This window comes from Gossypium hirsutum, chromosome D07 (genome assembly GCF_007990345.1).
Source record: "Gossypium hirsutum isolate 1008001.06 chromosome D07, Gossypium_hirsutum_v2.1, whole genome shotgun sequence".
NCBI classification, from domain to species: Eukaryota; Viridiplantae; Streptophyta; class Magnoliopsida; order Malvales; family Malvaceae; genus Gossypium; species Gossypium hirsutum.
Window position 1 is genome coordinate 14,727,558 of NC_053443.1, and position 72,089 is coordinate 14,799,646.

Consider the following 72,089-nt stretch of genomic DNA (forward strand, 5'->3'; position numbering starts at 1 on the left):
GTAATTAATTTCATATAAATAAAATTTACACAATTCACATATACAACATTCAATTCAAACATATAAATATACACAATTTAGTTACACGAACTTACCTTGACAAGTGTTCGTATACGCAAAATCTACTAATCCGACACTTTTTTTCCACGATCTAACTTCGTATTTGAGTTATCCGGATCTATACGAATGAATTTAACATCAATTTAATACAATTCATATTCAATTCAATCCAATTCACATTTTTTGAAAATTACCATTTTGCCCCTACACTTTTGCTTAATTACAATTTCAACCCTAGGCTTGAAAAATGAAATTCATGCAATTTAATCCTTATGCCAAGCCTAGCCGATTTTTACATGTAACATTAGCAGCCCATGTATTTCACAAAATTTATAATTTTTCCATGAATTTCATATCTTTTCAATTTAGTCCCTAAATCACAATTTCATAAAAATTCACTCTACAAAAGTTATTTATCTATCAACAACCTTTCATTTTCTACCATAAAACTTCATAATTCATGCATATTCATCCATGGCAAAACCTTAGTACTTTGATAACTTTACAAATTAATCCCCGAGATAGCTAAATTAAGCTATTATGATCTTGGAAACATAAAAATTATCAAAAATAGGACTTGCATACTCACCTAATTGAGCAATATAAGATTGTCTATTCTTCAAGCTTCAAACTAGGGTTTTCATGTATTTTTATTTGGGAAAGATGATGAAAAAGATGATATTTTGTTATTTAATCATTTATCATCTTTTATTATTTCCACTTTCCAATTTAGTCATTTTCTTTATCAAATTTTCCATGGATGACTAATCATACTTATCTACTAACTCCTCTTAATGGTCCATTTTCCATATAAGGGCCACCAATTTTGAATTCCATAGCTATCTAATCCTTTTAGCTACTAGAATTCAATTTTTGCATTTTATGCAATTTGGTCCTTTTTATCAGATTAGGCATGAAATCATTAAAATTTCTTTACAAAAATTTCATGCAATATTTCAATCATAATTCAGACCATAAAATAATATTAAAATATTTTTTCTTTCAGACTCGAATTTGTGGTCCCAAAACCATTGCTTCGATTTCACTGAAAATGGGTTATTACACAAAGTATGAGCAAAAACCATTGCAACATTGTTTTAAATAGCTGCAACAATCTAACAGTGCATGATAACATGTGTCAAACTCTCAATGTCCCCACATCTACCATAACTTGGATTAATAGCACAACCTTTCTTAAGTAATCTACAATTAGATGGAATAAAATGTTGCAACCCTCACCAAATAAAATACTTAATTTTTGGTGAAAAAAACCAAGTTTTAAAGCTGAGACCAAGAACCATCAACATCCAATAATGATATGTTAGTGCTAGCTTGGAGTGCAACACGATATCCTAACTTCACATTGTACCAACCATCTTTAGAAAAATGCCATATAAGTTGGTCTGGTGGCCTAGAATACGAAAGAGGAATACTAAAAATTTTCTTAGCATCTTGAGGTGCTAAGAGACCCTTAATTGTAATGACTCGGTTTCCAATGATGTTGAAAAATGTGATTTCGGAGTCTCACTTGCATAAACTGAGTCTGTAAATATAAAATAAGAATATTTACATTAGAAAAATATATTGAAGTTCGGTTAAGTAATTTAGTCGAAAAAATAGTTAATTAAGGCTCATGGACTAAATTGTAAAAGTTCAGTCTCTATTGAGTTTTAATTAAGAAAAGGTTTGAGGACTTATATAGCAATTATCCAAAGAACTAAAATGGTTAATAAACCAATTTTAATTAGTGGATAGTGGAATTTGATGATGATGTCCCTTTAATTTGTGTAATTAGGATTAAAGAAAATAATTTAGATTAATTAAAGTAATAAATCACAATTAACTAAATTAATCAAGATTAAACCTTAGTATAAATAGCTCAATTTAGTGGAAAGAAAGATGAAAAGTAATTTGTCTTCCTCCACCATCAAACAAAAAGAAAAGAAAGGAGAAAAACCTCCATTGCTGAAAGCTCTATTTAGTCATTATTTCAAATAAGTCTCTAAGTCATTTTTCTTTGATTTTTATGGAAATTGAATCATGAGAGCTTGATTTAGCTAGCTTATGTATCAATTTCATCAATTTTTGAAATTTTAGTAAGTTATCATTGTTGAGAAATTGATGAATTAGGCTTGAATTTGATTTATATTAAGTTTAGATTATGAAAATGACTAAATTGTAAAGCTTAATAAACTTGGATGTCAACTTTGTAACATTAGGGATCAAATTGAATAAAGTGAAAACCTGTCATGACATTATGTTAGGAATAGAAAGTATAGAGTCCCTAATGAGTTAATGTGAAATCGTATTTTGATCCGATGCTAAATATTGAAAGATATGTTTATCTCGAGTTTAGGAACTAAATTGAATAAAATGCAAAATATGTTTGACTTTATATTTGAATGTGAATTGGATGAATTTTGATATTGTTCCATTGTTAATTATCAATTATAGATAAAGACGACATCGGGTTATCAAGAAGGAAGGGAAAAGCGAGAGTTGTAACACCTTAATGAGTTAATGTGAAATCGTATTTTGATCAGATGCTAAATATTGAAAGATATGTTTATCTCAAGTTTAGGAACTAAATTGAATAAAATGAAAAATATGTTTGACTTTATATTTGAATGTGAATTGGATGAATTCTGATATTGTTCCATTGTTAATTATCAATTATAGATAAAGACGACATCAGGTTATCAAGAAGGAAGGGAAAAGCGAGAGTTGTAACACCGTCAACTCGACCTGATCCACCAGGTCCAAATCTCAGGTATTATTTCACAAACTTAGCAAAATTCCAAAACATTCAATGATTATTCTTTTCTTAAAACATTTTTCTTATTCGTATATTTAAAGATTCAATATTAAATAACAAAAGAAAGGTATTTAAAAATAAAATAAAGTAATACATCAAATTAATTAAAAAAATTATAACATTAATAGTTTGCTAAAGACAGACTCTCAGGACATAATCCTACAATATGCCAAAATCTAAAGATGTCCACTGTATGCATAATATTCCAGATCGTCGTTTCTATGGTGTACTACTGACTTGTCTCTCTAGGCGGTCTCATTCATACAGCATAACCTAAAACATAAACAAAACATTTATAAGTTACATGAGCGGACATAATCCTACAATATGCCAAAATCTAAAGATGTCCACTGTATGCATAATATCCCAGATCACCGTTTCTATGGTGTACAAATGACTTGTCTCTCCAGGTGGTCTCATTCATACAGCATAACCTGAAACATAAACAAAACATTTATAAGTTACATGAGCTTAGTGAATTTGAAACACATTTTACCTTTTAACCTTTCATGCTGAACTCTTCCCCCAGATTATTTAGTTTACCAAATTTTTCTTCAACTCATACCTTTACCTCGTCGAGCAAACATATAAATACTTATGCAGCACTTACCATACTTAATGAATCATTCTTAACTTAATTCATTGGCTGACTTCAGATTTAACCAAAGAATACTACCTTTGCCTCTCTATTTAGACCACTTGCATCGTTTATTCCAAATCATCTGTTCACAAACACTGTTCATTGGCGTATATTTACACGAATAATTCGAGAGTCAAAACATGATGCTATTCAAATATGGCGGATACCAATAACTCATATTTTCAATCCCTATATATCACAAACGAAATCAGACCGCTGAACACTTGTATATCTATTATCACTGAGAATACATCCATATTATAAACTGACAAATGATTACAGTGGATAACCTCCTTAAACACACAGATTCATTGATTACATCACAGGATTATTCTATCCAAAATAACTCAAGACATAATACAACTTTATCAAAGTCTTATCGATTAGAGAATTTCTCATAATTTATCCAGAACTTAATAAATGGGCAACACATAAACTTAACAGAGTATGCCATAAATGCCAAACAGAATACACCACAAAGGTCAAATTAGAATACACCATAAATGTGACATATATGATACGCCACATAAGCTTAGTAGAAGTACGCCACAAGAACCAATATAATGCGTCACAAAGGCCACATATAGGATACGCCACATAGGCTTAGCATAAAAACGTCACAAGGACCAACAGAATGCGTCACAAATGCCAAACATAATTTACCATAAAGGTCAAACAGAATATGCCACAAAGGCGACATATAGGATACACCACATAGGCTTAGCAAAAGTACACCACAAGGGCCAATAGAATGTGCCACAAAGGCCAAACAAAATTCACCATAAAGGTATTACTGATAATGCCACAAAGGCCCTATTTGGATGCCACCAAGGCACCACAAGAACTGTCATGTTTGCGATATGAATTTGCCTATACTCACATTGCGTGAGGTTTACCCATCATCACCCTAGGATACGCAGAAAATCCAAGTTGATAAATACGACTCATCCACCCTTTTTCAGAATGTGCCATGGCCGTGAACTTTTTTTAGAATTGTCATACTGAAATTTGTGTTTACTGTCCTAACGGACTTCATCAAATACCACCACGGTGTCAAAACCCACATCACATAATCTCCTAATACTCTGTTACCCTAATTTCTCCAACATTTTCAATTATGCAACTAATATCTAACATACGTACACATTCAGGTGGGTTATACTCAATTCTTTAACCAAACATTTCACACACATCGATACATTCATGTATCACAGTATACATCCCAAACACACACACATAATTGTTTCATAGAATCACATACACTTATTTTTTTACAATTCATTACATACTTGACTCACAAGGACACAATACCATATATTTTCAGCATTTATACCAGTACCTATACATCATTGATCGCAAGAGAACTATCTAGAAAGACTCGTGAGAGTCGTTATTAAGGACTCATCTAAGACTCACCTACTGCAATTTAAAGCTCTAGACTTTGACATCTTTCTCGAACCAACAGCAACAACTGCTTAAAAAATACATATTCAACATTAAAACCCATTTAGACACATATTGTTAACATTTCAATCATGGATAACCCCCATGCAAGACATTGTACTAACAACTTATTGTTCATATACATACCACTTACAAAATTACTCTTTCAAAAATTTACATGCAAAGCGGTGATACTTACTCAAATATGGAATAACCACTGATTTAACCAAGAACATTAGTTTCTAACTTAACAGAGAAGAAATAAAATTAGATTTGAGAGAAAAGAATCAAAGAGTAATATTGTAGAAAGAAGAACCTTCTTCAAAACCTTTCTCACATATATATAAATATCACCTCATTCCACTTAGTGAAACTTAACAAGTGTCACTTAATTTAGTATTTGTCCTTCTTAATGGCTTACAATTTTCGAGAGAAACATAAATGAAAATCCTGCATAATGGATATGAGACCAGTCAATCCAGTTGGTTCCTAACTAGGTTACATTACAAACTAACTAGCACAATACTCAGACAAATAAGGCATACTATACATTTGGCGACAACTCATGCAATAATTACCTTATTGCTTAACAAAATCTTTTTTCTTTAAATAGTAGAATAACCTAAATTAAAATCTTTACTTACTTAGATATCGGTTACTATATGCCCTCTCTTATTCGCCAAAAGAAATAAATGGGCAGATTACACTTTGCTAAATAGAAAATTTTATCTCAGATCCATTAAACTTGAGGTGTGACAAAAGTTGTCAATAAGTGACACGAGATTTTGGTTTGTATTTTTATGATTCGAGATCAATCTATTTATTTTCAAATTCATGGTATATTGCATGATTGAGTATCAAGGTGAGTTAATAATGGTCGTATAAATTGATATGTGACCCGCATGCGCAAAAAATAAATAATTTTATGAAAAAAAAGTGTGGTGTTAACTACAAGCATACAGTGTCAATTGTAATATTTGTAGTGTCAATTAAACACTAGATTATTCCAAGGATCAAACCCAAGGGATTGCCGATAAAGCAATTACTAGTTTAATCAAGTAGGAAATTATTAGTGCAAATTCCAAAAGAATTTTTTATAAACTAAATTTAAATTATCACTTAAACTAACTAATCTAATTTTCTTCTTTGTTGCTTTAGACAATGTAAATGATAAAATGATAGTTGGTTGATTTGTTAATCGCTAACTAAGCTAATAAACCTGTATCGATTATATTGATTGTAACTTTTAGCTAGGAATGCCACACCTTGAAACGTTAAGTTAAGGTTGGAATGGTAATTTTGGAGATTTATTTGAAAAGTTTACAAATTGAGCGGGTTCTAGTAGAAATAAGAAGATTTGGCGAGTTGGTTGGGGAAATGTTGGATTTCAACCTTGGCTCCGTTAAGTTTAAACTAAGAATATGTCTTAGTGGGTGACATGATGATTATGGATGTACACTTGGCTATTGAATATGATTATGGAAGTGTGTGAGTAGTATATAAGGGATAGACGTTATTCTCTGGTGTGGTTCTCTCATTTTTTTCTATCCTTTCTTCATCTTTTTCACTGGTCTGGTTGTAAGATGTTGGGAAATGTGTCCATATTGTAGTAAACATGTAACTGTTTTATATTTATTTAAACGATGAATAAATAAATAAAGTTAATTTCACATTTCACTATTATGTCTTTTGTATTTTGCATGTATAGCGAAATTGTGACAAAAAAATATTAGCTCATTAATTGTCTAAGTTCAAACTGAAGATAAGTGGCATTGTAAGAACGTTTACATTACAAAAAAGACAACTTACTTCAGTAGATAATCTAAATGAGTCTGTAATCCCGTAAAAAAACAAAATGAACATTTTATTCAAATATTGAGAAGGATTATTATGTCATCTATAATTCCAATTGGGGAGATGACTAGTCTTGGCTATCGGAGCAGTTGACTCCACGGGTAGAGACATAGATGTATTCATTGGTGGAATGTTACATTGGATTGGACTCCAGATAAATTAATTCTGAATCCATTTGTGAATTAATTCACTTGTGACGTTCATGGTGTGATTTACCTAAATACTGAGTTAGTCACTGACCATGCGTATGTAACTCATGTGCTTTGATATAAGTGGAGGCTTATGCTCTAAAGATGATCGAGCTCATAGTCGATATGCTAGGTATATGACTAGTGTATGGCATGGCTTTACTAGCAACAGTTGAATTTATAGCTCAATTAACGAGTTAATGATATCCTTTCATTGGCATTGTGTGGATTGATAAAAATGGAACGTGGTCACTGGTTGCTTGCTCTCAAACAAGCAATTTATTACAGTTATTTGTTGACAGTGATCATATTAATCATTAAAAAGACACAATTGTGACAATGATATAAAATAAGATTTTATTGAGTGAACGAATTTAACTTAAATGAATCAATGATATGAGGGTAACACACACATGATGAGGTTATTGGACAAAGCAGTTGGATGAATTGCTTTCGTAAAGAGTATACAATAAGGAGTTTTCAATCATGGTACTTCTTGTAGACTGACTCCACGATTAAGTAATTGTGAATTATCGAAACGATGCTTCTGGACATAATTGTAATTACTAGAATCTAATTGTATATGTTTGATCGGTCCCTCCGCTAGCTCAACAAAAGCTCGATTGGACTACATTTGAATCAGAAAAAAATTCTACGACTTTGGAAATAATTTAATTGAGTCAATTTATTCAACGTGGAATTAAATTAGGTGGTTGCGAGAATTGTTCAACTAGAGAATTTGATTAAAGAATTTTCTTGAAAAATTAATTTGAAAAATCTAAGTGATTTTTGAAAATGAATTTTGATCAAGTAAAATTAAATTAATCAATTTTAAAATTAATATGATATTTTTGAAAATTAATTTCCAAGTCAGACAATTAACCCAATGGGTAATTAAACTTGAAAATTGGACCTGAGATCGTAAATTGAGCTAGTAGCCCAAAACTGAGACAAAGACCCAAAAACTAGTCGAACTGGACTGGGTATGTGAAATTGGGCCAATGGTCTAACCGGTGGCTCGACAGGAATTGTCGAATTATCACTGACCTGGATTGAACTGACAACAGCCGAACTGGCTCAGGGTGCCATAAGGGTGTCACACCTGCATCATCAGACATGATGACTGCGATGTCGACGTTCTAGTGGTTGACGATAATTGGTTATCGATAGTTGAGGAGTGAAAAAGTTACGCTCCTACTAAGACTCTATCAGAGAATTTGATTTCAGATTAACTATTCCAAAAATAATATTATTTTAATAGTTTAATATTAAATTAAATTTAATATTAAAGTAATTATTTTAATATTAAATTTAATATTTATCTTATAGATAAATATTATATTATTTTAATAAGATTTAATATATAAAATTTAATTTAATATTTATCTTAATAAATATTAGATTAAATTTAATATTAAAGTGATTAAGTTTAATAATAGTTGAACTCTCTAAACTCTCCCTATGTAAATTAAAGAGAAAGTTGTAGAGAGAAAATTCTCAAAAGAGATTATTTTAGAAAATTTCTAGAGATTTTTTATTTACAATTTGACCTAAAAGTTTAGAGAAATTATAAAATTACTCTATTGATAAATTTTGTGAAAAAAATTCTGATTCGAAGCGAGTCCACACTCAATAGACGTGAGCTTGAGGATAACAAAGAAGACTACTCGGTTGAAACACTCATCCTAGATGAATCGAAAAGGTATAATTTTGATTAAGTGTTTATTTCTGTAGATATCACAACCAAAATATTATTTTAGAAAAAAATTAAAATTGAATTTTTCCTAAATTTATTTTCCGCTGCATTTTCTAAACTAATTATAGAAAATAAAAAATTTATTCAGTTGTCTTGTTTATTTGATTTTTATCTTATTCAATCAGTCTATCATCCCATTAAAACAACTATGATTAATTTTCTCCTTATTACCCTTTCGCATTGGCTAATTTACTAATAAAAGCTTAAATTTTGTTATAAATTTACCGAAATGGGCCCGGTATTTTATTATTTACCGGAATGGACCATTTTCAGGCAAATCGCTTCCACGTCACCACGATGTCAGGGGACGTGCTAGAAAATCGCGGCCACGTCAGCGCGCTTTGCTGACGTGGCAACAAATCGCGTCCACGATGGGGCGATTTGTTGCCACGTCAGTAAAGCGCGCTGACGTGGCCGCGATTTCCTAACGTAACGCGTTACGGGGGACGCGATTTACCCGTTTTTCCCACGTTAGGTTTTTGGATTTTAGAGTTTAGGGTTTTTAGGGTTTTGGAGAAAAAAGTAAACAAATAAGTCGCGCTCACGTGTACGCACTTTCGCTTCTAGCAAGATGCTGTTTGATAAGAATTTGTGAAATCACGCCCTCGTGGACACGCTTTTGCTACAGTAGGTCCTGAAAGAAATAATTTCGACTTGACGTTTCTGAGCAAATAGTATAAAATTGCTTCTAGCAGGATGCTATTTGAGAAGAATTTGTGAAATCGCGCCCTCGTGGACGCGCTTTTGCTATAGTCGGTCCTGGAAAAAATAATTTTGACTTGACGTTTTTGAGTAAATAGTATAAAATTACTTCTAGCAGGATGCTATTTGAGAAGAATTTATGAAATCGCGCCCTCGTGGACGCGCTTTTGCTACAGTAGGTCCTGGAAAAATAATTTCGACTTGATGTTTCTGAGCAAATAGTATAAAATTGCTTCTAGCATGATGCTATTTGAGAAGAATTTGTGAAATTGCGCCCTCGTGGACGCGCTTTTGCTACAGTAGCATGTTTGGGTTGAGGCTATAAATTAGGCAGAAAATATTCTCAAAATGCATAAGTCACAGTAGAAACAATTTAGAAAGGCTGAGAAGGTTAGAGTTTCAAATATGAGTGAACGTATTAGTGCTGTTATTTACTATGATGGTAAGGTTTGCCACACCGGGAATGGTGTTGTTTTTTTATCAGAAAATACGGTGCAACTGGTTTTTAACCAGAACATAGATTTGACAGAACTTCGTAAAAGAATTAGGCGTAAAATTTTCGAAACGACGCCAATGAAAGTTCTGTCTATTACGTATCAATTCTGTTCTTCTATTGATCCGGTGACATATGACTCGTTCGACATAAAAGGTGCTCGTAGCTTGGAGGCAATGGTACAGACTCATCTTGCTAGTGGAGCACATTATATTGTGTTATATGTACAATTTACATCACCAAATGATGTACTTACGACCGGTGTTCGAGATGTATACACAACCTCTGGCCGACATTCGATTAGCGGGTTACAAAACACGAAACAGCCCATGTTTGGTAACGGTGTTAAATGCATATCCCCCGCAAGATATTCTGTCGGTGGATGAGACATGTACGTCGGTGGCTCGATGTTTGATGCTGAAAATACGTACTGGAGAATTACATCAAGTTCTAGTGGTTGGCAATCTACATCCAATTGGGGACGTTATGAAATATCCAGAAGAAGGGATGATGTACTCCCTACGACGTCAACCGGTGAGGGGACCTCGTACGCTGCAGATGATTGTGGGTTAGAAGATGACTCTGATATGGATCCACCTCGAGAGCCCAGGCTCGATGGTGCAGAAGTTGGCTTATTTTCTGAACTGGAGCCTATTCCAACAGAACCTGAAGATACTGAAAGGAGTTTAGATGAAGAAGAAAATCCACGATTCAGAGCATACTCACCTCCAGCCCACATGCATAATATCGATCTATCTGCAGATGATGCGTTAGAGTTTCCAGATCTACCACACCGGTTGCGTGATCATACAAGTACAAGGCTAGATTCGGGTGAATTTGAAGTTGGTAATCAGTTTACCAACAAGGATAGTTTTATTGGTGCTTTGAAACAACATAGCATCAAAAACAGCGTTAACTACCACGTCGTTAAATCCAAATCTGATAAGGTTGAGGCGAAGTGTGTCGTGCAAGACGGCACATGTTCATGGAAAATCTACGCCTCGTTAAGGAAAAGGACAGGGTTGTGGGAGATTAAAAAGTACAAAGGTCTATATACATGTACTGTAGGTACAGTATTGACGGTATATGAATAATACTTTTATTATGTAATGTTGCATTATTTAATGTACTCCGTTTATAAGTGTTTCACAAGATCATCCTAAGATGAATTCAGCTCTGTTAGCTAGCTTGATACTGCCCACGGTAAAAGCAGATCCCAAGACTTCAGTACTGGTGTTAATTGCCAATATCCGTAGCCAAATGGGGTACACACCCTCATACCGCAAGGCTTGGATAGCTAAGCAAAATGCGTTGGAGAAGATGCATAGTGGGTGGGACGTATCATATAATGAAATATGGCAGTGGTGTCAAGTGCTAGAGATATACGTCTCAGGTGCCATCACAGACCTTGAAACGGAACATGCGTGCTACAACGGCTGATTGCTACGTGGATACCAAGTGTTCAAATGCCTGTTTTAGACCTTTAAGCAATGCCGAAACGTATTTCCATATTGCAAGCCATTGGTACAAATTGACGGTACCTTTATGTTTGGTAGGTATACTCATCGGCTATTGCTTGCAGTGGCACATGATGGCGGTGGGAGAATTCTTCCAATTGCATTTGCAATAACACCAGGGGAGTCGTCTGATGACTGAGATTTCTTTCTCTCTAGGTTAAGGAGGCATGTGTGCCCCCAACCTGATATCTGTGTTATTTCAGATTGGGGCGCCGGTATACTAGCTGCATTTGATCGACAGGGAAGCTTATGGCAGTGCATACAACATCAATATTGCCTAAAACACGTTGCTTCCAACTACTACAGGCAACATCTATCTAAGAGCGAACGACGACAAGTGACCAACATGGGTATTTAGTCCATATCTGTGTTATTTCGTTTGTCAATTTGAATTTGTTTTATTGGTAGAAGTGGTATATAATATTCGCTATGAACTTATATTGGTAGGGTATGAAATAAATAAAGACCGTTTTCACGAGATGTTGGCAGTTTTACGTTCAATTAACGGAGAAAAGGCGGACTACCTTTGTAACATACGTTTCGAACAGTGGGCACAAGCATACGACGGTGACCTACGATATGGCCATATGACGTCAAACCTAGCTGAATGCATAAATTCTGTTCTTAAAGGAATACATCATCTACCGATAACATCAGTTGTGCGAGAGACATTTTCATTTGGCAGCGCTATTTCCAAAACGAGCAGCAAGTTATGCAGGCCAGATGCAGGGAGGCCATGTATGGTGCAGTAAGGTAGTTCAAGAAATTAACAAGGCCAATGCACGGGCAAACACCATGCACACAGTGTGTCACGATCGAGACAACTTATGGTTTAACGTGACAGAGTTTGACAGACCGCACTAAGGTGTTGTTGGCGGGCAATATAGTGTACATTTGCGAAATAGGACTTGCGACTGTGGGATGTTTGATACACTTCGTTATCCATGCGCTCATGTTATTGCAGCTTGTCAGAATCTCCGTCTGGATCCGATAAGTTATGTGGATGAAGTGTACAAATTAGAAAACATGTACAACGTCTGGAGATACGTTTTCCCACCGGTCCCAAATGAACGTAAGTGGCCGCCCGTATCTCTTGCTCCTTTTAAGCTGTTACCGGATAGAGAATTGCGTCACAAACCAAAGGGTCGACCTTACTCGACTAGAATACGCAACAATATGGATATCCGAGAAACAGTCAGTCAACAGAAGTTGTGCGGATGATGTAGGAATCCAGGCCATACAAGTCGATCATGCACTAATCGCAATAGTTGAATGTAATTGTAAAAAAATTATATTTGTAAAATTATTAATTGATAAATTGTATTAATGATTAGTAAAATTATCAAATTATATCAAATTATTAATTGTTAGTATCAGTCAAAACATTTTTCCAAATCTACATTATGTGAATGTAAAATTATTAACTGATAATTGTATTAATGGTTAGTAAAATTATCAAATTATATCAAATTATTAATTGTTAGTACCAGTCAAAATATTTTTCCAAATCTAACATTATGTGAATGTAAAATTATTAACTGATAATTGTATTAATGGTTAGTAAAAATCTTAAGGTTTTTAAGTTAAGGTTTTAGGGTTTTTAAGTTAAGGGTTAGGGTTATTAAGTTAAGGTTTAGGGTTTTTAATTTAAGGGTCAGGATTTTTAATTTAAGGTTTATGGTTTTTAATTTAATGGTTAGGGTTAGGTTTTTAAGTTAAAGGTTTATGGTTTTTAAGTTAAGGGTTTAGGGTTATTAATTTAAGGGTGAGGGTTTTTAATTTAATGGTTTAGGGTTTTTAAGTTAAGGTTTAGGGTTTTTAAATTAAGGGTTAGGTTTTTAAGTTAAGGGTTAGGGTTTTTAAGTTAAAGCTTTAGGGTATAATTGTATTAATGGTTTAGGGTTTTTAATTTAAGGGTTAGGGTTTTTAATTAAGGGTTAGGGTTTTTAATTTAAGGTTTAGGGTTTTAAATTTAATGGTTAGGGAGCGGGTTTTTAAGTTGAAGGTTTATGGTTTTTAAGTTAAGGGTTTAGGGTTATTAATTTTAGGGTTAGGGTTATTAAGTTAAGTGTTAGGGTTTTTAAGTTAAGGGTTTAAAGTTTTTAATTTAAGGGTTAGGGTTATTGTTTTTTATTAAGGGTTTAAGGTTTGTCAATTAAATTATATATTTAATTATAAATTATAAATTTATAAATTTTTAATAAGTTAAGGGTTTAGAGTTTTTAATTAACAACTCATAAAAATTTCTATTTTATTACATAAAAAAATATCAAAATATTCAAAATATTTGTACAAATAAATTTAAATACAAAAATCAATGTCTGTGCCCGCGGGATTCAGTGCCACATGGCGGCCGTCGACGGTTACGCGCTGGATTTCTCCTTTGTCCAGCTTCTGGCGACGGTTGTGGTTCTTCCGGCGGGGATTCTAGTTCTTCCAGTAGGGCATCTGGTTGTCAGAGTTGGGACAATGAGCCACCTTGATAGAATTGTGAATGTGGAGGTGTTTGCATCACCAGCGGCGACGGTGTTTGAAACTCATACGGTGGTGGGGATTGGTAAAAAGAAGAGCTCTCCGACGGCCCCTCTTGCGATCCCTCGTGTATCGCTGGCCTATACATCGGCGGTCCACTCGGCGTAACAGGAAGTGGAGTTGAACCGGGCCATTGGCTCCAACCTGCCATAAGACTCGGAAAAGGAAGCATATAAGGGTTAGGATACATAAAAGGGCTAGGAAACGCACCTGACATCATTTGAAAAGGCGGTTGCGTGGGTATCATCGGTTGAACTGCTAGGTCGGGTAACTGTGTCTGTGCTCCCGCTGGGCCTGGTGATTCTATGGGCGCTGATGATGGGCTGGGTGAATTTCTGGGCATAGTTGATGGGCCTGCGTCGTCTTCCCTTCTTCTTGGATTTAAAGGGCCACGTCGTTCCCTTTGGTTACGTAATTGCCGCTGCCTCTCCTTTGGCGATAGTAAATACGGCTTGCCATGGATCCTAAACCATGGCATGTACTTCGGTATGCACGCTAACTCCGGAACGATGATCGGTTCCCTATTAGGTATATAAGCATATCGATCTTTCCACATTTCGATGAACTCGGACCAGAATCTCGGCCAATCCGTACTCAATTGCCGAAGGTCGATTTTGTGGTGATCGTCAAACACCTCAGGTTCCACGGGAATCGGTTGTCTACATCCAAATTGCCGTAACACCCTGTCTGACTGGTGCATCTCCACGGTCGTGTAGTTGATCAACGCGACTTTCACCTGCCAAGCTTTCGGATTTTGTAAGAACTCTTCCGGAATTACTGCCCGAATTGCCGGATCCTCGTATGGTGTCCATTAAAACTATATGAACATGATAGAAATATTAGTTATATACATAATACTAAATACTAAATATTAAATACCAATCGACTAGCGAATGATGGAAATATCAATTTTATTTAATACTTACATGTGCTTCAGACTGTTGGTCTAATAGAAGCCGTATATCTTCAAGAGAGGTAGGTAATCGAGCATGACTTGCCGGATGGTTCCACCTAATTAAATAAATTTTTAGCATACTTTTATTTTTAAAAATTTACATAATAATTGTAAAATCTAATATAAAATTGACCTCGTTATGAGTGGGAATGTATATGGGTGGTCCACTCGAGGACGTAGAAATGGAAAGCGAAACCGTGCCCATGACTGCAGTAGTGACAGGCAACCTCCGATTTTTGCTCTCCTCAGTTGCGTTGCCCCGCACATCTCCTGATATAACGTTGCCAAGACGGTAGACCCCCAACTCAATTCACTAGCTGCTCTAAAATCAACGAGTTTCAGCAGCCATCTTAGATGTACGCGGCTCCGTGACAAGTCGGGCATCAGATAACCTCCAATTAATTGAAGAATGTATGCCCGAGCATATCAGATTCTTTAAATTTCGGTTGAATCTTCATCCGGTTCAGGGAATGTGTCACGTAACCAGCCCATCTCGATCTTACCTCCGTCCATTTTCTCCGGAATAGCGCCCAAAAGCTTGTAGCACACCGCTCCCCAATCGCTAGATTGGGCAGACCCGGTGACTGGGTACCCATCCACCGGCAATCCCAATTGCAGACTGACATCTTCTAGAGTGATAGTGCACTCTCCACATGGAAGATGGAAAGTATGCGTCTCGGGTCTCCACCTCTCGATCAACGCACTGATTAGTTTTGGGTCCACTTTGCATCCCTGGCCTACCGTCACTACATGCCAAAAACCCGCTTCCCGCAGGTAGTTCTCTACCAACGGTGATGGAGGACAATACATATTCCGGATATTGCATTCCAATAACCGATCTACAGACTTTTATAACAAATAATTAATTAATAATTATCTAAAAATGCATAAATAAAAAATTCTTAAATAATATTAAAAATTAAATTTAACACTTACCATTTTCATTTGTTCCACCGATATATGATGCTTATCAAGACGAGTGAATTCTCCGGCCATTGCTGAAATCGTACAAATTTTTACGGTTTAAAATTTTTTTAATTTTTTAAAAATTATTTTAAAAAATAGATTTAAGAGAAATTTAAGAGGAACTTGAGAGCAAATTTAGATTAAATATGGATTTGAGAGAAATTTGGAAGGAATTTGAGAGAAAATTGAGAGGAAATTGAGAGAGGATTAGTTTGTGAAAAAAAAAAGGGTGGGGGTATTTATAGTTTTTGTTTTTTGACCGTTGGGGGGGGCAACGGTCAAATTTTTGACTATTGCACTGTTCACGCGCGGGGCAAGTCGCGGCCACGTCAGCGCGCTTTGCTGACGTGGCAACAAATCGTCCCCTCGTGGACGCGATTTATTGCCACGTCAGCAAAGCGCGCTGACGTGGCAGCGATTTCCGGGCATGTCCCCTGACATCGCGCTGACGTGGACGCGATTTGCCGGAAAAAGCCCATTCTGGTAAATAATAAAATACCGGACCTATTTCGGTAATTTTTTTAAAAAATAGGCTTTTTTTTGGTAAATTGCCCTTTAGCATTACCCTTTTATAAAAATATATAAAAATAAATATTTAATTTAAAAATAAATTATTTTTTACTTAAAAACTGATATTCATAATTTTTTTATATTACATGTCAATCAAGTACATCAACTAGAGGTGCTCATGGGCAGGATTGAGCCCAAAAAAAAATTTCGATCCGCGTCCTAGGCCTAGGCCTGGCCCGGCCCGAAATATGGGCTTGAAATTTTGTCTAGACCGGGCCCAAGAAAAAATTTCTGAGCCCGATCTCGGCCTAGCCCGACCCATTTTTTAATAAACACAAAAAATTTATTTTAAAAATAAAAAAAGTATTTTAAAAGTATTTTAAAATTAAAAAATAAATATATATTTATTATATTCGGACTGGGCCGGGCCGAGCTTGGGCCAAAAATGTGGTACCCAATGCCCGGCCCGTTTTCTAAACGGGCCTCGTTTTTTTGCACTATCCCATATTTCGGACCTATATTTTTATCCGAACCCTACTATATTTTAGACGGGCCATCGGGCCGGGACGGGCCGGGTCGCCTGGCCATGAGCACCTCTAACATCAACACATGATATATTTTTATAGCTGATTTTGACTTTAAAGCAATTTTCTTTTTTCAATTAGAAATATCAAAATTATTTTTTTGGTCAATTTAAAAAGAAATTAGATAATCAAAATTTAACATCCTAAATGCAACGGAATCCTAACCTCAGCTAGCGACGTGTTCCTCTAAGGGTGACTCTTATCTAAATTACTCAACCAATCAGATTTAGGGTGAGTTTGGATGGGCGATTGGGTACGGTGCGTTTAGCTTACTTTTTGTCTTACGTTACAGTATCGCTACACTATCTAATTTTACCGCTACAGCTACTTTTACATTAATCACAAGTAAATACACCACCCATCCAAACTCACTTTAATCCCAACAAATCAATTGTAAAATCAGATTCTTTAAAAGCGCGTGGGGTGAAAGAATCCTAAAACTTTCCCTGTCCCCCACCATAGAGATCCTCTCAATAAAGTCATTGCCAAAAAAAAAAAACGAATAATATAATAAAAATACGAAGCCCGTCCCCTCAAATTCTCGTTAGGCCTCTTCCAAATTTAGTCGGCAATTTTATATTTTCAGAAAACCCCTCTTTAGCCCCTAATATCCAACTTTTCTTTTCACTTTCAACCCATATTCTTCCTGGTTCCACACCATCCTCCTCCTCCTCCTCCTCCTCCTCCTCCTCCTCTTCGAATTAGGGTTTCACGATCCCCAGATATGAAGCGGACTGCCACGAAGAAGAAGAGGCGGCCTCGTGCGGCGAAAACTTCGGCGGTCAACGATTCGTCACGTCACGCTTTAAGTCAGCGGGATCAGCGGCGAGAAGGAGAAGGAGAAGACGATGAAGAACAAAAAAGGCTTCTCGGCTCGTTAATGGAAACCTTCGGTTCGATCTCTCTAGAAGAAGCCACGTCAGCTTATAACCAAGCCGACGGTGATTTGGACAAAGCGGCCGAGATTCTATCCAATTTGATCGATAACGGTAGCAATAGTGAAGATCCCGATCCGTCGACGAGCTCGATATCGAGTGGCTCGTCATCGTCAGGTTCGTCCGGGTTCGGTTTTTCTGAAACGAGTTGCGTACAAAATCTGAATAGCGGGAGGGGACGTAGCAGAGGGGGAAAACAGCAGAAGCGAGTGGTAGCGTCAACGGGGACGGTTTCGACCGTCCTCGGGAAAGATTACGTTAGGTCAAGCCCATGGCGAGACCCGGCTGCAGTGGCACCGGCGAAATCGGTGTTGGCGACGGAAGAAGCGGAACAGTTTTTATGCTCAATGCTTGGGGAAGAGTGTGAACTTAGCATGGCTGTTGTTAGAGATGTTTTGTGTGAGTTTATTTATTATTTTGTTAGCATAAAGAAGTTCTTAAAATAATTCTTTTAATTATATTTTTATGTTGAACGAACAGAAGTTTACTTTTGCAGGTCAGTGTGGGTACAATGTTGAGAAGGTATTGTCAGTCCTAAAATCTGAATTTGCTTTCTTTGTTGATTTTGATGTATCAAAACAGCGAAGCAGTTTCATAGTCATTTAGGAAATCGTTAAGGAAAAAGAAAGATTTATGAAAGGTTACATGCTCCCTGTAGCATACTGGGTTCTTTATATGGTTTGTTGGTAAAATGTTACTTTTTTACTATATAAACGTGCATCCAAGGATCAAGGAGTCTATACGTATTGATTTTCACCCTGCAAATAGGCAAATGTGGAAATTGGGTTACTGATTCAGAGAGGGATGGACTGGGTTGACTTTAGTTCTTTGATTCTCTCCCTCTCGGAATGGTTTTATTGTGAGTAAATCTGACTTAAAAAATGGGAAACAAGAGAAAGGGCTAAGCTACTGAAATATAGCTTCTTGGTACATTACTGTGTTGGGATACTTATTTCTGCTTTGTCATCCTTTTGAGGATTCCCTTTATGATTCAATGTATTCGTTCTTTCCAGGCTTTGGATGCATTACTTGATTTATCTGCTTCCTCCTATGAAAAATCCAAGAGTTTTAATGACAAATTGAACAGTAGACAAGATACAGGATTCGTAATTGAATGTGCAGACAATGTAAGTATTATGATTTTTTTTTACTTGAAATGTTTCAAGTTTTGTGGATCAGATATCTCACTCTGAATATGACATCATTTTTTTAGATTGTTAGATTTCTATACACCAAATTTATAAAAATTCCTGTTTGTCCCACTAGAGCTGTTTGATATTATCTGGTTTGAGTGTTATTATGCTTACTTTTTTTAGAGAGGCAGTGGGGACTCAGAGAGAAAATACATAGTTGTTTGGTTTGGATAGGTTTAAATATTTATTTAGTGTTGTATTTGATGGTTTATCTTTCCTTATTCTAAGCTTGAGGATTTGACAATCAGATAAGAATTCTTTAGGTTGCCAAATTAAGGTTCATCTCTATATTGCAAACCGATGTAACTCAAGGGAACTTCCATTTTGTATTCATTCAGTTAGTCACTAAAGGAGTAGAAACGGACAAAAAGCCTACCCCTTCCTCCCCCCCCCCCCAAATTTTTTCCCTCTTGGAAAGAGCACTGAAGAATGTGTAAGATTGTATTTGTGTGGCATATGTTTAATTATTTTTGCTGTTTTGTATAATTTACATCTCTTTTGCCCATAATTTGAAATCTCTCTGAAGCATTTTACATTGCATTGTATTCTAAATGGTGATTTATAAATTTTCTAACAGTTAACAGATAGGACATCTGACCGCATATCTAAGTTGTTGGAAAGCGAACTTCAAGATAGTATATGGTCAGCCGGATATGGTCACAGGTAATTTAGTCTGTCTGCCATTGTCCTTGACTTGGCTATTCCTTTTTCTTTTTTTCCCTCAAAATCATCTTCTCGTGCAGGTGTTATATTATAATAGAAAGAGACTTAAATGTTGTAGATGACCAAATGGTTTTGAGCTATTTCATGCATGTCTTGAAGAGTGAGATGATTTATGGTAGAAACTTTTCTTGTTGGTCAATTAATTGCCTGTTAGATTTAGAAGCTGCAGAAAGAACGAGAACAATTTTGTAATCACAGTATAAAAAGCTCTGCAAGTCATTTATCAGTGCAGTCTAAAAGTGTGTTTGCTTGTTGTATTGCATGTTTTCAGTAGCATTGCATGTAAACTTAACTGACATTACAATCGTAGCTAAGAATTACTTTTGGTTGAGAGAACCGCGCTACATCTTCATATACGTGTTATGTTGTAATACAGTTATCTCATGCTAGTTGTAAGTCTTCTAAGTACTTGGTTTAGATAACTTGAGCGACGCTTTGACTGTGGCAGTATTGTAGAAAGCTTTTATATTGCTGTTAATTTGAATTCTCCTATTTTGATCTTAAGTGTAAAAAACTATGACTTGAAAACTTAGGTGTTCTACCCCTCTTGAATTTAGGAATTACTCTAAGGTTCTTGCTAGTTCTGAAGCTATGCAACCACCTTGCCCAAGGAGTAATGTTTCGAATCTCCCTCAGGAGGTCCTGGATTCTTTATTTAAAATCCCCAAGAGTTCTGAGCATGAACCAAGCACTATGAGTTGGAGGAATGTAGTAAAGAAGATGCAGTTGTTGGGACCACCTATTGATTTTTGTCCATCTACTGATGCAGAACCTCAGCAGGATCTCTATGGTATTCTCTTGTTAATTTTCTCAGGCTTTGCATGTTATTGTATGTATGAGTTTGTTGGTATTGTGACCTCTGGTTTTGAAATGGGGTTATGAATATCACTATAAACAGTTTTATTTGCTAAATTGTACTTGATCACCTTTATTGAAAGGGTAAACTGACAAATTGCTATTAATTATCTTTTCATTGTTAGTCACATGTATGCTAGATACATATGCATTACTTTTCTTCTGTTTGTCCTACTCCTGCCATAATTTGAATATACAAGTACTCAGAGCTACTTGAATAACTGCCCCCTCTACTTATTATGAGAAATCAAGACATAAGAATAATCATAAAAGTGGTTAGGTCACTCTTTGGTTCCTTTTTAGAACTTAAAAAAGTCTACTGAAATAATAAGAAGAAAAAGGAATGGAAGAATTTTAAGGTGATTCTTGATTGGATGTAGTTTTCTTTTAGGGTTTGTATTGTTTTTATTTCCTTCTTCACTTAGCATTTATAACCGTTTCATCATAAACTCTTTTGTACAACCTGTATATACATTTCTGCACTGTTTTTCATCATCTTTTTTTTACAATTCAGAATTTCTGTAATTTGTAGCTAAGGGAGATGAATATCACAAATTTAGAGAGAGTGCCAGAGAACATTGGGATTCCATGAGATCTTATTATCAGAAGGTATGGCGTTTATAGCAATATGTATATTTATTATTTCTATAAACCAAATACATACGTACATATATGAACATCACGAATACAAGTTGCATTGCCCCATATGAATTTTTTGTAATAGATATGAGTATAGTTGACTATTTGATGGTAGAATGAACGTTCTTCTACAGGCTGCTACTGCATATTCAAAGGGAGAGTTGGAGTATGCAGCTTATCTTTCTGATCAGGTGTGTTTTCTACTTGGGGGATGTTATGAATCATGTGTTGCATATAAGTTCGAGATGTGATGCCATGTCATTGGCAAATTTTGAAAAGGAAACACTGGCAACAACAATGAAGCAACATGAGAACTGGGGATAATATCCCATAATTTTTTACTTGTCTTCTTCTCTGCTTGACATCAGTATGATGTCTTATGTCAAAACTCGTGCCAAGGGTTGGCCTTAGAATAAAATTCTGACTTGATAATACCTTGCATCTGAGTAGGGAAAGATACAGACTAAATTGGCACGGGAAGCAGATGAAAGGGCAAGCCAGAATATATTTAAAGCTAGGTTAGTCCTTGTATAACTAACTGAATCTGTGACCAAGAAGTATTCTCTTTCTGCCTGCCTCTACCTTCTCTTGTGGTCTAGTGAACTGATCTGTCAACTCTCTTTCCAGGAACAAAGCCTTTGAAAATGTGATAACAATTGATTTGCATGGGCAACATGTCAAACAAGCAATGAAACTTTTAAAACTACACCTTCTATTTGGAATACATGTTCCTTGTAAGCATTGTTTGACCTGATTCCATATTAGTATGTGTGTGTGTGTGTTTGTGTTGTACTTATTATTTGCCTTATTGTGCTTCAGCGGTTCAAACTCTGAGGGTTATTACTGGCTGTGGAACACATGGTATGGGGAAGTCAAAACTGAAACAGTCGGTATGGATCTAAAGTATCCCTGATCCAGCTATTTGTCCTTTCTGTAGTAAATTAATAAAAAAAAAGTCGGATTCTTTTGTGGTGGTTGATTTATCCAGAAATGATTAATGTGGATGTTTTGGTAGATTATATGTGGTTGAAATGTTTTATTGATTATATTGAACTTTGATTCATTTTCTTCATTGCGAACATTTTACTTTATGCTTTTGTCTTAGGAGGACAGTGTAGTTTATGTTCTTGTTGTCTAATATTTTATGTCACTGGCTGATGCATGCAGGTCACTAAGCTTCTTGAAAAGGAAGGTATTCAGTGGCAGGAAGAAAACCGTGGAACTGTACTAATCAAGCTTGACGGATACAGAGAGTTAAGCTTTTTAGAATCCAATAGTGACACGGAGTAAATTAATTATCTAATACCAGGTTTGCATCATTTACCATCTGTTTGTACAAGACAAGGATGTAATGTAACAAGGTTTAATGTAGTGGTTCAAAAACAGGGATCAGATGTTTATATGTACATTACTAGAAATCCTTGTACTCTTTCCTCCTTAGGTAGGTGGAAGCTTCATGAAGATGAAGCTTCCGTGTTCCTGTATGTTGAGTTTAGCAAAATCGTGTATCTGACTTAGTTATTGGTAATGGCAAAGACTCATGAGAGACTGTGAATTCCATAGTTATCAACAAAGATAGAGTTGCTGTGTTCTTTTACTTTCATTAGAAACTCGGTTTGGTATGGAGCATCTTTCCTGCTGCAGGTAACCTATTTGTTTGACAAGATGGAAGAATGGTTGGGGATTGTTTTGCTTGAAGTGTTGCAGAATGGCGCAGCAGTGCCAGATTTTGAGAAGTTGGGAAATCTATTTTATTATTGTTTTGATACTTAAAGTTGGGGAGTTTCCAGTGACACCCTAGTTGTTCTATCTTCGATTTTGTTGCTGGCTTGAGTTGATTTGTTTAGCATTTTATAGAATAGATGAATTAGCGTATCTGTAACGTGGATTATGGTTCATGGCTTTGTCTTACAATAATTCCTTGTATTAACCTATTCATCCAACAATATTTTCTTGTTCTGTTGGATTCATCCAACTTTTTTGGACCCTGGCAAATTTTACATGGTCTCCAAAGCAAACAGATAACATTTTCTTTGTTGACCAATATGCATGATATCTTTATAATTCCATGCTTTTTTTTTAATTGAATATGCAAATAATTGTGAAGTAGGGAATTCGACATTATCCCCGTCATTGCGGTTTTTGGTTTCTATGGCTAGGACCCATATATAGAATGCAGAAAGGCACACCATGCATGCGCCTCGTCCAAAAGGATCCTGAGGCGGCGCGTTTAGGTGGTGGCCCTGCCAGCACTGATTTCACCACTTCCAACAATAACAATCTTGTTCTTGGGTGTACAGCTCAGCCTTCCTTGTGCTTCAAATTTGTAAACCACATCCATCCCAGAGAGCGCTTTTCCAAATACAACATGTTTGCCATCTAACCTATGGAAAAGCGATCAATGATTTAGCAGCCATGTTAAAAGATGATAAACTATAACATTTTCATTGTAAAACTTATAACGACCTGCTGGTTGTAACGGTTGTAATGAATAATTGTGAGCCCCATACGAAACGAAACGAAACAAACAGTCTTTGCTTGTGACAGATGTTCCAAATCATTCCTTGAAAACTAAAGTTAAAGACGAGTAGGAATATAGCTGGCTCACCAGGCCCAGTGTGCTTCAGCTTGAAATTCTCATCACCAAATTTCCACCATCACCGAGTGTAAAATCGCCTCCTTGTATCATAAAATGTGGAATAATCCTATGAAATATACTGCCTTTGTAGTGGAGAGATTTCCCCTGTAAAGGAAACCCACGGTCCCATGTAAATGACGACTATGTTATCAGGACTCTTAAGTTTGTATCCGACGCATATTTACGTAAGTTGATCAGTGAGATTAGCACAATGCTCGGAAATTTTCTGCATATAACAGAAACTCAAGCTGATTAGTAGCAAAACAATTGATGGGAAAATTCCAAAAGATACATTAAGACAGCAATGCAGCCATAACACTAAACATACCTGTTGTTTTAGGAACTATGTTTCCAAAGAGTCCCATGATGATTCGACCTGAGAGCAATAATTCAGTAGTAATGTTTTAGCTATGTAAACTAAACAGAAAGCAAAAGCTATGGTGGGTGCAACACATTACATATCCAATGATATTGGAGGAAATTCTAGGGTGAGCTCCACTTAAGCAAAAGCTTTTACCAAAATATCTAAAGATTTACCGATATTTGCAAGACTTTACCAAAATTGGTCTTAAAAGTAAGAAAAAGTGAAGCATACCAGCAGGTTTTCCAACATCAAAGTAAACTTGGTAACTTCATTTAAATCTTCCCTTGGCTGTTTTGCCAGCACATTCCATTAAAAAGAACATATCCAACAATCAAATCAACTAATCACATCTGACTAGACAATAAGTGAAGAAAAACAGAAGATATTAACTTATCATTGTATATCGCAGATGAGATTAATAAACAAAACCCAGAACTAGAAACATAAAGGGAACCTGAGTGAGTGCTAGAGATCCAGAAAGGACCAAAGTGCAGAGCAAAATGAGAACTCTTTGCTCTTTTGACTTAACATGAAGATGGAGAAAGCTAAAAAGCGCTCTTTGTTTACTCACTAGTAAGAAAGTCGTCGATAACTGATAGCTAATGGGTATTTATTACGTGGTTTTAGTAATTGCTTTGATTTATTTTTTGCTCAAATAATAATTGCTTTGATTCATTTTTTGCTCAAAATGAAGAGAATGTCATGACTGCAACTACGCAACAGACATCTTACAGAAGAGAAAGCAATCCAAGTAGTGCCAGCAATGCACCCATTAATGTGAGCAAAATTAAGTTCATACATAACAGAAAACATCTTTCTCCATTGCGAGCGGAAATCGCTAATGATGCAGCGATATCATATTCCGTTATAATTCTTTCCCGTCCATTTCGAGTTATCATCGGTGAACCAGGCCTAATTGCTAAAGCTTCAGCCACTAGTACTGATTTGATTTCTCCGATATGGTTTGTTGCCATGGAAGTGGCAATTCAAGCATCTGTGCTAACTTTAATGACTCCTTGAGGTGGTTTTTCCCATCTGTCCCTACATACGTCTCAGCCCGTTTCTTGTCTTCAATGGTTGAAAGGTTTGGTGAAAGCCCCTGAAAGCTCAATTCCATACCTCAAAGAACAAGGATGTGGTTGATGGACTCCACTTCTTCATTTTGAGGATGGCTAGGATATCCAGTGCATTAGAAGCAGCTCTCCATTAATAATAATAGTAATTCTCAATGAGCAATCCAACTTCCATATTTCCCTTCTAAAAGCTTCCACCAATCTCGGCACTGGTGCTAGTAGCTCTCCTCAATTTCCCATCGGATGTTGATATATACTAGCTATAAACGTCGGACTCACATTCATCTAGATTCTTTGGTGAGTAGGCCTACTTGCAATTCCTTGAGCCTATGAGGATTCCCATATTTCTTATACTTTGTTTCTTGTGTTCATTAGTTCCATTTTCAGTCGATGCGAATGAAGGACTTCATGTTCCTTTTACAAAGCTTCCTCGGTAATATTCCTAAACGGTTGTTCAAACTTAAGTTTTTTTTGGATGGACAGTCTAACACTAAAATTAGCTATTGTAGTATTCAGATTAAAATTAATGGTGAGATATATACTTAGATTAAAAACGAGTGTATGGATTATTTTGACAATTGGCTGATTGTTGATTGTAATGGTTGATTTGATTAGCTGATTCTATTAATTGATTTGACAAATTGATTCTATTAACGGTTTATTTAAAAATGCTTGCGAAAACTTAACTGATAACTGAAAGTTGATATGTGTAAAATGACAAATAAGGGCATGATACATTTTATTGTTAAGTATTTATTTGTTTATAATACTTTAATCTTTATTGGGTTAAATTATTGAAATAAATCACTATTATCACATAATTAAAACATCCATTATAAAAATTAATCAGTGAATATTTTTAAATTTTAAATAAACAAATTTCTTAAATTTCTTATTTGCAAATATTAACCTTGTGGAAATTGATAAATATTAATAGTGCATCAATATAATTATAAACTATATTCTTAGCGATAATGTTCTTAATATGTAAATTAGTAATAATTATGTCACACTCTAAATAAATTTGTCAAGTAGCATATTTCAATTAATATAAAGTTGCATAAGAAATCATTTTACACAAGTAAATTGAAAATAAATTAAGAGTACATAAATATTCAAGAAATAGATACATATCCAAACAATTAAAAACAAATATTTAAGAAACATGATGTTGTCGGCTAGCTTCCATCAAACTAGTAGTGATGTCATGACAAACTTTTGTCATTTTATTAGTACTCATACGCTCAACTTCTTGAGTGAAAATGCATTCGACATTCGAAAATATATCGGGAGGAATAAAATTGAGATCTATATCATGACCCTAAAGGTCGGGTCAAGAACTTTACTTAATCTGATGTAGTTATGTAATGCAAATGCAGCACAAATTATTCTATTTTGATATTGAGATGAATATATTGGCATTTTCGCTAAAAACTTCCACTATGCTTTTAAAATGTCAAATGCTCTCTCAATACAACTTTTTAAAGATGAATGGGCTCGACTAAAAATTTCTCACGGCAATGTTGATTTTTGTAGATTAGCAGTGGAGTGTTTTTTTTTTTTTGAAGATTTACTTTGAATTTTAGAAGTAAAAGTGGAAATGAGAGAATTGAGGCTACTAATATCTTGACACCTTTAATAGATTTGAGAGTATTTTTGAGCAAGCATGATTAGATATTTTATTTCACATATCTTATTCCCAATCAATTGTTGAAAAAAGTTGTCCATAAAAGTAAAAATTTGTTAACCATATTTATATTAAATAAAAAAATAATATTAAGGTTAAATGATAGTTTAAAATATTAAAGTTATATTTGGTTTCATATATATTAATGTTTGCATAAAAAAGAATTTTTGATATGCCTTTTCAAAGTAATAATAAAAAAATAGAAAGTAAAATAATGTTGGATTGGATAGAGATCCATAGAGCAAATGAAGAAAACTTACATGGAAAAGTGAGAAACATAGATATGTTTGTATCGACTTGGTTATTAGCCCATCAATGTGTAAGTTCCTCCTTGGAGGTCCAATTCATTCATTCAAAACCTGAAAAAAGGTTGTGCTTGGGAGCTTTGACAATGCTAAAATCACCCTCTTAGCAGGTCAATTGCCACCACCGTATCTATAAAATTCTGTTAAAAGAGTAGTGGCTGACCCTGTAAGCACTCTCTCTAATTCAACTAATGGGATTTCAACCACCTCCCTTTTCTCTTGCCATATCAATTATTGGGTCATGATTCTCATCCCAAGTTGGGTAATCTCCTTTTTTTCTTCTCTTTCTCGATTGCAGCTCTTGTCACCCACCCCTCCTTAAGGATAAAGCGGTACCATCTTCCTGCATCTACTCTTTTTTCTTTTCTTATCAGTAAAGATGAAAATAAAAATATTTTTTTTCTGAATTGTAACTATAAAGTTGTTGGCAGCCAGGCATGGGTTGGTTAAGATGGCTCTAACAGGGTCGATTCCACTATTTTCCCAATCACTGCATTTTCATTGACTCTCCTATTAATGTCACCATCCGTGTGAAGCTCTAGGACTTGAAGATGTGTAATAATATCAGTCTGCTGCCGTCACCAACCTTTTCCTCGATTACCATTAATCACACTCATTTACAACCAAGCTAAACACCCTTTCATATTTTGAAAAGGGTAAATTACACTACACGTTTTTTTTTCCATTCCCGTTAATTGCACTGCTAGAATGACATGTCAGTTGAAAAATAAATTTACTGTTAACTTTTACTTATTATATTGATTTAGTCATAATTTTAAAAAAATTAACTTTTAAAATTTATAAATGATAGAGATCTTAATTCTAAAAACTTCAAACAAATATATAAAAATACATAAATATTTTTAAAATATATAAAAAAATTATATTTATATTAAATAAAAATAAAACCCCTCCCCCACCGTCTCCCTCTCCCTCCCCTCGATTTTAATATAAATAAAAACATATAAATTTGAATGAACCTAGACAAATTAGCTATCAAGATACATTTGAATCTGCACAATAATTTGTCCAAATTCATTCTAGATGTGTTTTCAGTAGTTTTATATTTTTTTAATTTGTTTCTAGAAAATATTAGGTTATTTATATTATTGTCTAGATTTAAATTTATAGATTTAAGAATCATTTGCCTAGGTTTATTCTAGATATGTTTTTTTATATATTTATATAAATTTATAAACTTTTAATTCTTAATTTTTAAAAATTTATAACTTATATATTATAATTTTTTATATTTTCAAAATATTATAGGCTCTTTATATATTTAATTGTATATACTTTTTATTTTACAAATTTATATTTTATATATTTTCCAAAATAATTATAACCTAAAAATGGATATTTTGTTAAAAATATATAAATTACTAAAAAAACATATTAATTCTTTTTGTGAAAAAATACTTTTATTAATTTATATATTTCTAAATATTTTTTATTTTTATGTGACACGTGACATTATCAGAAGTAGCCATGTTTCATCAAGGAATTGGTTATCAGTGCCATATCACACAAACTAACAGTCTTAATGTAGAAGTACCAAACTGCGTGACAGATTACAAGTTTAGATACCATCTAAGTAAATAAAAAAGGTGTCAACTAGGTACAAATGGATAAATTCGAAAGGCAAAATACATATTAACAATATTAACTTCTTTATTTGAGTTGATGTTTGGTTGACTCGTGATATTAATTTTGTCGAAAAATAATTAAAAAATCATTTATTAAAGTTAAAATATTATAATTTTAAAATATTTAAATTTACCATTTATACTATACTCAATACATTTGATTTAATTATTTTTAACAAAATAAATTATAGCAAAGTTCATTTAATTATAATATATAAACTTTTAATAAATAATTTTTTTAGATTAAAATAAAAAAGAAATTAAGGTAATTACCAAGTTGATATAAAATAAAATATGCACTTAAAATTAATTTTTTTGCGAGAAAAAATCAAATTATTAACTAAGCTATTTTAAGAAATATTTATTAATCTACTCTTATTCAAGTAATTCCTGAAATTAGAATAAAAATTATCTATATAGAACATATAATAATAATATTTTGAACTCAGATGGTTGCAAGAAATTTAATGATTGACTGTAGCTATGATTGACTTCAATGGCATTGGGAGGATAGGACCCCCAAACCATTAAAAACAGAACACAATGGACGGCCTCGGAGGCGGCCTCGGAGGAAGCGAAGAGATTCAATCCACGTGGGAAACCCAACACCATCCTTCCACACACACAGACAGGCAGACGGACAGAGAACGCGAGTTTAAAAAAAGTTACCTTAAAAAAAGGAATCACTAATAATGGTTTAAACCTTATGTTCGTCCGTTGTATTTTGTAGCAAACAAAAAGCCGGGGACGCGAACACCATTTGCAGGGAGCCGCTGCAAATGCTCTTTTCAATATGGCGAAACAACACGCCTGGGCTCACTCTGCACACCCTCGTTCGCCTTCTTATCTCTTCTTCTCCGTCGTTGCGCTTTCTTTCCTCTCCCTTATCGCCCTCCTCATCTACAAGGTCCACCTCCTTTTTCTTTTTCTTTTTTAATATTTATCAGCTTCTAATGGAACCAGAAATGTTCTGACTCTTTGATATAGGTGGATAATTTTGCTTCCCAAACGAAAACCATCGTGGGTCATAATTTAGAGCCGACGCCGTGGCATATTTTCCCGCCGAAAAACTTCACCGACGAATCCCGACATTCCCGGGCTTACAAGATCATCCAATGCTCCTATCTGACTTGTCGCTACGCCGCCACCGTCGGTGGCGCTCAACCCTCGGAGGGGCTGGAGGAGGAACGACGGGGCTTAGTCTCCTCTCGTACCCCTCCACAGTGCCCAAACTTTTTCAAGTTCATTTACCGTGATCTTGAACCATGGATGACGACCCGGATATCCGTTAACCACATAAATGAAGCCAAGGAACACGCGGCGTTTCGTATCGTTATTGTTGAAGGAAAATTGTTTGTCGATTTGTATTATGCTTGTGTACAAAGTAGATTGATGTTTACGCTATGGGGAATTTTACAGCTTATCAAAAGTATCCTGGGATGGTACCTGATGTGGATATGATGTTTGATTGCATGGATAAGCCTACCATTGAAAGAGCTAGAGTTGAAAATGGGTCTTTGCCGTTGCCTCTGTTCCGGTATTGTACGACTGAGGCTCACTTTGACATCCCTTTTCCCGACTGGTCCTTTTGGGGTTGGTAAGAATCACTCATTCTCAACTTCATTTGAGATTCTAATTTGTCTACTTTTACTACAAGATCATATCTGCATAATCTGTGTTTACACTTACCACAACCTAACTCCATTCGTGTAACTTAAAACCTCAAGTTACCAAATTAAAATTGTCCCAAACCTAAAATGATATGAATAACTTAAATTGTTCATAATCTGGGTATACCAAGGATTGCAGGTAATTTGCTATGGACTAAGCTCCAGGTGCTAAATTGTTAATGATTCTGTGCAGATAGAATGTTAAATTGAGTAGACCATTTGATGGGAATATGAATTGTGTGAAAATATGTTCGAGTTGCAAAGCTTAACAACGTTGTATCCCTGAATGCAGAAATGTTGAGTTATATTGCTGTCAATCTATGTCATTGCCATCCATATGATTCATGTTCAAATACTCCCAAGTCTAAAAGTGTTTTTCTTGTTTATGTGAATCCTATATATATTGGCATGCTATATGTGTTGGGATATGTGTGTGTGTGTGTATAGTTCTCCTCTCTACTAGCTTATGCAAATGGAGCATCTTGCATCTATCTTGGAATTTTTCATTAGTCGCAGCTATGGTGGTGGTATAAGAGATGTGGTCTAGAATTCATGTTAGTTTTGGTCGATATTTATTTGAATTCTTGTGCACATCCTTGTGAATGACTTGTCTGCAGGCCAGAGGTAAATGTAGAGGCATGGGATGAGCAGTTCAAAGAAATTAAGAAGGGATCACAAGCTCAAACCTGGTTGAAGAAGATTCCCCGTGCCTATTGGAAAGGAAATCCAGATGTTGAATCTCCAATACGTCTGGCACTAATGCAATGCAATGACTCTAACTTGTGGGGTACAGAAATTATTCGTCAGGTTGGTTTGAAAAGTTTTATGTGAACGCATGAATTTTTCTATTATAGAAATGATAGGTCTAACAGCCAAAAATGTGTTTTAAAGTGCAATAATGATAATAATATTTATGTTGTTTGATGATGTTGCTTTTTATTGTGCATTGCAGGACTGGGCGGAAGAAGCAAAGACTGGGTATGAGCGGTCCAAACTATCCGATCAGTGTAATTATCGGTGAGTTCTCTTCTTTGACTGATATTACTACAGCAGACATACTTATATTCAACATTTGCATTTGAGTCCGGATAATAGCCTTATGCTGTGTGATGGGCCTGGAACTTTAGAAGACTATTCCTTAAGAGTCCTAAACAAACTTGGAAGCTACAAGTTACTAGCGTGCTTAGACTAGGTTTCCACGCTTTTTGTAGGTAAGCCTTCTAGAATTTTCCAGGTTTGGGTATGGTCAACATGCCCCATATGAACAACTTGGTTTGCTGTGTGAGCCTTGATCATGAGCTGGTGTGCACAGGCTGTGACATTGGCACAGTACATTTAAAGCTTTCTATTTAGGCTAGTCCTTGGGGACCTAAGAATCAACCACCCCTGCCTTTAAATCCCAGATTTCTTCCCAAGAGTTCAATCTGCTTGGATTGCATTGCAGAAAGCCGTCATAAGGGCTGCATCTTATAATGGAGCAAATTTTGTTCCAAGGCTCAAAAAGTGCATAATTTAATATTGTTTTCTAATAATTGTTTGATATTGAATGTAATATACTGATATTTTTGTTTCCCGTTTTCTGCAGTTATAAGATCTATGCTGAAGGCTATGCTTGGTCTGTAAGCTTGAAATATATCCTATCTTGTGGTTCACTTCCTCTATTAATTTCCCCACAATATGAAGATTTCTTCACTCGTGCCCTCGTTCCCAAGTTAAACTACTGGCCTGTCTCTAACATTGATTTATGTCGCTCCATAAAGTTTGCTGTTGACTGGGGTAATACAAACCCGTCTCAGGTATGATCTTTTGGCATTGGCAATAAGCAACAACTATTATAGGTTTAAACTGAATCTAGAATTCTTTCTTTTGAGCATCCACATAAATTCATGGCAATATTAGTACATGGTTATGGGGTATGATCCTCTATATATTTATGAGAAAGCTTGGAACATGGTTGACCCCTATTAGTGATACATTCTTTCTTTCTGATAAATTTGACTAAACAGGCAGAGGCAGTCGGGAAAAGAGCGCAACATCTGATGGAAAGTTTAAGCATGGATCGGGTTTACGATTACATGTTTCACCTGATTTCAGAATATGCAAAGCTGCAAGACTTTAAGCCTGTCCCGCCCTCATCAGCTCAGCAAGTATGTGAAGAATCCTTGCTTTGCTTCGCAGATGACAAGCAAAAGGAATTCCTTAAGAAATCAGCAGTGACTGATGGTTCATCAACGCCGCCCTGCACCCTTATCAAGCGTCCCAACCCTAATTTTTTCACCATTTGGAATGATCAGAAGAGGAAAATAATTGATAATGTGAAAGATATGGAGAACAGAGCAAATGCCGCCATCACCTAGATGACATACCTAATGAATTTATATCTGCACTTAGTCATTTATACAGAAATTCTTTTAAATCCTTTTTACACGTTATTTTTTATATTTATATTTATATTTATACGAAAAAAAAAACCAAATGAAATGGAAGTGGTGGAATTACAAACTTGGGTTGCAAATTTAGTTAAAATTAATTTTTCGTGTTGGTTTTATGTATTTATTTTTTTAATTCATTAAACAATGTATTTTTATTAACACAATATTCTCCTCGTAATCAAAATTTAGGGAAAATATACATATATTTGGGTAGTACAGATAGAACACAGCTATCTGAAGACAACAGAAAATTATAAGACAAATAGCCTTACTACCAAATAGGTAGGGAAAAATGAAACAGGAGTTGTGCTTGGCTCTCTTGTAATTTTTGAATTATTCGAACCTGAATTTATAAATGTCTAAAAATTCAAAATCGTAAATTATTTGAGTAGTACCATCCAATTCTGATTCTGAATTAAATATAAATTATCCTCTCGATATCTAAATTTGCAAAAAGAAAAAAAAATCTAAAATTAGTATTTTCTATCATATGTTGGATATCAAAATCCACAAAAATTTAAATTCGAATATGAAAGTCTATATTTATAGATATACGAAGTATAAATAAAACAGAACTCTACTTTCTAATTACTATTAAAATTTAAAGTACATTAAAATTTATCTTGATCATGATGGACATCCACTTAATAAGATATTCATAACACTCTCCCTTTGGATGTCCATTGGTAGATAATATATATCGTTAAAACCTTACTAAGATAAAAATAATGTGGGAAAAAAATTGTCAGTGAAGGAAAAAGAGTATACATATTTATAATACACAAAATATGCTGCTTCGTTAAAAACCTTACCAGGAAAACCCAATGGGACAAAACCTCAGTTAAAGGAAAAAGAGTATAGCGCGTATCTACTCCCCTGATGAAAATATCACATACTTTCTCATATTCTACTTATTCAATCTTGAATACTAATTTTTCAAATGACTATATGAATGTATTTGCTAAGCATTTATATCACCATTCTTTTGAAACTCATGAGTGAGGGAAAATTTGAAAAAAATATTTTTTGATCTCTTCAGGAGTTTCAACAATAATCATAGAAAACTTTAATCATAATTTTTCTATAAAAACACAAACCGGTATTTTGGATCATTTTATAATCCTCCATCAACTACTACTGATTAAGTCTGTAACACCCCCAATCCGTATCTATCGTCGGAATAGGGTTACGGAGCATCACCGGAATTTGCAGAACATATAACAGACATCTCAAATCATTTAGCAATCATATTAGAAATCAATCATATTGTCCCTTATGTGAGCCTTCGAGGCCCAAAATACATGTTAGAAATGAGTTGGGTCTAAACCGGGTACTCAAATTTTTTCGAAAAACATCAAAATTTTTCCAAGGTGCAGGAGACACACGCCCATGTGGCCAGGCCATGTGTCTCACACGGTCAAGAGACACACTCGTGTCTCAGGCCATGTGGACATTCGAAATAGGGATACACGACCGTGTCCCAGCCGTGTTCAAACTTGTGAGCTTACTGACTTGGGTCACACGGCCAAGCCACATGCCCGTGTGCTAGGCCGTGTGAGCATACTGACTCGCATAAATAAGGTGCAGGGGTCACACGGCCAAGCCACACGCCCGTGTGCTAGACCGTGTAAATAATTATGGGTATTCTGTTTTGCAATTTTAAAGAAACAAATGACACACAGTCAAACCACACGCCCGAAATAAAATATGCAAACTTCGTCAAACAATTGACGATTACCCAAATGACATCTTTCTTTTTTAGAGATAGGGGTCATCCCAATACAAAATTCATAATAACTCTATCCCATTTCCATTCCGGTATCATCACTGGCTGAACAGTCTTGAAGGTACCTAATGTTTAGCTTTAGCTTGCTGACATATCAAACATCTAGATACAAATTTAGAAATATCACGTTTCATTCCCAGCCATCAGTACATCTGTTTCAAATCATTATACATTTTATTACTCCCCGGATGAACTGACATGTACCATTATGAGCTTCGTTCAAAATTTTCTGTACAAGCTTTGAATTCTTCAGTACACAAACTCTGCCTCTGAATAACAAACAATCATCGGATCCTTTCTGAAATTCTGAATCAGAAGTTGACTCACACTGTACCCGTTTAGCTTACAACTCATTATCACATTTCTGAGCTTCGCAGATCTGCTGTAGAAACATCAGTTTAACCTTTAACTCAGCTAAGATTGAGCCATCATCAGACAATGTCAATCGGGTATTCATTGCTTGTAAGGCAAACAAAGACTTTCTACTCAAAGCATTAGCAACTACATTTGCCTTTCTCGGGTGATAATCAATAACCAAGTCAAGCAGTTCAAGCCACCTGAGTTGTCTCAGATTCAAATCTTTTTGCGACATTAGATATTTTAAGCTTTTATGATTGGTGAATATATGACACTTTTCACCGAACAAGTAGTGTCGCCAAATTTTCAGCGCAAAAACAATAGCTGTCAATTCTAAATCATGTATCGGGTAATTCTTTTCATGTAATTTTAGCTGTCTAGAAGCATAAGCTATTACTTTACCTTCCTGCATCAAAACACAACCTAAACCATTCAACGATGCATCACTGTAAATCACAAATTCTTTACCCGATTCAGGCGGAAATAGAACTGGTGCTTCAGTCAACAGGGCTTTCATCTGGTCAAAACTTTGCTGACATTTATCAGGCCATTTAAATTTCACATCTTTCTATAATAACCGTGTCATTGGTGAAGCTATCATCGAAAACCCTTTTACAAATCTCCGATAATAACCTACTAATCCCAAAAAACTTCTGACTTCAGATACATTTTTCGGTGCTTTGCAATTTACATTTGCTAAAATTTTATTCGGATCAACTCTGATACCTTCAACCGATACTATATGTCCCAGAAAACCAACTTCTCGAAGCCAAAATTCACATTTGCTAAATTTAGTATACAACTATTTTTCTCGCAAAGTTTGCAGAACAATTCTTAGATGTTTGGCATACTCAGTCTCATCTCGGGAATATACCAGAATATCATCAATAAATACCACAACAAATCTATCCAGGTACAGTCTGAAAATTCTATTCATTAAATCCATAAATACCGCAAGTGTATTAGTTAAGCCAAACAGCATCCCAAGGAATTCATAATACCTGTACCTAGTTCTGAAGGTTGTTTTCGGCACATCCAAGTCTTTCACTCATAACTAATAATAACCGGAACGAAGACCAATCTTCGAGAACACTGTGGCACCTTTCAACTGATCAAACAAATCATCAATGCGAGGCAGTGGATACTTATTCTTGATTGTAACTTTATTGAGCTGTCGATAATCAATACATAATCTCAAGGATCCATCCTTTTTCTTAACAAACAGAACCGGTGCACCCCAAGGTGAAAAACTAGGTACAGCAAAACCCTTGTCAGTCAGTTTTTGTAACTATGCTTTCAACTATTTCAACTCTATAGGATCCATTTTGTATAGTGCTATAGATATTGGTGTTGTTCCTGGTAGGGGTGAGCGTTCGATCGAATCGAATCAAATAAAAAAATTCGAGTTAATCGAGTTGACGAATCATATTTTATCATCCTAATTTGATTTGAAATTTTCTCGAATCGAGTCGAGCGAGATGAAATTCGAATCGAATCGAATCGAATATATTTGTTCGAGTTGAATTTTAAAAAATAATTTTTGGTCCTTATAACCACTGTCACCCATCGTAATAAAATTTGTCCACCTTAATCAAATTTTTTATTAACTTTCATCACTTCATAATTTATTTATTAATTTTTTATATACTGGTTAGCTTCTTTGCTTGCTTATTTGTTTCAATTATCTTCAGATTCTTGTCACTATGTATTTTGGAATTAAAAAATATATTAAATGTAAAAATATGATTTTTTAATAAAAGTTATTTTAGAAATAAAATGTGAAATTGATACCAATATAAAATTTTAACACGAATATTTTATGGCATAATTAATAATTCAATTTTAATATAAATATTCAATATGACTAAAAAATTTAATAATATAAATAATATAAAATGTGAAATTTAATTTAATAATATAAAAAGTAGATATAAATAAAATTATTACTATTTATGTTTAGTGATTTTTTTGGATAATTTTGATTTTTTTTTAGAGTAAAAAGTGAGAAGTAAAAGTTTAAGGGGAAAATAAAAAGTTTTGGGGAATAAAAGTTTGAGGGAAAGTAAATAGGGGGAGTAAAATTTTGGAGGGAAAATATTAAAAAAAATTGGAGGGGGGAAGGTTTGGGGTAGATGGGAGGTGGGATGGGAAGGGAATAAAAGTTTTAGGGGAAAAGTGGGAGGGAGTAAAAATTTTGGGGTAAATAAAAGGTTGTGAGGGTTTTTGGGAGTAAAATTTTGAGAAAAAGTAAGTGGGAGAGTAAAATTTTGGTGGGAAATGGATTTTGGGTAGATTGGAGGGTTGGGAGGGGAGGGAAGTAAAAGTTTTGGGGGGGAAGTGGGAAGGAGTAAAAGTTTTAAGGGAAAAGTAAAAAGGTTTGGGAGTTTGGGGTAAAAATGTAAAATATTATAGTTTGATATTCGAATTATTCGAGTTATTCAAATTCGAAAACTCAACTCGATTCGAACTCGAAATTTGAAAAAAAAATCAAGTTGATTCAAATAACTCGATTAACTCGAATAACTCGATTCGTTTAACTCGAAATTTGATTTTTTTCAATTTTTTCGAGTCGAATCGAGTTTTGCTCACCTTAGTTCCTGGTACAAGGTCTATAGCAAATTCGACCTCTCTGACCGACGGTAATCCGGGTAACTCCTTTGGAAACACATTAGGATACTCACAAACCATTGGCACTGTTTTGATCTTTGACTCAGACACTTTAATATCCAATACATAAGCAAGATAAGCATCATAACCTTTTCTCACATATTTCTGTGTTGACATGGCTGATATCACATTGGACAACCCATTCATTTTATCTGATTGAGCATTTCACCATTTTGACATTTCAATACAATATGCTTTTGTTTAAAATTTACCACAGCATCATGCTGAGTTAACCAATCCATACCCAATATCACATCAAATTCATCAAACGATAATACTATTAAATCATCCAGGAAACAGTAACCTCGTATCATTAACGGGCAGTTCTTGTAAATTTTATCAACCATCACATACTGGCCTAGGGGGTTCGATACTTTAATCACGAATTCAGTGGACTCAACAGGTAAATTTTTATTAGTTACCAAATTCATGCAAATATATGAATGAGTTGAACCGAGATCAATTAAAGCAGTTATATCAGTATCAATAAGAGAAAAAAGTACCAGTAATAACGTCTGGTGCAAAAGCATCCTCACGTGCAAGAATAGCATAAGTCCTAGCTGGTGCTTGTGTTTCGGATCTTACGGTGGAATATTTTGTTGTACCTCAGCTACCACTCACATCGCTGGGATTACGAGGTGGTCTACCTCTAGTAGTGGGGTTACTCGGCCTTGAAGTTTGAGTGGTATCTTTTTTAAGTTTCTCTGAACAGTCTCTCAGATAGTGGTCAAAGGAACCACATCTAAAACAAGCTCTACTTTTTATTCGACACTCACCAAAATGTAACTTGTTACAATGCTTGCATATGGGTTTAATGTTTTTAACACTTCCCGCACTTGCTACAGATGTAGACTGAGATCTTGGATTGGAGCGTCGGGCACCTTTATCTGTACCTGAGTATCCTGCAAAGGTAGTAGAATGGTCATGATACTTTTTTGATTTCTTCGAGGCTGACTGGTATGAATTTCCCATAAATCTTTTACTTGAAGTTTTGGCCTCAATTTCAGCTTGTCTTTTCTCTTTGCTCAGCTCTTCAACTTTACAAGCTCGGTCAACCAGTATAAGAAATTATTTCAATTCAAGAATTCCAATTAACAATTTTATGCCTTCATTTAAACCTTCTTGAAATGGCTTACACATTGCGATTTCAGTTGGGATACATTTTCTAGCATATTTGCTCAGTCAGACAAATTCTCGTTCATATTCAGATACTGTCATATGCCCCTGTTTAAGCTCCAAGAATTTTTTATGTTTCTAATTAAGAAACCTCTGACTGATATATTTATTTCTGAATTCAATTTGAAAAAAATTCTAAAGTAACCCTTTCTTTTGGCACAACAGAAATCAATGTATTCCACCGCTGATAAGCTGAATCTTTTAACAAAGACATCACACATTTAAGACATTCAGCCGGTGTACAAGATAGTTCATCAAGAACTTTGATAGTGTTTTCTAACTAGAACTCAGCTCTTTCGGGATTATCTTCAGCTGTAGGTTTGAATTCTTCTGCCCCATATTTATGGATTTTATCAACAGAAAGTTTACCAGTTCTAATAAGTTCTATACCTTGTGGTATATCGGGAACCGATTGAGAAACAGAAGGGGGTGGAGGTTGTTGTACAGTCAGATTTGTTCTTACATATTCAATAAACCATTCATTCATCATTTGGAAAAAGGTTTCTTTAGCCTCTCCTCCTCGGCCCTCAGATACGGGCCTTCTACTACTCAAGGCTGCTCTTTGCACAGAAGCTTGAGCATTACTTTTAGCTTCTTTAGAATCAGCTTGGTTGGATGACATTACTATATGAAAAACATGTTTTAAAATGGTCAGGAGATATCAAACTATCACATGTTATATAATAGCATGTATAGCTAGACTCGTATATGCCACATTAATCTAAGAATTGACTAAATCGTAGCTCTGATACCAATAAATGTAACACCCCTAACTTGTATCTATCGTTGAAACAGGGTTACAAAGCATTACCGAAATTTGCAGAACATATAACATACATCTCATATCATTTAGCAATCATATAAGAAATTAATCATATTGTCCCTTATGTGAGCCTTCGAGACGCAAAATACATGTTAGAAATGAGTCGGGACTAAATCGGGTACTCAAATTTTTTTTCAAAAAATATCAAAATTTTTCCAATGTGCAGAGGACACACGCCCGTGTGGCCAGGCCGTGTGTCTCTCACGGTCAAGAGACACACTCATGTCTGAGGCCGTGTAGACATTCGAAATAATGACACATGACCATGTCCCAACTCGTGTTCAAACTTGTGAGCTTACTGACTTGGGTCATTCGGCCAAGCCACACGCCCGTGTGCTAGGCCGTGTGAGCATATTGACTTGCATAAATAAGGTGCAGGGGTCACATAGCCAAGCCACACGCCTATGTGCTAGACCGTGTAAATAATTATGGGTATTCTGTTTTGCAATTTTAAAGATGTATGGGACACATGGCCAAACCACACGCCTGTGTGCTAGGCCGTGTGTCACACACGGTTGAGACACATGCCCGTCTGGACGAAATAGGTCATTTTCAAGCCACATTTTCACCCATTGTGGTATCAACTTAAACTCATCAATATGTACATTCACAAGCCATAACAAGACCTTCAATTCAAGCCAAAATCAAGTTTTACACCTAGCATTTCATAGCTTATATCAAACGTCCAAACTTACCAAATTAACCATATGCACATATTTGCACATTTTGCTAATTACACTAACTCAAACCATGCCTCAATATGGCTATTGGTTAAAAATCATTCAACTATTTCAAACACATATCAAGTATGATAAGGCCATATATATGCACATCAAAATGTACAACAAAATACTTATAAGCCAACATTGGCCAAATTACCTTATACATGCCATTATAACTAAAAATTAATTTACTATTTATACCGAAATGAGCTGATGGATAGTGTGAGATATCTCTGCTTAGCTTTCAACCCAACGAGCTTCTGAATTACTTTAAAATAGGGAAAATAAAACAGAGTAAGCTTTAAAGCTTAGTAAGTTCGTATAACATAGAATTTAACTTACCATTTAAATTACATTAAAGGTAAGCAAACTAAGCATGCTCAAACCAATTTGGTCAAATGCCTAAACACATATCCTCATCAAGCATGTTGGTCATGTAATTCATATAATAACTCATAATCACAAATGTACATAGTCGTCAGGCAAGTTTCATCCACATGTATCTTTCATCTTATTTTTCAACATGTCAAGTAACATTATTTTCATCTATTTCAGGCACATATGGGTAATAAATCACTTCATACTCATATTGTTTCATATCAGAATTTTGCCCGTTGAAACATTTAAAATATCGATAGATACACATGTAGTACATACTAAGTGTACAAAACTGTAATTCATCAATTCATATTCAAGAATGCTCATGTGAGCATATAATCGGGAAGCTCTTTCGAGCCATATTATGGGAAGCTCATGTGAGCCATATAACGGGAAGCTCATAAGAGCCATAATCGGGAAGCTCATAAGAGCCATAATCGGGAAGCTCATGTGAGCCAATATCGGGAAGCTCATAAGAGCCATATAACAGAATGCTCATAAGAGCTAAATAACGGGAAGCTCGTGAGACCCAAATATCAGGAAGTTCAAGAGAGCCAATATCGAGATGCTCATAAGAGCTAATAACGGGACGCTCTTGCGAGCTGTGGTGTGTCCGCAACACATGCAGGACCACAACCAATCGGGAACCCTTAATGACAATGTCATTTGTATCCATCGAATTTCTTCAGTTCAAACGGGACTTGGTACTTGCCGGATATTTTCGGATATGTGATCAATTCTTATACATGGAAATCATGCATTTTCACAAACATAAAATTGAATTTAAACATATAAACATACAATTTAGTTACACGAACTTACCTCGACAATGTTCGTGAATACAAAGGCTACTAATCCGACACTTTTTCTTTTCATCGATCTAACTCCGTATTGTGTCTATCCGGATCTATACGAGTAAATTTAGCTTAATTTAATACAATTCAAATTCAATTTAGTCTAATACACATCTTTGGAAAATTACTATTTTGCCCCTATACTTTTAATTAATTATGATTTTGTCCCTAGGCTTGAAAATGAAATTCATACAATTTAATCATTATTCCAAGCCTAGTCGATTTTCATATATCACAATAGCAACCCATGTATTTCATAAAATTTAGAAATTTTTCAATGAATTTATCATCTTTTAAATTTAGTCTCTAAATCATAATTTCATCAAAATTCTCTTTACAAAAGTTGTTTATCTTTCAACAACCTTTCATTTTCTACCATAAAACTTCATAATTCAACTATACTCATCCATGGAAAAACCCTAGTACTTTGATAGCTTTGCAAATTAATCCCCGAGATAGCTAGATTAAGCTATTATGATATCGAAAATATAAAAATCATTAAAAACGGGACAAGAATACTCACCTAATTAAGCAAAATAAGCTTGTCCATCTTCAAGCTTCATAACTAGGGTTTCCATGTATTTTGTTTTTAGGAAAGATGATGAAATGATGATATTTTATTATTTAATTAATTTATCATCTTTATTTTATCATCTTTCCAATATAATCCTTTTACTTTTCTTAATTTCCCATGATGACTAATCATCCTTATCTACTAACTCTTCTAAATGGTCTATTTACCATATAAGGATCTCAAATTTTGAATTCCATAGCTATTTGATCCATTTAGCTACTAGAATTCAACTTTTGGACTTTATGCAATTTGGTCCTTTTTATCAGATTAAAATGTAATTGGTAAATTTCTTATCGAGATTTTCATATGATATTTCTATCATAATGCAGACTATGAAATAATATTAATATAATTTTTCTTCCGGACTCGGATTTGTGATCCCGAAACCATTGTTCCGATTTCATTGAAAACAGGCTATTACAAAGTCAAATATACCACATATGTTCAATTATTTCAATTCATATAAATGAACAATTTCCCAAGAATTTCAATATGCTTCTGGCATTCTAAATCCTTCAAGGATTTTAATATAAACTTTACTATATAGTGGTCCATAAAAAGGTTATAACAACAACCATTAAACGCAAGTTAAATATTTTATTAATTGTCAGTTTAATAATATACCTAAAGGTTATTGCATCCACAGCAAAAGAATATTATATCTTTTTATAATCAATGCTAGGGCTTAGCAAAAAAAATTCATATTTTTATTCTGTTTTTGCAAAACTACTTCATTTGTACCCTCAGTGGCTTTATACATTTAGGTAGTTGGACTACTGGTCCAAAAACTCCACGAATTTAATTGTATTTGGGTTGTGTCTTTCTATTTATTCCATATCTATATTTCTCAATAGATTTATTCAAAACCCTCATTTTATTTCATTATTTCAACAATAATATTGCATACAAAACCATTGTCAACCATTTTTATTATCGATCCCATATTTTCTTGAATTGACATAATTTATCAAGATCTCTTATTTTCACTATTTTAATCTTCAGTTTTGGGTACCTGAATCTCTTCTAGAGTTTTACTTATTAGTTATGTCTTGGGTCTCTTCTGAAGCACCTACTTTCACTATATGACCATCTAGATTTATTATTTTCTTTTATGAGAATTTTCATATTTGGAACTTGTAATGAGTTATCCTTGTTGAACTTTTGGTTCAAATTACTCTCCCCCTAACTCATTACAAGTTATTATTTATCTCCCCCTAATGTCGGGAAAGCTATCGAATCAAAATAGTGATCACAAATCATGTCATAATTGAATCTCCAATACATTTAAAACATATAATAATATAATGAGACTTGTAATTAATATATATTCTCAACTTTCTTTGAGGATTCACTCATCTTTGTGTGTTGTGGTGGAGCAATTGGAACATATATTCATATACAAAAATTCAAAGATGAGAAATATTTAGCTCTTGACTAAAAACCAATTATGATGGGGAGTATTTAAAACTTATTAGCTTGATGCGTACAGCACGTAAATCAACATAATCTCATGTTGAAATGAGAAGTTTAGTTCTCATAATTAATGGTTTAGACATTAATTAGAGGCATTCAATCAATAATTTCTCTAAACCATTATGCACATAAATAACAAACTTTTACAAAAGTTTTTCAAACTCAATTAATAAAAGACTGAGATATAAGCTCATCAGTATTAGTAAGATAAATTGTCTTAATTGCATGATCTAAAATTAATTATTCAAACAAGTAATCTTGCAAACGACAAATTGCAAATTGATAAAACATATGTGATTATTTTGTAGATGCATCTACCAAAATAATATAATATCAAAATCATCCTTATGGTGGATGAATGAGCCCATGTTCATTTCAGAAATGAAAAATATTAAATCTCAACTTTAGCTAGTGAGTTTCTAATAAGCAATTTTCATTGAAAACAAGCAACAAATTAGAATTTTTTAAATTAAAGAATCTTCTAGTTCTTTAATGAATGTCCATATGAATTCTCAATTAATTTTCGCATCATATATGATCTTGGATGGTCTAACTGGTCACGCCAAATAGTAAATGTATTTGTATCAATAAACTTCTGGTTTACTTTAACATGCATTTCAATTGCACTAATAATGTCAATAAAAAATTGTAACAAATTGATAATTTTACTGTCACTCATTTTACTTTGTATCCACATATAAGTACTATTATGACATTTACTACTGGAAATGTCTAACTCAATGTGAAGTCTATAATGTCGCTAAGTCAACAAAATATAATTTCCAAACAATTATATGCAATATTTGCTTAAGGGAATATGCCGAAATCTTCAAATCAAATCAATAGCTTAATCCTCCTTTTTTTTCATCCATTCAAAATAGATATTTATAACAATAGTGATTTATATGAAATATAATGTTTTCTTCATTCATAATCTCAATATGATATCCATTATTATGAATATGTTTTAAAACTAATGCATTAGCCATCACAAATTTGGTGCTTTTTAGATATTGATGTATTAGCTCTTTTGGAGCTTTCAATTAATTTTGTACTATTAAATATTATAATAATACTTGTTTGTTTTAGTACCAAATAAGATAAATATTTTCTATCTGTAATGATAGAATTCATTACTACATTCTAATATCCTTACTCAAAGAATAATAGAAACAAAATATTTGGGCATACGCCATATGTGACCAATAATATTTTATATCACATTGATAACATAAGTTATCTTTAACCCTTGAAGAGTTATCTTGAGAACTCTCATTGTTCTCTTATTTATTACTATGTTCCCACTTTTAGTGGTCCATGATTATATCTTTTTTTTTTGCATCCACTTCGGGGAATGCAACATATTTAGTAGGAGGGACTTATAAACATCTCAATAGATTCTTTATTTCATAATCACCATCGCAAACATGCGTGGATTTCAAATCAGAATCTATCTATTCATGTTGTCATGATTAGTCTTAAATTATAATAAATATGATATAATAAATTATAGTAAAATATTCTTGAAGATATTTAACATCATCGTCATCACCCACATAAGGATTATATAAATTTCTTGGATAATGATTACCCATAGTGTGCAGGCTTCAATTGAAGATTGAAATTACAATAGCTCAAGGTAATCGACAACAACTTGAGTAACAGATTTGGAGTGACTGTATTATAAAATAAAAGAGGATCGTGCTGATAACGTGTTATAAAATAAAAAGACAGAAAGTAAAGAACCAAAAACATAGGAGAGCAAAAGAGAGAGCGTATTTTATTGACCATGGTAAGTTTTGATGTACTTTAAATTCTAATAGTAATTAGAAAGTAGAGTTCTATTTTATTTATACTTCTTATGTCTATAAATATAGACTTTGGAGAAGCATTGTAAATATATCCCATTGATAAATAAAATGCACTCTCTTTTTGCTCTCTCATTCTCTTTGTTCTTTACTTTCTGTCTTTTTATTTTTTAACAGTTTATTCATAATTAACAATAAATAATTGCAAAACAATTAATAAAAGTAGTTAAATAACAATCCAAACAAATTAAGCATAACAATTTTATAAAAATTTAAATATATCTAACTACTAACAACTTAAACATAAGAATTCCAAACAAAAAAGTCATAACAATTACTAATTATATAATGCTAATTGTATATATTAAAATCTATCATAAAGTTAATTATACATATAGAGTTTAAGCTTACATATAATTAAGGAGGTGCTTGGTTCAAGGAACATAAGGTTACATTTCATAAAAGCAGGTGCCTCAGAAGCGGGTGTTCATCTCATTATCAAGGAGCAGAGGGCTTGAATATCTAGCGAATGACCTTTGATAACCGAAGGTGTCGCTCCTCTGATTGGGGATAGATGGTCAACCAAGGCGTTATCTCAAGTGGAGTCAGAGGGAGATCAACACCTTCTGTCCTGTTAACACTTGTCCAAATCACAAGTTCAAATTTGTATTCTCCATTAGAAGTGTAATGTGACTTATCACTGCACCCAACACTTGTAGGTATAATATTTATTTTAATTAAATAAATATTAATAAATTTTTAAGTAATTTAACTATTTGATTTCATCAAATAACAAAAGCCATAATGACAAGTTTTTTATTCCAATTATCTAATTTTATTCTAGAATTAAGTTTATGGGTACAAAATAATAAGATTTAAAAGAATAAGATATTAAAGAATATATCATTTTCTGATAAAAATTTAAAAATATGTAAAATAGTTAATTTAATTTTATTATTAGTTTTTATGTTTAATTTTGAAAAAAAATTATTGTATTTTTATGTGAAATTTGTTAATTTGTGTAAATTATAATCAAAGTTTAGGACAAATATTGATGGTTAAACATGATTTTATGTATAAGAAACTATGTGTTCAAATTTTGTTGGAAGTAAAATTTAAGTATTTTGGAATTAGTTTAATTTAGATTTAGATATCTACATCTATATTTGAATCCAGAAATAAAAAATGCAGACTCAAATAATGAATATCGCTTGGAATCTTTTTATATATATTCCGAGCATGTACAAAATATATATGTTAAACATAATTGTCAAACAGATTTCTTTTAAACTGATATTCATAAACATGCATGCATGGTATATATTGATAAAAAAATGATGAGAAGAACAAATTTGAAACCTGAAGATTTGTTCCAATCTAACTGAGCATTTCAATATATTTACCTGAATTTTGAATACTGCAGATGCAGTAGGAACTTGAACTTGGGTTACTCAGAGGAAACCAGCACTAAGACCGTCATCATCGGAGTTGCCACAGTGAAGATGTTTGTATCGGAATCAAGCTTGCGTTCAAATTTTATTTACCAATTAAACAAAAGTTCTCTTTGATGTGCTTTTATGGGAATTAACAAACACTGAAAATCATGGTTGAGGGGTCTGAGATGATCAATTTTGGAGCCGAAAAGGAGAATGGGTGAAAGTGTGGATCAAGCTGCAACTGTTAGATAAAACCAGGAACATGTCAAAGACAAAAGCAGCAAACGGGTTGTAATAATACTATCTATCTATATCTGTGTCTTGTTTAATACACCTTGTATGTGGTAATTAAAATAGTACGGCCGTGGGCTTTGGATTCCATGGTTGTTTTCATGGCTAGTTTGATCTGTTGCTAAATTCTGGAAAGTCGCTAGCTGCTTTTCTTTGTATGGAGCCCTTAATAATGTATCAAATTGGAAGAAGGGCAGCTTTGAATATTGTTTGCAGTCAATTAAAAAATTGCATCCTTTTCAATTTATGTTTTTATGTAAAATCAATGTTTTTAAAATATTTATTAAATCTTTTAAAAATTTAAAAAATTTTAATAATTTAATGTCAACATCCACTAGTAAATTTAGTTTCATATGTTTATCCCGTTCAACAATGTCATAATTCTAAAAAATAATTACAGTTTGATGATAATGCGCATTATACTCTCGTAAAAAAATCAACTTTTAATTTTGAAGATGAAATTCCTTGGGAGGAAAAATCAAAACCAGAAAAATTAATATTTTTTTACTGTGGTTTGACGATTGAATCTGTAATTCACATGCTTAGAGACTGCCCAATTCAAAGAGATGCACAACAGGGATTTTTTACTGCTGATTTTCAGACTTCACTTTGCTCGAATTTGCAAAATGAATCAAATATTAGAGGCTAAGGATATTTAGTGGAATAAATTCTTCGGGATATTATGTTGGAAGGAATGAGTGTATTTTCAATGATTAGCATTTAAATTTGGAATAATGTAATATTTGATGTTTTATAAAATGTTTAATATGGTATCTGTATTTTAAAAATGTTTATTGTGGTACTTGAATTATCAATTTATGTATTATTTGATACATGTATTTTCATAAAATGTTTAATGTGATACTTATACTTTAAAAATATTTAATGTGATATCTGAACTTTCAATATTTGTATTATTATGGTACTTGATTTATTGAGCTTGAATGGGAGGTTGAATAATTTGATTTCAACTACCATTTTTTGTTTTATCTTTTCACATAATATTTATATTATTCATGTGGAATTGATGATTTGAAAAAAAAAATTCTGTCGAATTTTCATAGGTCATAATAAAACACAAGTTTATAATTCAAGTACCACGCATTAAATATTTTCAAAGTATTATATTAAACATTTTATAAAAATGCAGATGCCAACTAATGCATAATTTGATAGTTTAAGTATCATATTAAATATTTTTAAAGTACAGATACCATGTTGAGAGTCCGAGAACCAACTTCCCTCTACAATAAGATAGGCTGATGAAAACAATAGTAATCTAGCTTTGGTTAAAGAGATCGACAAACTCAAAAAGAGGTAAATATGTTGCAGATAAACTTGCTAGAAAGGGACTTGAAGCTCAGTTGAAATACAGGTTTTATCTAAAGCTCCTGAATAAGTCTCTTTATTGTTGGAGGAAGATATGCGAGGAAGGTTTTACACTAGGAAGTTTATGTTTACAAATTTTCTCTTTTTAAGTAGAAAAAAAAATTAAAGTGGAGTAAAGAGGGGTGAGATAGGGATGGATGTATCCAACATCAAAGAAGTAATAATGGTTTTCAAAATTATATATTCATAGTGAAACGGAACGGGTGATTGAGCAAAGCATGTCAACTTTGAAGCGACGGTGAATTTAGTAACATTTACCCCACCCAGCTCCATTACCATCCCTACCTATCCTCCTAGATAAAATGCGCATATTGTAGTTTGAGGCCCTCTTACTATTTAATAATACAATTTGATCCTTTTTACATAAAATTTTTAAGTTTGGCCCCAACAATTTATATTCTTAGTCTGACCCTCAACTAAAATTTCCTAGCTTCGTCGTGATTATGGAAGGCCTAATTCAAGTATCTATGTTCCTGCTGTTGATGAAGTTGCTGATGCACTAACAGGGCGTCTATTTTCTAGTTTCTTTGTTCGACTTCTAAAGAGATTGGGTGTTTACTCACCTCAAGAAGTAAACTGTGTGCTCACAATTGAGAGCAGGGTGAATGATAGAAGTATAAATTTCTCAAGTATAATCGTTGCAGTAGGTTATATTTCACTTTTCTATACAAATTTATCTTACTAGCACACGAACTGTGCCATGTAAATTTAAATTTATTAATTAACCATTTCCTATAAACTTAAAATTTTAAGATAATTGATCATTCAATTTAAGGGTAACATTGACACAGCATGAATTGGAGCTAATTAACACTGAACCAGGAAAACATATTTGATTGCACATCTACAGTTAAAAGAAAATATATGCTTCCACATTATAATGAAAAACCAAAACAAAAGTACAACTTTATCATTCTTAGCCTAAAGCAAAGCATTTATTTCTTAATTATATATTTATTTGAGTTAATTTCACATTATAGAGCAAGCATGAGGATTCTCATCACTGAAAGCTGAACCTGTTTGATGACCAAAAATGGTTGAATGAACCGGAAGACGATAATAAGAAGGATCATTGCTATCATATCCATGCTTATAGTAATTGTAAGATGAGGAAGGCTGAGGTGCATAATATGTCATGGGGCCATTGCATTGGTGTTGATTGTAGTAGTGATTACCAAAACTGTGGTGCTCTGGATTGTAGGGTAGCTGCCACAGCTCGGCTCGGCGACCGGTTCTTCGGACAGTTTTAAGAACCTTTTTCTGGTCTGCGTGTCCGGTGACCGTCACCTTTTGCATGCCCATATCGATGTCGACTTCGTCGACCCCTGTGTGCATATTGAACAATCCTTAATGTTAATTATCAATTATTTAACAACTAAGTATAAGATAATTACGTATTGATAATTTTGTGGTATATATATCAACCTTTGAGTTTTTGAAGAGAGCTTTTCACCTTGCTTTCACATCCAGCACAATCCATATGAACTCTCATCTCTATGATCTGAGAACATATATATAAACCAATATTACCAAATGAATTATAAACATACTAATCCTAAAAGACATATATGAATATATGCTTACCGTCATTTTCCTTGGCTGAAAGGCTGAGAAGAATCTAACTATATCAGAAAATTCCGGTCGAAAGTGTTTGTAAAAGAGATATTTGAAAGTGGATGACAGAATATGACTGATCAAAGTATCATATTCCTTGTATATAAACCATAGTGTACCTCTACGATTACTGTTCTTAATTATTTTTTTATGATGGGTTAGCATAATTTATGATTTAGTGCACCGACCTTTGAGTTTCTCAACGGTATTCTTGAAGCAAAGTTGAGAATGGAAAGCTTTGGGAAGGGCATACCACCACACTTTGCATGGGCATCCGCACTTCTTAACTTAATAACATGATTTCATCCATATTGGTCGGCGTTGACCTTAAATGATGTTTGCTTATTCGGATTTTAATAGTCAGTCCCACGTGAAACTAGCTTAACTTGCCCTCATTTCTTTGGACACAAAAAAGTTCCAACACCTTTTTTCTTTTCTTTTTTTTCTACAACTTCTAACGGACAGCAAATCAGCATGATTAAAGGAAATATTGGGGGGAATAGAAAGCTAGCACAAAGTTTTAATTGTTGATAGAGAAGTTTAAGCTGGTTTAAATCAAGCGTTATGATTCGAATGTGTTAGACAAAATTTTGAAAGAGTTATGGTTGGGGATCGACCTGTATAAACAATGGGAAAATAAAAATAGAAGTAGAGAAAATCAAATACACAAATATTTACGAGGAAAAATTCTTTCAAAGAAGAGGACAAAAAATCACGGACAAATGAGACTTCACTAAATGAGCAAAAACCGAAAGAGTACAAGATGAGGATAATCTTAACAAATAACCCTAAATCTCGAAAGAACAAAGGACTCTGGCTAAAATCTGAAATTTCCCAAAACTCACAAAATTCTCTCAATCTCAAAAACGATGAATATTATTATTCTAGGTTACAACAACCCCTTTTTTAGACTAAGTTCGTAGATTAAATATGACTAAATAACTTAGACTACTTAGAGTTTAACTGGGAAACAATAATAGAGTTTAATTAGGAGTAGAAAATCCGGTTGAATTGGGGAACATGTCACCATGTCGCAACGTCGCATGCTCCTCGTTGGGACGTTGTTCTTTCTGTCGTTGGGACATAACCAATCTTCTCATCGGGACGTCGTGGTTGTTTTGTCACGACATTGGCTTGTAAATACGAGGCACACTCCACAAATCTCCACCATGACTCGTATTTTCTCATACCTCTTTTTTCAAGCCCATCACAGGCCTTTCTAAACATTTGTAGGATACTTACCAAGTCCAAACCGACGTTTGAACTTGAAAACTGAAAAACTCTTAATTGCAGATCCACTACCTAACCTGATGAGTCAAATTTCTTAGACTGACATCGAGTCAGCTCCGACTCCGTAATTGTCGAGGAATTGTTGCTACACCAGTCACGATTAAACCTTGAAGGACATATAGACTATCGACCTTTCATCAAAATGAAAGCTCTACGAGATATCTTAATGTCGCTTGACTCGACAACGATTATGCACTTTTTCGAGTCCAACATACTTAAGAAGATGAGGTTTTTTCTTTGACAGTGTCCTTATAATTCCGTCGTGTATCCTGATCTGGACGGTACCAATACTGGTTATCTTACAGAGTGATTCATTCCCCATATACACAACTCCAACTTCAACTAAACTATATGGGGAAAATTAGTCCCTATTGGGACACTTGTGGAAAGAACCCAGAATCTAGGATCCACTCGGATGTAAACTTAGACCTTTCGATCGTAGACACCAATAACAAATCATCTCCCTTGTCTTCGGTCGTATTAGCATTAGCTACTTCATCCTCGTTGCTCTCAGCAGCCCTGCTATTCTTATTTTGCAGTTTGTAACAATCTGCCTTAATGTGGCTTTTTTTTATAGTATCCACATACCTTGTCTCGATTTCTTGACATTGAACCAGTTTACTTCTCGCAATAGATGATGAGGGTTTCCAACCTGAATTGCTATCTGAACCAAACTCATTATCGAGTTTGTTTTTGCTCAACATGTTTCCCTTCAATTCCTCGAATGAGATATTATTTCTCCCATAAATCAGGGTTTCCCTGAAAGACTTATATGAAGGGGGCAAAGAGTATAATAATAGCATGGTCTGATCTTTATCATCAATTTGAATCTCAACGTTCTCTGTGAACCCTAATGGACTCATCTTCTTTCATACGGAATGTGTACAATAGTTGTTTCAGCACAAACGATTTTCTAAAGACTTTATCATATATAGGGATTCTAACTTTCTCCATAAGTCTGTTGTTGTTTTCTCTGAAAGTACCTTTTGCAACACATCATTTGTGAGGCATAACTAATTTGCAGACAAGGTCTTCTCATCAAACTCATCCCATTTTGACTAATCTAGGTTTTTAGGCTTTTTTTCCCAATAATAACCTTTTTCAAGCTGTTCTGAACTAGAATTGTCATCATCCAAACTTTCCTTTAACCGAAATTTGTGTAACTGTTGAACTTCTCTATATCGAACCTCATTGCCATCTATGAATGTGTCAATATGTGGAATTCGAACCAAGCTTTGTACCCTTTGTTGGGGATCGACCCGTATAAACAACAAGAAAATAAAAGTAAGAGTAAAGAATATCAAACACACAAATATTTATATGGAAATTTTCCTCCAAAGAAATGGACAAAAAATCACGGGCAAATGAGACTTCACTAAATGAGCGAAAATCGAAAGAGTATAATGTGAATATATGTAATGCCCCAAAAATTTAAGTTTTGATTTGCTGATTGTTGTCGTGTGATTTGGTCTGGTTAAATGGTTAAGTGCTTAGTGTATCTTCTTAAGGTTCTATGTTTGAGTCTTCGTATGCATAATAAATATTTTATTTTTTTCCCATTCTCTAACAAGCCGGTGGGGGAGTTTGGATTAAATTTTAACTCTAAGAAATAAATCTGATTAGTTGGGGGATAGGATTTGGTATCTTTTTGAAAATAAAAAAATTAATAAAGTATATCACCCAAAACAAACCCCCACAATTGTTTTTTCTGTAACTCCCCATTTCACGCCACTATACTTCTCCCTGGTTTTGAAATTTTTTTATTTTTTACTTTTTTTATTTTGCTTATTTTTTTCCCTTCCATTCTTTTGGTATGTTATTACACCGTTCTTAATAGTTTCTTTCCCAAATAATTTCTTGTCATTTTTTATTCTTCTTTCATCAATTGCCAAGCTGAAATTGTCATAACCCCTGTGCTTCAAATCCTTCTCTACTATTACACTCCTGTGTGGGTTCGTGGTGTTGGGTAAGGTTTAAGTTCCATTGTTGGATTTGTCTCTTGGGGTAAGGTTTAAGTCCTATTGTTGGATTTGTCTTTTGGGGGACGGTTGGTTCTTTTCGATGTTTGTTATGAAAGGTGTAGTTGGAAACATAATTTTTACGTGTATTATGAATAGGAGAGGATCATGTGACATTGGGTTCTCCAACGAACTGAGTTTGTTTCAAGTTGCTGAGTGATAAGAGGTGAGTATTTTGCTATTGGGTAGGGTTTGTTCATTTCAGTTATTGGGTTCGTATGTTGTAGGATTTATTAAGTCGATCATTGAGTTGTTAATTTCCCGGTTATTAATTTGTATTATTTGTTAATCTAGGTACTAGAATATTTGATTTTGAACGTGCATCGGATTTTTGACCAAGGTGTGTAACAAAAAACTCGAAAATCAGTGAACGGTAAAAGCCAAAAAATAGTATTGTTGACGCCACACAGTCGTGTGCCAGGTCGTGTGGTGGGCCGTGTGCGACACACAGTCTGGGTTAGTTGGGCCACGTGGACCACATAGGCATGTGGACCATACAGGCTGACCAATTGGGCCATGTGGGCAACACGAGCTTGTAGGCCCAAAATTCTAAAATTTTCCCCAGGGCCGCACACATCATTCCGATCGATTGTGGGCCCTATCGTGGAGTAGGTATGTGATCAAATAATCTATAAAACATGAAATCCGTTCATTTATTACTATACTTCTCTTATATGTATGTGAATTTGAGATAACATATGATAAGCTAATCTTGTAATAGGCTATCTGTTATGACATGTGTGTATAACTGTAGCATGTATGATTTCTGTTCTGATTATATCTGCATCAGGGATGAGTTATAATATGTAGTGGAAGTGTTTCTATGAGAGGCGATATCTCGCCCATTATACTGACAGCACAGTTGCAAATATTCTGAAAAGTGTCTTAATGGCACTAAGTGGTGTGTAGGGTTGGATGGATGTTTCATACCCCATATGGTGTGCTGGGATGGTCGGAGATGGTGTGTAGCGGATGGGGGTAAGAAAGCATGTCTGTATCTGTTATGCTCTGACATGATTTTGTTTTTGTAAAATTTGTCTTATATAAATTAATTGTTAAGTTATTTGTTACACACTGAGTTTCGAAAACTCATATTTTGTTTGACTGATATTTTTAAGTAAACCTCAAACTTAGGCGGGTCATTGCAACGTGAGCTCGATTATTAAAGTTTTATGTTCATTTTTAATTTGAGATTTAAGTGTTTTGTAAATTTTGGACATTTGGACTGTTTTGGGTTTTGGACTTTGTCAAAACCATTTTTATTTTTAAAAAAAAATAAAAACTAGTTGTCGATGAAAATTTGGGAGTCGCCACCAATCTTTTATTAAGGTGTGATTGGATCACCTAAAACGGCTTTGGTCTACGAGTTTTTAGAAAAACAGGTCCGGGAGTCAGTTACGTTCGAGAAAGGATTAGCACCCTCGTAACGCCCAAAAAATGGTACCAAATTGATTAATTAATGTCTTAACGTCGAGAGTTAAAAATACGATCCTTAATTAAATTATTTATTAAGACTCCCTCATTTTGAAACAGAAAACATCACACCCAATGCGTTAGGGCACGATATTTTATTTCTTCAAGATGAGTTTGTCCAAAAGATTTGTGTGATAAAATTTAAAAGAATATCTAATTCTTTAAGATTTTTGACTAAATCGCAGCCCAATACGTTAGGGCACAATTTCTCAACATCCCAAACATTGAATATTTCCTTTATTAATATATATATATTTTTTAAAATCATTGTCTCGAGAAATCAATACGTCACATCCAATGCGTTAGGACACAACATATTAAATTCCCAACAACAAGCTTTTTCATTTTATTTTTGATCAAAGAGCAATTCTCGATTGTTAGATTTAACGAAGAAAATTGGAACCCAATACGTTAGGGCTCAATTTTCTTGAAAATCCTAAATACGAGTATTATCTCTATTTTGAAAAGTTCTATTTTTAAATTGGAGTAAAAAGATGACGTGATTGAATGTATGTATAAATGTCGCAATAACAAATACAACAACGACATAGAAATAAAATAAACAAATAAATAAACAAAATGAATATATATATAAAAAAAATAATCCATGACATGCAAAATATCAAATGAATAAGAAATATAAATGTAAACACAATTAAATAGCGAATGAAGAAAGCAAGCAAAATAAATAAAGAAAAGAAGGTATATAATATACACATAGAAATTATGAAGATTAAAAATGTTGATATGATTTACAAATAAAATTTTGGGTTGTAAAACTTATATATATAAAATACATAATGCATTTATGAAAACAAAAAAAATATAAATATATGCATATATATACATAAATTATAAAATATGTGTTAAAAATATAAGTAGATAGTTAAACATTTTCGAAAATATAAAAAAATATGTACGTATATATATATAAGTATAATAGAATATTTGAAAAAAAAATATGTATACATGTAAAATATATTAAAAATAATTAAATAATATCTATATTATCAAAATTAATTAAAAAATAAATATATGTATATATATAAATATGAGGAAAACATTAGTTGAAAAAAACAAATATGTACATAAGAAAACAATAAATATACATATATATATTAAAAAATAGATAAAATAATAATAATTACATCATTAAAATTAACTAATTTTAAGAAAGATATAAAAAGGACTAAATTGAACTGCAAATAAAAAATCTAGGGTAAATCCGCAAATAAATAAAGCCCAAAGGACCGTATTAAACGCGCATATAATCATGGAGGGACTGGAAGGGCAATTTTCCCTTTTCCTCGAAACGGCGCGTTCAAAGAGGACTAAATTGAGACTAGAAATAAATTTAAGGCGAAATTAAAAAATAACAAAAACTCAATTGTAAAAACATTAAAAGGCGGAGGGGCTAAAAGCGGAATTTACCCCTCTGCTAAGAAACACGCAGATCCTGGGCCGGGTCGGGTCGGTTTCGAGTCGACCCGGGACTTAAACGGTGCCGTTTCAATTGGCTATTTAGGCCAAAATTATTAACAAAAAATTTCATTTTTTCATTACATTTTAAAAAAATGGAAAACCCTTCAAAAAAGCTCTCCCCCTCCCGAGTCGTCTGGCCTAGGTCTGGTCACCGGCTGATCATCGGCCACCGCGCCGGTCGCCAATCTCTGGCGCCGGCACCGCCGTCTGTAATGGCCAGAAAAGGGGAAAACTACCTATTCAGCTTTCTCTGTCCCTCTTAACTCGAATCTAGGCTCAAATCCTTCGAAAATTAACGAAAAAATACCCAAAAACCCTCGGAACCCTTCGACTTCCGATCGTCTATCTTCGGAGATGAACCTCAGCTAACACAACGGCGTTTCAGAAGCGGGCAAAGATAAGTTCTTCTGCCCTTTTTTGTTTTATTTTATTTTAGTAACAAAAAAAAAGAAAATAACAAAACGAAAAAAAAAATCAACCTTTTAATTTTTCTTGATTGATCTTTGCTCTTTGGTCTTCTGTTCTTTTTGCCGTGAAAGTATTTACTTTTTTATTTGATTCTCCACCCACCATTACATTATTTCAATCTGCTTTTATAGCCATTATGAAACAATAACATAAAGAATCAAATCTTGCTCATATTTGATTCGTAATCTTTGATTTTCTTGCCATGTCTGTTGTTTCTGTGCAGGTGAACGTGGCTCGTGCGGGGACTTTGGCTGCAGCGCGAATGTGGAAAACTGCCTAGGGTTTCCCTTGTGCTGGAAATGCCGGGCCTTCGTCTTGTTTTGGGTCTGGGCCATATAGGCCAACTGTAATTTGAGCCCTTGTTTTAAATTGGGCCATGTATTCTTGGTCGTTTTATTTGCTTCATGTAGGCCGGGAAAATTGGGCCAATTACAGGTGCCCCTCTTTGCTCGTTATCGTGTAACGGGAACAAAGCAAAGACTTTGAAAATGCCCAACTTTGCCCGGTCGTGCTGGACCTTGGTATTCTTCTTCTTCAAGTAGCCTCATTTCTCCCTACTGCATCTTCAGAAGTATAGGAACTAGTGCTTCAATCTACCCCACTGAATTATTAGGGAGATGTAGTTTCTCAAGGGGACAAGATTTGCTATCTTTAATCTGCTCCACTGCAACCTCAGGGAGATAAGATTTATAACTTCAACTTGATCTGCTGCAACTTAAAGATGAATTTGATGCGATCTGCTCTACTGTAATTTCAGAGAGACAAGATCCATCCTTCTAATCCACTCCACTACAACTTTATGGAGATAGGATTTGTTTATTTAATCTGCCCCACTGCAATTTCAAGGGGATAAGACTCATTTTCTTGAGTCCGCTCCACTACAACTTGAGGGAAATAAGACCCGATGTGATCTACTCCACTGCAACTTCAGAGAGCTAAGATCTGTGGTTTTAATCCGCTCCACTGCAACTTCAGGGAGATAGGATTATTAGTTTTAACCTGCTCCATTGCAACTTCAGGGAGATAAGATTCGCCATCTTCAGTCTGCCCCACTGCAACTTCAGAGGGATAAGACTTGTTTATTCGGTCTGCTCCACTGCAACCTTAGGGAGATAAGATCTAATATCTTCAATCTTTTTAATTGCAATGTGGGGGAAACAAGATTCGCTGTCGTAGCTTTAATTTGTTCCACTACACCACCAAGGAAGTAAGATTCGCCGTTGCGGCTTTAATCTGCTCCACTGTAACACCAAAGAGATAGGATTCGCTGCCCACAGCTTTAATCCGCTCTACTTCAGCTAATCCAAGCCTTAACGCCAAGGAGATAAGATTCGCCGTTGTGGCTTCAATCTACTCTGCTACAATGCCAGGGAAATAATATTCGTCGTTGCGGCTTCAATCTTTTAAATTTCAATGTTGGGGAAACGAGATTCGCCGTCGTAGCTTCAATCTGTTCCACTACACCGCCAGGGAAGTAAGATTCACCGTTGCGGCTTTAATCTGCTCCACTGTAATGCCAAAGAGATAGGATTCACTACCCACAGCTTTAATCCGCTCCACTTCAGCTAATCCAAGCCTTAACGCCAGGTATATTAGATTCGCCGTCGTGGCTTCAATCTGCTCCGCTACAACGCCAGGGAAATAATATTCGCCGTTGTGGCTTCAATCTTTTTCTTTGCAACGTCAAGGCGATAAGACTGATGTCCTCGATCTGCTTCACTGCCAGTACAGGAAGGCAAGATCTGCTATTTTCAACCTACTCCACTACTACTCAGGGAGACAAGGCTGGTATCTTCAATCTACTTCGTTGCCAATACAGAAAGACAATATCTGCTATTTTCAACCTACTCTACTGCTGCTCAGGGAGATAGGATTCACAATCTTCAACCTATTCCACTGCTGACCAATGAGATACGATTCACAATCTTCAACCTATTCCATTGCTGACCAGGGAGATAGGATTCACAATCTTCAATCTATTCCACTGTTGACCAGGGAGATAGGGTTTTTTGATTTCACCAATCTGTTCTCCGAGGAACATGACCTGTACAATGAACCTAATTATGCCTAAGATGAGGATGTCATGATCGAAATGAATCAAATGCTCCTAACTAGACATGTATGAATGACATTTGAATGAATGTAGAATGTCATTTTTTCGAGAATGATCTATCATTATCATTCAAGTTATTACTCAAAGTTTATTAAGGCTTTATCGCTGACGTGCTACAACACCTTTTTGCTAGGCTGGCATCTCCAAAGAAACACTTGATTAGATTGCCCCCACTGTGAACTTCAAATTTCAATCCACTGGGACGCAAAATTTGTATCATCTTTCCCCCGCTGTGACCCAAGGGTAGAAGAATCTAACTTTTTCTCAATCCACTCTTATCGTAATTCAAGAATACAGAATTTGAAACTCTTTGGATCTTTACACCATTCCCAGGGTGTCATACCAAATGCTTATGTACAAATGAAGAATTTTCTTTTCAAAATGAACTTCTTCCTATCACTTGGCGATCATTACTTGTTTGTTCACCAACAAGATCTCTTGTTATCTCGTCCAACAAAATCTGAAATAACAGTCTTAATTTAGACTTTTTCTTCTTAGCCATCTCAACTTTTAAACTTGGTGTATTCTAGACAATAGTCCTGTTTCAGGTTACTGTATTATTTAGAAACTTCCAGAGTAATATGAAAAAATTCCTTTGTGAAAGTTTATTAGTCCATTAATCATTATTCTAATATAACATGCCTGCACAAAGATCATAATACTGACTAAGAAACGAATTAATTTGGGGCATAACTTGCAATGGATAAATTATCAAATATGATAAAAGAAGAAAAAGAATTTATTGAGAGTAAGTGTCTTGAAAAGAAAAAAATATTCAAGAACAGCAAAGAATAAAGTATTTCAAGAACAAACAAATTCAATACAAGTAATATGAAGACTAGGTGCTTCAGATATCGCAGCTTGAACTTCTCGGTACAAACTAAGAACCATTTTGAGTTTAACATGTGTTTAGGAGATCTACAGCACTTTGTCGATGTCCCAAGATGTCGCCTACTCTTTCTTGTTGATTCAGGTATAGCAAGATCACCGCATGCCCCCAATCTTGAGCCGCCCTTTTCAGGTTTTCAACTCAAATCCCATTTTGTCTCAAGGCGCCCTTTGCGGGTTTTCACCTCAGCCTCTCCATTTTACTTTTTCCATTTTTATTTTTTTCACATTTGTTTTTTTTGTGAAACTCAAAGTGCCCTTTGCGGGTTTTTATTTTGGTCATCTCCTTCTTTAAATGAAGTATTTCTTGACTGAATCAGGACTTTGAAGGTTTTTATCATCCATCTTGCTCAAAATCAAAGCTCCTTTGGAAAAGACCTTCTCTACAACATAATTTAGCATCCGTTTCCCTCCAAAATATTTTTTGTAGAGGGAGGATCTTCAACATTAGGTCACCCTCGTAGAATTCTCTAGGATGAACCTTTTGTTATAGGCTCGCATAATTCATTTCTGGTACATCTGACCATGAATAGTTTTTAGCCTTTTTCCTTCGATCAAGTTCAACTGATCACATCACGATTGGACCCATTCTGCTTCACCCAACTTACTCAGCCAATACCCGGAGAATTTCAACCGTGATAAACTAAAGAGAGAGGCATTGCCCCGATAAAGCTTTCACTGCACCATTCATGATATTAATCTTGAACATACTGCAAATTTCTGATATCATGTTGTTGTTCAGATTGCAATGACAGTGCTTAATCCAGGTATATTCTGGTATGACCATACGAAGACATCTTTGAATTCTTAAAGTAACTCAGCAACGACTTGCTTTGTTTCTTCGATCATGCATGTTCCCTCAAGGTCACAATCTCCATTGTCTCCTCAAGAGGTAAATTTGTTTCTCTTCTTGCTCTACCATCCTCAACAAGTCAAGAGATAAGCTACAATCTATGTCATTTTCAAAGTCATGAAATCCCTCTAAACACATGTCTCGCTCAAAAGGAAATTCTGAGCCTGTAACAGCATCACTCATGCTATTGATATCTGGGGACCCATAATAAATATCAAAGAATATAAATTGATGAATAACTATTTATACAATATGATTATGAATGAATAAAAGAATGATTGTGGAAGAAAATCCAAAAGAATAAAAGAATAATTATTCAAAAAGAATGAAAAATGCAAAAATGTATTTTATTAGAATAACGACGTTCAGACATGAGCCTATTTCATAAAGGAATTCTTATTGCCTCTAGGCTAAAGGCAACAAGTGTGTTCTGAACATTACTCTAAGTAAGCTCTAGATGCTACAGAGATTTCTTCTACAATTCGATTACTTAGAACACTCTCAAGTTAATAAGGGTGGATGTCTAACAAGGTTCCTTTTCAAGTGTGTCTTCATATATGACATTGATGTGATCGTTTCCCACCACTTCTTTATACATTGCATTCAATCTATTATCAATCATGATTGGGTAGTGGATTTTCTGCACTAGATGAGTCACCAAACTTGACAACACCCATGTTGATTAGTCTTTCAACTAACTTTTTAAATGTAGTACAATTCTCAATTGAGTGCCCCATAATTCTCGCATGATAATCTCATTGTGCACTTGCGTCATACCATTTGGGGTACGGAGGCTGTGGAGGCTTCACATGAAAAGGGGAAACAATATGCGCCTTGAAAAAGCTTTGATACAGCTCATTATAAGACATTGGAATTGGCGTGAACTAGAGCTTCTTAGTCCCTTGCTTTACACCTGGTTCTTATCTTGATGAACCCTGCTGATTAGTAACCACTTTTCTTGGTTGATTCACCATAATCGATACGCTGTTCACCTCATTTTCTTTTGAGGCTTGCCTTCTGTTATTTCCTCCAGCATCAATCTTTCTACTTTTGATAGCATTTTCTATCATTTCACCATTCATAACTATGTCAGAAAAGCTTTTTGTGGCACTTCCTAACATATGTGTGATAAATGAGACATTCAATGAGTTAACGAAAAGCATGGTCATCACTCTTTCTAGAAGAGATGGCTGAACTTGGATCGCAACCTCCCTCCACCTCTGTGCGTATTGCCTAAAACCTTCATCGGGCTTCTTTTCCATGTTTTGTAGAGTGATTCTATCAGGTACCATGTCAATTATATGATTGTACTACTTTATGAATGCCTGTGCTAAATCTCTCCATGAATTAATCTTGGTATGGCTCAATTGATTATACCACTTGGATGCTACCCCTGTGAGGCTCTCCTGGAAACAATGTACCAGTAGTTGGTCGTTATTAACATACTCAGTCATCTGCCTACAAAACATGGTAATATGAGCTTCGGGGCTACAAGTTTAATTGTACTTCTCAAACTCTGGCATTTTGAATTTGTAAGGGAGTACTAAATCCGGAACTAAACTCAATTCTTTAGCGTCGATCCCACGATAGTTTTCAGTGATCTTCATCGCCTTAAACTTCTCTTCGATCCATTTGCACCTTTCTTCTAACTGCTTTGGTAACTCTTCCTTTATTTTTTCTTTTTCAGCCACTTCATCGAAGTCAGGAATGGCAGAGTTAGCAGGGTAGTTTCTGGGGTTAGAGTCAGATCCAGCCTGGAAGTTTGAAGCACCGGCCTGGAACTGCTGAGGTCTGATTGTGACAGTAGATTTGTGCAGGTATACCTCAGCTTGGGCTTGCACACGTTGAAGAGTAAAGCCTGGGGGATACTAGTGCCCATCATCACCTTCCTCTTCGACATTGGCCACAGGGCTCTTTCCTTTATCCTTTCTGTCAGTCAACAGTCGCGTTAACTATGTCATCATACTCACTTGGGATTCCGTCATTTTGTCTATCATATTCTGCTGAATCTTTTCGAGTTGCTCTTTCATTTGTTGTTGAAGCTGATCTTGCATTTCTTTTTGGAATTGTTCTAGCCTTTCCATCCTTTGGTTCATGTCTTTAGTTTTTGATCGAGTACCGTAGCGGTGTTTGGTGGGTTGGTTGGTTTCCAGATTAACTAAAATAAATTTACTCAATTAGACTCTTTCAATGCATATGATGTCATATAATGCAGATGCATGAAATGAATGCCTAAAGAGACATTGATTCTGATTCAATTACATTTAGAAAACTTTTCTAGAAAACAAATCTCTTTACATAAAATGGATATTTATACGGCCTTGCCCTCATAGGCGAAGACGTTCGATCCTTTTCTTCATTCGAGAGTTAAGATAAATCTCACGAACTCTTCAAAAGGGACGTCTCTTCCATCTCCTCTTTATTTGATCTGGGCCGCGACTCATTGCTCACTCATCCTCGTGATGCTCATTGGCTTCTCTTTAAGAAAGTTCAGCGGCTCTCGAATAATCTTTGTCATCTTGAATCCTTGGGCAACAGAGCCATAGTCGTGTAGTCCTCCATTAAACTATCATCCTTCTCTTATCACGTTTTCTTGGACCATATTCGGACAACCATATTATCATCCACTTTATCAAGAAACTCATTTTCTTATGACAAGCTCTCTATTTAGCAACTGGACGCGAATCAACACCTTTTTTTTTGATGAAAATGCAATGCAATCGCAACCAAAAAGAAAACAGGTTAGTACAAAGCTAAAGCAAGAATAAATAGAAAACCTATTCAGGTGACCACTAGGGGTTTGACATAGCTCTACCTAGGGCAAGTTCCTAAGATTCATTATATGAGATTCGGTTTCTAGGGCAAAGGTACCCAAACCAGTAGATTCCTCGATCTTCACCCATTATAGGCTCATATAGATCAAGTTCGGTTCAGGGGAACACATTTTCCCTATGACTATACGGAGATGATAATCTCATGAAGGCATAGGTACCGATGTATTCCGAAAGCGATCCACTATCCTATACGGAGGTGAAAACTCACGAAGGAATAGTTTCTCACTCCCACTTAAAAGGGTAAAATCATTCAACTCATGTAATGTATAATGCAAAGATCAATTAAGCAAGAAAATAATGAATGCAAAAGGATCTCATGAATTTTTAAAAAAACTATATATTTTCTCGACCATAAGACAAAAATTAATCAACTTTGTGGCTCGACTCTCTTATTATTTTTTTAAAAGTCCCCAGCGGAGTCGCCAAGCTGTCGAAACCATTTTTATTAAAAAACAAACAAAAATTAGTTGTCAATGAAAATTTGGAGTCGCCACCAATCTTTTATTAAGGTGTGATTGGATCACCTAAAACGACTTTGGCCTACGAGTTTTTAAAAAAATAGGTTCGGAAGTCAGTTACGTTCGAGAAAGGATTAGCACCCTCGTAACGCCCAAAAATTGGTACCAAATTGATTAATTAATGTCTTAACGTCGAGAGTTAAAAATACGATCCTTAATTAAATTATTTATTAAGACTCCCTCATTTTGAAACAGAAAACATCACACTCAATGCGTTAGGGCACGATATTTTATTTCTTCAAGATGAGTTTGTCCAAAAGAATTGTGTGATAAAATTTAAAAGAATATTCAATTCTTTAAGATTTTTGACGAAACCGCAGCCCAATACGTTGGGGCACAATTTATCAACATCCCAAACATTGAATATTTCCTTTATTAATATATATATTTTAAAAAATCTGTCTCGAGAAATCAATACGTCACATCCAATGCGTTAAGACACAACATATTAAATTCCCAACAACAAGCTTTTTCATTTTATTTTTGATCAAAGAGCAATTCTCGATTGTTAGATTTAACGAAGAAAATTGGAACCCAATACGTTAGGGCTCAATTTTCTTGAAAATCCTAAATACGAGTATTATCTCTATTTTGAAAAGTTCTATTTTTAAATTTGAGTATAAAGATGACGTGATTGAATGTATGTATAAATGTCGCAATAACAAATACAACAACGGCATAGAAATAATATAAACAAATAAATAAACAAAATGAATATATATAAAAAAAACAATAATCCATGACATGCAAAATATCAAATGAATAAGAAATATAAATGTAAACACAATTAAATAGCGAACGAAGAAAGCAAGCAAAATAAATAAAGAAAAGAAGGTATATAATATACACATAGAAATTATGAAGATTAAAAATGTTGATATGATTTACAAATAAAATTTTGGGTTGTAAAACTTATATATATAAAATACATAATGCATTTATGAAAACAAAAAAAAATATAAATATATGCATTTATATACATAAATTATAAAATATGTGTTAAAAATATAAGTAGATAGTTAAACATTTTCGAAAATATAAAAAAATATGTACGTATATATATAAGTATAATAGAATATTCGAAAAAAAATATGTATACATGTAAAATATATTAAAAATAATTAAATAATATCTATATTATCAAAATTAATTAAAAAATAAATATATGTATATATATAAATATGAGGAAAACATTAGTTGAAAAAAATAAATATGTACATAAGAAAACAATAAATATACATATATATTAAAAATAGATAAAATAATAATAATTACATCATTAAAATTAACTAATTTTAAGAAAGATATAAAAAGGACTAAATTGAACTGCAAATAAAAAATCTAGGGTAAATCCGCAAGTAAATAAAGCCCAAAGGACCGTATTAAACGCGCATATAGTCATGGAGGGACTGGAAGGGCAATTTTCCCTTTTCTTCGAAACGGCGCGTTCAAAGAGGACTAAATTGAGACTAGAAATAAATTTAAGGCGAAATTAAAAAATAACAAAAACTCAATTGTAAAAACATTAAAAGGCGGAGGGGCTAAAAGCGCAATTTACCCCTCCGCTAAGAAACACGCAGATCTTAGGCCAGGTCGGGTCGGTTTCGAGTCGATCCGGGCCTTCAACGACGCCGTTTCAATTGGCTATTTAGGCCAAAATTATTAACAAAAAATTTCATTTTTTCATTACTTTTTAAAAAAAAATGGAAAACCCTTCAAAAAAGCTCTCCCCCTCCCCAGTCGTCTGGCCTAGGTCCGGTCACCGGCCGATCATCGGCCACCGCACCGGCCGCCGATCTCTGGCGCCGGCACCGTCGTCTGCGGTGGCCAGAAAAGGGGAAAACTCCCTATTCGGCTTTCTCGGTCCCCCTTAACTCGAATATGAGCTCAAATCCTTCGAAAATTGATGAAAAAATACCCAAAAACCCTCGGAACCCTTCGACTTCCGATCGTCTATCTTCGGTGATGAACCTCAGCCAACACAACGGTGTTTCAGAAGCGGGCAAAGATAAGTTCTTCTGCCCTTTTTTGTTTTATTTTATTTTAGTAACAAAAAAAAGAAAATAACAAAACGAAAAAAAAATCAACCTTTTAATTTTTCTTGATTGATCTTTGCTCTTTGGTATTCTGTTCTTTTTTTCGTGAAAGTATTTGCTTTCTTATTCGATTCTCCACCCACCATTACATTATTTCAATCTGCTTTTATAGCCATTATGAAACAATAACATAAAGAATCAAATCTTGCTCATATTTGATTTGTAATCTTTGATTTTCTTGCCATTTCTGTTGTTTCTGTGTAGGTGAATGTGGCTCGTGCGGGGACTTTGGCTGCGGTGCGAATGTGGAAAACTGCCTAGGGTTTCCCTTGTGTTGGAAATGCTGGGCCTTTGTCTTGTTTTGGGTCTGGGCCATATAGGCCAACTGTAATTTGGGCTCTTGTTTTAAATTGGGTCATGCATTCTAGGTCATTTTATTTGCTTCATGTAGGCCGGGCAAATTGGGCCAATTACAGACTTTATTTTTCCGTTTTCCGTATAATATTGTTTAAACATTTTATCGACAACGATTATTTTCTACGAAAACAACAAGTTTCAAACAATAAACTGTGTTTTCAAAAATACACCTTTCTAAGGGTTTCTGCTACAAAATCATAAGTTTTAGAACATATAGTCAAACATCGCTTTTAAATAAATAGTTAGATAAATATGTTTTCGAATAATCTGGGATTTTAAGAGTTTGCGACGATTTTCAAGATAGACGAAAACCAAATTTTCAATCATTTTGCATAACAACTCCAGATTTGGCCATAACGTCTAGGCTGAGTTTGGGGTGTTACAAGATAATCTCAACAAATAACCCTAAATCCTGAAAGAACAAAGGACCCTGGCTAAAACCCGAAATTCCCCAAAACTCGATGAAGATTATTATTCTAGGTTACAAAAACCCCTTTTATAGGCTAAATTTGTAGATTAAATATGACTAAAATAACCTAGACTAATCAGAGTTTAACTGGGAAATAATAGCAAAGTTTAACTAGGAGAAGAAAACCCAATTGAATTGTGGAACACGTTGCCATGTCGCAACGTCGCATTCACCTCGTCGAGACACCATTCTTCACATCGTCGGGACGTGGCCAATCTTCTCATTAAGACGTCGTAGTCGGTTCGTCACAATGTCGGCTCTTCCTCATCGAAATGTCAGCTCATAAATACAAAACACGTTGCCATGTCGCAACGTCGCATGCACCTCGTCGAGACGCCATTCTTCACATCGTCAGGACATGGCCAATCTTCTTGTCAAGACGTTGTAGTCGTTTCGTCACAATGTCGGCTCTTTCTCATCGAAATGTCAGCTCATAAATACAAAGCACACTCCCCAACTATAAATATTGTAAGAAAAGTGTAATTCTGATACAAGCCTACAAAAATAGTGCCGATCAAATCTCAATACAAGTGCAATATTCAAAGAAAGCAATTGAAAGTGATTTTAGAGAAAATGTTTTAAAAAGTACCGTAAAAAAAGTGATTTGTTAATTTTAATTGTTCAACATTACTATCAAAATTGCGATTGAAAGTTAAAATGTTGATTTTAGATATAATATTGAAAAGTAAATATATATAATTACAATTGATATTAGTTCGCTAATAACAATTACTATTAAATTAGTTAAATGTAAACGATATTTAAGTATTTTAATAACTATTGACTTAGTTAATATAAATTATATTTATGCAATGTAAATGATATAATAACAATTACCCGTTCTATGGGTATCAATATTTGACTGTAGGGCAGCCTGAAACATGTGTATTTAAAACAAATTTAGATTATGCATAACTCATAACATATTCATTCTTAAACATCTTAAGATATTAAATTAGTAGAACTCAAATAGTAGCCTTCTAGTTGACGTGGGTTTACTCAAACCCAAAATCAAAATTCAATTTAAAGGTTCGCCTGTGTGATAGTATAATGTTTAGGTGTGTGATTTTAACTCATAAAATAGCACAAAAAATATAGGCAACTCATATTTTCACACCCAAACTGCAAAAGCTAAAAGCCACAAAAGCACCCTAAAAGCATTCCCCAAGGGGACTTCATGGGAATTTAAGAGGGTCAGATGTGCAAGTATACTTTGAAATCGAGAACACTACAATGTTAGGTCCCTGAAGTTAAAGGCTTAAAGCTGGAATTCAAGGACTCAAAAGAGCAAAAATGGTATTGATCCTTTGCAAGTTGGACTCGGTGGGATCAATTGATGAATCACATAAAAGCTTTTCGTCCATGGACCATCTCATTCGATTAAAGTACATGTAAAACCAACCCAATTTCCTTGTTTAATAAGCCCATGTCTGGGCAAAATCTTTTTCCTGTTTCAGCTTCTAGAATCTAGGCGACTGGGCTTGGCCGAGAACATCTTCGAGATTCTATTTCCTGACACGTGCAGGTGATCAACTCAATTGACTCCAACACTTCCTTCTTAAACTTTTGAACCTGTATTTGAATCAACTGCCCCACGTTCTTTTTTTTTTTTTTAATAATTGGGAAAGGGAAATGAGGTTTTTTTGAACCGAATTTAAGTTTTTATACCTATAATATAATAATAAGAAAAAGATTAAAATGAATTTACAAAGATGATTAACATCGATAAGCAACAGGATTAAGCAAAGAAATCGAAAAATTGATTCGAATCGATGTATTTGATTCGATTCAGATTTTGCATTTTCGATTCAATTTCAGATTGATGTTATCATCTAAACTGCACAATTCGGTTCATTTTTGATTTTTTTCGCATGGAATTTGTTTTATTTAAATCAAACCGAATGAAAAAAAAATATGTATTTAAAGGAATAGTCCTAATAGAATAATAGATGAACCATTTGAATATTTATATGGACTAATTCATTTAACCCTATTATTATTATTTTTTATTATTATAAAAAAGTTAAAAGTTAAGTAAATATTTCATAAAAAAGTTATGAAAGTGTAATTTTATATTAGAGAAAGTGAATCACTTTTTAAATGTAATTATTATAATTATAAGCATAATTTTAATTTTGGAAAAATAGTTTATAATATTTTATTTATAAAAGAAACAATTATTCACAAATTGTCAATTATATATTTGATAGTCATGAATTTAATCGATTATAAGACATATTGTAATGAGTAATTAAAAGAAATGACACAACAGGACATTAGGTATATGAACAGTTTAAGTATTAGCTTTCCTTTTTACACTTTTGAATGGCTTATCAACTTAATAGCTTAATTTAAAATGATTTTTAAAAGATATTATGAATGATTATGATATTTATTTAATTATTTAATTTACTTTATAAATATATATATATATATATATATAAATGAAACTGGAACATATATTACAATTTTTATTGAAAAATAAAATTTGAATTTTGGGGCCTGATATTATTTTTTTTCTTACAAAGCTCAAATTTACTAAAAACCATTGAACCGAATTGCAACTATCAATTTCAAATAATTAATTTTTATTCCATATAATTTTACTTTCAAAAGTTAAACGATTCAATTTAATTTTTATAAAAAAAAATCAAACCGAACTGAAAACAAAACTGATAATCAAAGAATCCTCCTTCTACTATGTTGCTAGTCTATTTTGTAGCCCATATAACAATAAATTACTACAGTGTTCCCCTCCATATATTCTAACAAGGATGCGGAGACAAACTACCTCAGTAAGGAGAAACAGTTTGCTAAGTAATAGCTGCAGTGCCGAATGGTTGGTTCATAAACCATTGATTACATGCCTTGGCAAACAAACAAGCACCACCCAAACCTACAGTCCCAATGGAATCTCCTCATTTCTACAGTCGTCTCTTGTTTTAATCATTTTTTTCATGTAATGGTGTCATGTCTGAAATTATAATGGTGAGTAGAGAAATTGGTTTTCTCCTTCTAAACCCTTGCAGAGCGAGAGGAGAGATGAATATGAATAGGATGGGATGGGATGGCATGGCAGAAAGGGGCAGTGGTCTTGATTTTACTAGATGACTTTTTGATGTTACATAGTATTGAACTTCACTCTCATTGTATCAGTTGAAAAATATAAAATTGTTAATTATTTAGTGAATATCTAATTCGTTATGAAGAATCATATTGTTAGGGAAACATATAAATTCAACTTATACTAAATAATTCATCATCACAGCTTTTATTAAATAAACAGAGGAAAGTGAGATGTAGCACATCTTTGTATCCATTCTGTTTGTTGAAAAATCACACATTCTTGAATTTAGTCAACACCACGAGTTTTCCATCTATAAGATTGAACGCTGATTCATCATCCACAGCTTTTCTTCTTCATACCCTTTTCTATTTGAATAAAATAGCTACCCTTTTTCTATTCACATATTTTCCTAAAACCTTAAAATATCATTATCTAAAATGTCGTTCAAAAAAAAATTTAATGTTATCAATTATTTATTATTTTACTTGCTAAATTATAAAATAAATATTAACATATAATTCAAGTCTCTCTCTTCTTTTATATATTTAAAATTTAGTTGCTTTTAAGATTTTAGTGTTTTTATTTTTTGAATTCAATTATTAACACCATTAAATTCGTTGGTTTGACATTTTGAATTTTTTTTTTAAAAAAATACTCATTTAGTAGTCATGTAATAAAAAAATAATATTAAAATTGACTTACATTTAACAAATAGTTTTAATATTGCAAACAACTCTTAAAAGTTACATCAGTATTTTAATCAAAATAAATGTACCAAATTATGCCAAAAGTTAATTGAAACTATAAAAATTTGAATATAATATAGCAAATTTGAATATAACATAGGGACCAAAATTAAAATTTGGCCATTATTATATAATCTTAAATTTGAATATAACATAAAAATTGAAATTAAAATTTGACCATTTTTCTATATAATGTAAAAAAAAATCCACAGTCATATAGATTTTGGGGGAACGGATTCAAACATTTTTCTCAAAATTAAGGCGACTCTTTAAAAGTTCTTAGATAAAAAGTTAGATATAATAGAAGGTATCTAAATTGTTTGAGTTAGGTATTTAAATTATTTTTTGGGTGAGATAGGGGAGTCGTAAATTATTTTTTATTATTTTAAATATTAATATAATTATTTTTATTCAATATTAACATTAACATTAATATAAAAAAGATTTAACCGTATTAATAACAGATATCAACTTCAGTAACGGAATCAAAATTTAAGTTAAATACTCAACTCAAACAAACCCGCTAATTTAGGTACTTCTGTTCAATTAAGCCAATTTCATTCAATACTTTATATGTCATTTTTACTAATAATTTCTCTAAAAGACTTGTCTATAAAATTATGCCATTTACTCTTCTGACTCTTTCTTAATATATAAGAAAAAAAAACAGTGGAACTCTGCTTGAGGGTGAATAATCGTCCATTAATCTTTGCCAAATTCGATTTATTAGCGAAAAGTGAAATGTAGCATGATTGATGTGTGGAAACGACTTAATAATTTATTTGTCTTGTTTAAAAATAAATTTATTTTTTATCAAAAACATATTTTTATAAAAGTAGACTTTGATTACTTTAATTATTTATATGAGAATACATTAATAAATTAATAAAATCA

General features: G+C 34.0%; 2 protein-coding genes and 2 pseudogenes across 3 annotated transcripts; 2 read left to right on the forward strand and 2 right to left on the reverse strand.

Moving 5' to 3' along the window:
• Window positions 1–17,520: 17,520 nt before the first annotated feature.
• Window positions 17,521–22,934, forward strand: LOC107954189 (SMR domain-containing protein At5g58720). Of its 2 annotated transcripts, none has more exons than XM_041097563.1 (11): window positions 17,521–18,349; window positions 18,447–18,472; window positions 18,964–19,077; window positions 19,721–19,806; window positions 20,424–20,656; window positions 21,254–21,330; window positions 21,495–21,551; window positions 21,811–21,878; window positions 21,988–22,094; window positions 22,180–22,250; window positions 22,528–22,934. In XM_041097563.1, exons 1-11 carry the CDS (start codon window positions 17,740–17,742, stop codon window positions 22,648–22,650), a joined length of 1,572 nt encoding a protein of 523 aa, XP_040953497.1. In that variant the 5' UTR covers window positions 17,521–17,739; the 3' UTR covers window positions 22,651–22,934. The 2 variants fall into 2 exon arrangements, with proteins under 2 accessions (XP_040953497.1, XP_016745167.2); XM_016889678.2 differs by having other exon boundaries at window positions 17,528–18,349; window positions 20,400–20,656.
• A 390-nt stretch (window positions 22,935–23,324) lies between these two features.
• On the reverse strand, window positions 23,325–25,479 carry LOC107956041 (peptidyl-prolyl cis-trans isomerase CYP19-4-like; annotated as a pseudogene).
• A 4,126-nt stretch (window positions 25,480–29,605) lies between these two features.
• LOC107954188 (O-glucosyltransferase rumi homolog) lies at window positions 29,606–33,334 on the forward strand (annotated as a pseudogene).
• A 16,488-nt stretch (window positions 33,335–49,822) lies between these two features.
• Window positions 49,823–50,628, reverse strand: LOC107956657 (heavy metal-associated isoprenylated plant protein 28). The gene is made up of 3 exons (XM_016892240.2): window positions 50,494–50,628; window positions 50,335–50,410; window positions 49,823–50,234 (listed from the first exon to the last, which is right to left on the reverse strand). The coding sequence occupies exons 1-3, from the start codon at window positions 50,497–50,499 to the stop codon at window positions 49,879–49,881; spliced, it is 438 nt and encodes a 145-aa protein (XP_016747729.1). The 5' UTR covers window positions 50,500–50,628; the 3' UTR covers window positions 49,823–49,878.
• Between the last annotated feature and the right edge of the window lie 21,461 nt (window positions 50,629–72,089).

Coding starts and splice junctions, on each gene's coding strand:
- LOC107954189 (XM_016889678.2), top strand. CDS start 17,740: ATGAAGCGGACTGCCACGAAGAAGAAGAGGCGGCCTCGTGCGGCGAAA. Junction 21,331..21,494: donor TGAGATCTTATTATCAGAAG/GTATGGCGTTTA, acceptor GTTCTTCTACAG/GCTGCTACTGCATATTCAAA. Junction 21,879..21,987: donor CAGAATATATTTAAAGCTAG/GTTAGTCCTTGT, acceptor CTCTCTTTCCAG/GAACAAAGCCTTTGAAAATG.
- LOC107956657 (XM_016892240.2), bottom strand. Junction 50,235..50,334: donor CTCTCTTCAAAAACTCAAAG/GTTGATATATAT, acceptor ATATGCACACAG/GGGTCGACGAAGTCGACATC.